The sequence below is a fragment of the Humulus lupulus genome, chromosome X, assembly GCF_963169125.1.
Source record: "Humulus lupulus chromosome X, drHumLupu1.1, whole genome shotgun sequence".
In the NCBI taxonomy this organism is placed as follows: Eukaryota; Viridiplantae; Streptophyta; class Magnoliopsida; order Rosales; family Cannabaceae; genus Humulus; species Humulus lupulus.
The window spans coordinates 156,003,978-156,076,066 of NC_084802.1; the positions used below are offsets into that span (position 1 = coordinate 156,003,978).

At 38.4% G+C, this 72,089-nt stretch overlaps 2 protein-coding genes across 5 annotated transcripts in view; both read right to left on the bottom strand.

Annotated features, from left to right (window-relative positions):
- Positions 1-23,527: 23,527 nt before the first annotated feature.
- Positions 23,528-43,556, bottom strand: LOC133803540 (transcription initiation factor IIA subunit 2). 4 transcript variants are annotated; one of them, XM_062241622.1, is made up of 6 exons: positions 43,399-43,556; positions 43,040-43,191; positions 42,883-42,933; positions 42,550-42,601; positions 37,688-37,758; positions 23,960-24,155 (listed from the first exon to the last, which is right to left on the bottom strand). In XM_062241622.1, exons 2-5 carry the CDS (start codon positions 43,166-43,168, stop codon positions 37,712-37,714), a joined length of 279 nt encoding a protein of 92 aa, XP_062097606.1. In that variant the 5' UTR covers positions 43,169-43,191; positions 43,399-43,556; the 3' UTR covers positions 23,960-24,155; positions 37,688-37,711. The 4 variants fall into 4 exon arrangements, with proteins under 4 accessions (XP_062097605.1, XP_062097606.1, XP_062097608.1 ...); XM_062241624.1 differs by having other exon boundaries at positions 24,085-24,931; XM_062241620.1 differs by lacking the exon at positions 37,688-37,758 and having other exon boundaries at positions 24,085-24,931.
- A 27,191-nt stretch (positions 43,557-70,747) lies between these two features.
- The window catches only part of LOC133806388 (potassium transporter 10-like), a 2,173-nt gene continuing 831 nt past the window's right edge, over positions 70,748-72,089 (bottom strand). Inside the window, exons 2-3 of the mRNA XM_062244497.1 lie at positions 71,639-71,858; positions 70,748-71,023 (exon numbers count right to left, since the gene is read on the bottom strand). Coding sequence (XP_062100481.1) covers positions 70,748-71,023; positions 71,639-71,779 — 417 coding nt within the window. The 5' untranslated portion in view covers positions 71,780-71,858. The remainder of the gene's footprint in view (positions 71,024-71,638; positions 71,859-72,089) is intronic.

The following is a 72,089-nucleotide window of genomic DNA, read 5'->3' on the forward strand; positions in this document are numbered from 1 at the left end:
TAGGTAAAGCTCCATGAAGTGTCGGTTTGGTCTTGTCAGGGGTATTCAGAGTAATGCTACAAGAAGAAGAGAGGACAGGTATGTAGAGGTTTGGTCTGAAGCCACAGAGAAGCTACTAAAGAACGTCTGAGGGATAGAGAGCACAACAAGAATGGAAAACGTGTCATCCACTACACAAGTGTCTTTGCAGAAGCCTACTTCGAAGATTGGGGGGAAACAGCAGAACTTGAAGATAGACTGAATGGATAGTGTTAGATCAGGAGTGCAAAGAACAGAGTAAGAATTGATTAGCGTTTGGTAATGCAGGAATAAGCATGTTATGATTGGGTAAATGGTTGCAACGTAAAGAATCTAACTTTTGATGAAGATAGGAAACTGTGAGGGGTGCATCACAGGTTGGGGCACGGCCAGGATTAGACCAATGAGAGGATCGATTAAGCCTCGTGGGAGGTAAAATGGGAACATGGTAAATTTACTTGATTTAATGGGTAGGCAGAGTACGCATAGTAAAAGGTAATGAACATTTGGTCATTCATAAGAAAGATGATGTTGAGCCCGGATTTAGTGAAAAGCAACAGATGGGTGATTGGTGTTTGAAATCCTCGATTGAGGGGAAATTTAATTGGAGGCGGAACTCCTAACTGGGAGACGTGTGTCAGTCAAAGAATAGCGCCACAAATTGTAATTAAGTGGACAAGGCAACGACTGAGATTGGCAAGGCAACGACTGAGATTGGTGTTGCGTTAGTATGTAATGAAAAACGGGTGAGTATCACTAAGCTATGGAGTCCAAAGTGTTGGCTTTGGTTGAAACAGGGAAGAACCCTGCCAAGGTAGTACAAGTTGGGATGTCAGGGTCGGATGAAAGATAAAATGAGAGTTTGGCGAAGAAATGAGAATTCTGAATGGATATCATTCCACCTCCTAGTGTATGTTGTATCGGGAGGGTTGAGCGGGTGACAGAATTTAGTGTCTTCTTTTGGACACAGGAGGGTAAAGTGATGTGGTGGTGTATCGTAGGAATAGACCACATTAGACTATAAGTAAGATGTTTGGACATGAAAAGTTTTAACTCAGCTGAATGAGTTAAGGTAGTTGGTTCAAGTGAACTGGTAACAGGGTAGAACGTCGATGGTACTGAATTGAGACACTACGATATTCTAAGTTTTGGAAAGGAACTAAAGTACAAAGAGAATAGAGTGGGAACCTAGAATTATTGGTTGAATGCAAATGGAATAACAGTCTGAAAGCTTAACAGATATCTTAAGGAATTTAGCGTTGGGTATGCGAATACTTGAGATGTTAAGGAAAGTGTAATCCTTGATTTGTTAGTCATGGTGACAAATACTGGCATCTAGCTAAGGTAATGCGACATAAGACGTGGTAAGAGGTGAAAGATAGTGAATACTACGGTTTAGTATTGGTTCAGAGAGAAAGCCGAAGAGGTTGTTGGAATTCTTGAGGTAGGAGTGTCTGCCTATCTAGAGGAATAAAAGAGCTTGTAAATTATTAAATTTTGGAAAATAAAGTTCCGGGATAAGAGATTGGTGTCTCTCTAAGTAAGCGCAGACAAAGAGAAGAATGGCGTTTAGAGAAAGAAAGGGGAGTTTTGACCCCTGAAGCAACATAAATTCTGGAATTGTACCAAGGGTTAGGCCAGGGGCCTATAAATTGATCTCACCCTAGTAGGGGTGATGACTTATGGGTATTTCTGGAATCAGGAATAAGACAATGAGGTGATCATTGTGAGCTAAGCGGACCCTGAAGTTTCAGCAGGGTTGTGATGTAAGCAGGGGGCTTACGAAAGTATGGCTATTAGATAAGATCTTGTGGAACAAGATTGTTACTCTTGTAAGAGTGTGGCCCAAGCACTGTCTGGGGTCCTTCTACCTCAACAATCGTGAATCCAACCTTGCTGCGTTCTATCAAATAACAGTACCATCCTTTCACCCAGACCTCTCCCCTTTCTTGGCAATTCCAGAAGCCACAACCCTATCCGGGGTTCTTTTAACTTGATTGTCCCGAATCTATCTTTACTAATTCCATCAAAGGAAGCACTGCCCTTGCGGCTCTAGTACTCATGTTCTAATCATCAACCATCAGTTCCTCGACATCATGGCCCTCTCTGCCATCCACGTACATACGATAATTCCTCATATCAGGGCGGCCCAAATTCCCTAGACTATTCCAGATCTCATATCCTTAAATGGGTCGCCATCAATTCCAGATACACCCATCAGTATAACTTCCTGAAATGAATTACCCGCTTCTCCAAACCCATTGAGCTACGCTGTTGTTACCCCCAACAGTCCAAACCGAACTTATAAGTCCACCCGTCTCCACGGTTCAAATCATGTCTTATAATCCCTTCTAACAATCATCATCTAGGTTCTTTCCAACCCATTGAGCCAGTACCTCACCCCGAGTACCAATTCCAGGCATCCCTCTGCCTCAACATTTAACATAACCCCCTAATCAGGATCTCTCGTCCTCTTAACCAAGGGTGGAATTAACTCCGCTCATCTATTGATAAATTCCTTGTCAACTCGTACCTTCCTCAACACTAGAGGATAACACCCTATACGCCTTTCATATAGTACCCTTATCTGTCCATACTTCACAGTACACCATCACCGGTAACCTTACCGTTAAAACATCTAATTCAACCATCTCCCCAGAGAATCCGCTGTTCTTCTATCCCATCTCAACTAACAAACTCCACAGCTAACTCACACACTAGTGACCCTTTGCTGCTGCTCTCAGGGATAACTGGAGATCTCAACTCCAACTCACATCTAGAAACCCCCTTTTCAACACAATATCAGGTCCCCAAACCCTTCTAGGAACCAACAACACGAGTTCATCCGTCAAAACCGACCAACTCCTGAACTCTGTGGTTCATACTCTGAACCAACCCACCACTAGGTCCAAATATCCACAGGTATAATGCACACACAAGCATATACTAGTTCAAATCCACAATGATATACATTTAGCTACCAGATTTATCACCACTAAGTATATCCATGCTCATCATGCTTCATACAAGCCAATATACCGATATAACATATGAATTTAATCCAGAAAATTAACCACATACACTCAATATGCGAACCATTATGCTAATATTCATCCATATGCATAATAGTATTATTCAGCACGCATCAATCTCAACATGCAATAATCAAGGGCTCAGCCCAACAGCATCTCCTGCATATGTCAACTCATTTCTCATGCTCCATATAGATAAGCAGGCAAACAGGGCATTCAAACATATATTCAGACATGTCAATCAATCATACCAACCAACCCTGAGTCGAGCTTGTCACTGACAGCGAGCGTACATGTTCGGTCGATCTCCAGAACCAATAAACCTTGGCTCGCTCTGATACCAAGTTGTAACGCCCTACTTCCTTAGAGCCGTTACTAAGTGAGTTTTTAAGACAAAATAGTGTGCAATGAACTCGCTAACCGAGGTTTTGAAACAAAAGTGTGACTAATTAAAAGTTAAGGCTGTAATCTTTGAAAAGGCGTCGTTTCATTAAAACTTCTATTATTAAACATTTGGGATCCCAAAATAAGGTTTGAAAACTAATTACATTTTTGAAATAAGGTTACAGTTAAGAAATCATAAAATCATAGATTATTACAGCCACTTTCGAATAAACCCCCAACCAAAGCAGTCGGGCAGGCCGAACATGTACGCGTCGCTTCACGCTCTCCGTACTCATGGTTGGTTGACTTAGCCATTGCCCTTACCTGCAACACAGAGCACCCGTGAGCCGAAGCCCAGCAAGAAAACTCATGCAGAACATAACATATGCAATGTATACAGTTTATCATAATAGATAATCCACAAATAAACAAGTCAACCATTAGACTAAGCAAACACGGCCATGCCGCCCCAGGACCCTTACCAAAGCCCTGGGGTATCGGTTCTCACCGCGAGGATAACTCATGTATCCCTTGGGTCCCACCCTGAATATAGCATCCCATGTGCTAGGTGTTACTTTCGGCCCACGGCCGCCCCGGCCTACGCCGTACTCTGTCCTTGCCGCTCATTTCATCATAATCACACATATAATATAACACAACAACATGGAATCAAATATTAATTCATTTAAGTCTGCACCCTAACATGTGATGCAATATAGGGCCGCGCCCCCGCAATCATACTATGGGCCCACGCCCTATCCTACGGGTGTTATAGTTTTCTTACCTGACAATGCGATAGTTAAGATCACCTGACTCCTTGAGCACGATCCCACTCGAGCCTTAGCGCACACCTAGGCACAAACATAGGTCAAAGTCAACACCGAACCCCAAGTCCGAATACCTAGCCTCGGGACCAATCCCGAGCCCCCCGGGAAATCCTAAATCCCCAAAACAAAGTGGCGGAATCGAACCCCGAACCCTAGGTCAAAATCCCTCATCAAAACCCAAAAATTCACCTCTGTGAACAGTGCAGCGCTACAGCGCTCTAAAGAGGGCGCTGTAGCGCTACAAGCAGAACACCCCTCCAGAAACAGGGACTAGCGCTACAGCGCCCACTGACTAGCGCTGTAGCGCTAGTTGCAGCCCAGAAATCCCAATATCGCATTTCTGCGATTTCTTTCACCCAATCTCAAACCAAACTTCCCCAAATCTTTACCAAACTCAAAATCAAGCTTATGAACACTCTCCATTCATCCCAAGCATCCCAAATCCTCAAATCCCAAGATCATTTATCCCAAATCTCAAAATCTACCATGAACAACCCTAAACCAGAAATTCAAGCAAACCACAAAGTTAAAGTCTTAGAAATCATACCATTGCTGCAAATTTCGACCTTGATTCAACCCTAGGCCTCCTTAGCTTGCTCTCCCTCAAAGCTTGCCCAGAAATCCCCTGAGATTCCCATCAATCCAGCTCAAAACACAGCTCAAACCATCAAAACCCTTAAAACCGAAAATCTCTAAAACTTACCTCAAACATTGATGTGTTCTTGCCAAATCTTCAAGTCTAACCCAAGATCCTTGATGCTCAGCCTATCCTTGCTCTCCACTAAGCTTTTCCCCAAGAAAAACGGAGAGGAACGGTGCAAGAACGCACAAACCGTTCCTTGAGAAAACCCCCCCTGTTTTCTCTCTTTTCTTTCTTTCCTTCTTCTTTCTTTTCTTTTTCTTTCAGCATTCCCTCTCTCTATAAAGCCTTATAAAAACCTATCTCCAAAAGCCAAATGACCAAAACGCCCTCCCTATAAATTCTAAATCCTTTTGTTCAAGTAGGGCCATTTTAGTCATTCCCCCAATTCCCGCTAATCCTCAAGTGTCTCTAATATTTTCCCGTTGCTTCCCAATACCTGATAAATCACCAAATAATTATCCCCCATCATCAAAATAAGTCTCAATCTATTTCTCTGAATTCCTGTTCGTACCCCCAGGCTCGCCCCGAGCCGGGTATAAATTCCTGTCATCACTTTCCGCTAGCCTGCCCACTGGGATCGCCTCGAGTCACAAAGCACAGATACATCCACATACCACTGTGGCCTCAACAATCAACACATATCAATGCAGTTATGCCCAACATGGCCAAAATTACAATTATGCCCTTCTAACACGATCCGGGCCTACATGCATACTAACATACATAGTCATGCATCTCAGATAAAAAAATAGTCATATAACATGCTTTAAATCATAACCATGCATTTAAATCATTAAAATCACACATAAATCCCATCATGCCCTCCTGGCACGCTAATCAAGGCCCTTAAGCCTTATTAGCGAATTTGGGTCGTTACAGGCTTGGAGCCTTGATTAGTGTGCCTGGAGGGCAATAATTGTTATACTGCATTAATTTATGTGAACTGAATGAATATGTGGTTAGAATGCATGTTTAGGTGAAATAAATATGCATGTGGGCCCCATTTGTTTGTTAGGGGTAAATTGGTAATCTTAGCCCGTTGAGGGCATAAATGTAATATATGTGAAATTTATGGTATGACGGTGATATAATTGTGATGCACGTTCCGAGACGGTCCTAGGGAGCCGTTTAGCTAGAAAGTCACAACGGGATTAAATACCCGGCTCGGGAGGAGCCTAGGGGTATTTTGGGAATATTATAACTTGAGATTGGGGATTTATAAGTATTGGTTAATGGTATTTTAGTGGTTTGAGTAACCATTGGTAACCAGTGAGGATAACTACCCTAAGTGATAAAATGGTATATTTGTAAGGGATGTGAAATGTCTAGGATGCCCTTGAGGTCTAGTTAGAAAAGGGAATTAGATGGAAGGGTAAGATGGTCTTCTGGCAAGGATTTAGATAACTTCAGCTGAGAAGAGAAGTCATTCACGTTTTAACACTTATGCATATTCTGTTTTGGCTGAAAGTTTGAGGAGAAAACTAGAAAGAAAGGAAAGGAGGAAGGGAGCTGAAAGTTGAAAGACCTAGGAGGAGAACCAAGTGGTTGGAGGCAATTAAACTTGATCATAAACCAAGATTTTTCTGAGGTAAGGATTTATCTCTATTTTGTTAAGTTTCTAAGCTTGATTTCTAGAGTGTTAGCATGAAAATTGAAAGTTGGTGTGTGACTGTTTGGTGGATTCTTGGGGATGAAGCTTGCCTAGGTTAAGTTTGGGATTAAGAGGTATTTGCTTGGAGTTGGACTTGGAGAAGGCTCAGGGGCGAATTTCTACTTGAGGTAAGGGTTTTATGCATCTCTGTTATGTATTAGCTGCTGTGATTCAAGTTTCTGGTTTATTAGTTTAAGTTTCATAAAGTTTCAAGCCAATTTGTGAATTGGGGATTTGATTGTGTGTTTAGGCTTGTTGTTAATGTTTCTGAGTTGTTAGATAGTTTATATGGGGTTTTGGATTGAATTTGAGACTTAGGTATGCTTTGGTATTGATTTGGGAGTGTTTTGGCTCGGGAAAATGTTGGGGAAAACCCCAGATTTCTGGGTTCGCGAAGGAGAGCTGCGGCCCTGTTCTTTGGCGCCGCGGCGCGAGGCTACTTCTGGGCAGGGGAATGCTCTCTGACTTGCTGGGCACCGCGGCGCTAGGCTATTTTCAGAACATGGAAATTTTGCAATTTTGAGCTTTTGCTCCGGGGGTTCGGGGGATGTTTCCGATGTATTGTTTTAGGAATTTGGGGATTCCGAGAGTGTGGGATTGGCCCCGGGAAGTGGTTTTGGATTGGTTAGCATTAAAGGGTGTTTTACATGTGTTGTGATTAGGTCTTTGGAGAGGCTCGGGTTAGAGGACCGTGCTCGCGGCCTTGGTGCATCGGAAAGCTCGGGATACAGGTAAGAAAACCACTGTTCCCATAGAGCTTGTATGCAGGGCTGAGCCCAATATGTTTGAATTGCAGGGCGTAGCCCTTTGGTTGAATTTGTTAGTATTCAATATATATTTGTTATGCTATGAATGCGATTATGTGAATGTTCGGCAAGAACCGGGAACGGCGCAGGCCGAGGTCGGCAGGGGCTGGGAACGGCAAAGGGTCAGGAACGGCGTTTGGCACGTTGAGTGCAAGGCCGAGTACGGCAAGGGGCCAGGAGCAACGTTAAGCACGTGGAGTGCGAGTTGCCAGGGTGAGACCCTAAAGGATACCTGGGATGTCCTCACAATGTGGACCGCGAACCCAGGGCCTGGTAAAGTGCCTGGGACGACATGGCCGTATGTGTTTAGCCTATTGGTGGCCTGATTATATGCTAAGTGATTGTAATGCATATGTTAACTATTTGTGAGGGTTTTCTTGTTGGGATTCGGCTCACGGGTGCTTTGTGGTGCAGGTAAGGGCAAGGGGATAGTCAACCAACCATGAGTATGGAGAGCGTGAAGCGGCGTGTACATGTTTGGCCTGCCTGGCTGCCACGGCCAGTGATTTTGGGAGATGGCTGTACTAAAACTTAGATTTTGTCGTCTAGTCGACTTAAATTTGTAAATTATATGTTGTAAATATTTCTAAACAGTATCTTGGGATCCCAAGTGTCAACTACTCAACAATTTATAGTAAACGGAATTATTTTCAAAGTTTGTTTCGCTGCTTATGATTTAACTACACTTTTGACCTAAAAACCTCGATTAGCAAGTTGAATGCACGTTTAAAACTCACTTAGTAACGGCTCTAAGGAAGTAGGGCGTTACACTTGATAGGAAGGACAAGGTCCTGAGGAACAAGACTATTTTAGTTAAGGTATTATGGAGGAACATCAAGGTCGATGAAGCGACCTGGGAGCTGGAGGCAGATATGCGAGCTCAGTTTCCTGAGCTATTCAAGTAAAATTTCGAGGATGAAATTTCTGTAAGGAGGGGATAGTTGTAACGTTCCATAATTTCCTAATAACGCTTAGGGCCTTGATTAGGAGGCTAGGATGGCAATATATATAATTATGTGTTTAATGGTTATATTAATTGTTATTATGTGATATATGTGAGAGACCACATTATTATGTGGGTTTATTTGGGTTACTCAGCACGAGGCGATCCTGGTGAGCAATTAGTGAAAAAGGTCACAACGGGAATAAATACCCGGCTCGGGGTAAGCGTAGGGGTATTTTGGTAAATTAGTACATTACCAGGGATTATTGGGTAGTGGATATTTATTTGGTGTTTATTTAAGATAGCTGAGATTTATTTAAGGAAATGTTGAGAAATGGTGGCAAATGACTATTCTGCCCCTATGGGCATTAGAGGGCAAGCTTTGGACTCAAGGGCATTTAAGTCTTTTGTGGAATTTGTCTATACTTAGCCAAAATAGGAAAGTGAAAAAACAAAGGAAAACAGAGCAAACACTTCCCCTTTCCCTCTCTTACCCGTATCTCTCTCTACTACCTTTGGATTTGCCATTTTGAAAGAGGAAAGCTTGGAGTTTGGAAGCTTGGGACTAGGAATTGGTGTAGCAACAACCTAAGGTCGTTCATAACAACAGAAGTAACAATTTAAACCTTAGAATCTTTGAGTTTTCTGTGTTCTTGGTGTGTTCTTAAGTGTGAGGGTTTGATTAAGGATTTTGGGGATTTGTTGGAGTTTTTGGGATAAACTTGGGTAGTTTTTGTTGCCTTTGATGAGTAGAGTGGATTTCTATGGTTAATTCTGGGTTTGGAGGTCTTGAGGGACGAATTTTTGGAGCTTTGGCTCGAGGAAATTCGATGAGAGAAACCCAGAAAATCGCATTTCTGGTATCAGCGTTGTAGCGCTAGGTTGGGAGCGCTACAATGCTAGGCTGCGAATTTGGGGGCTAGAGTCTCTGATTCTAGCGTTGTAGCGCCCTACAGGTAGCGCTATAGCGCTACTCAGCTTTTAAAACTTGATTTTTGGGTACTTTTTAGGGTTTTTGCTAAGGGGATCAGGAGACGATTTCACCACCCCGTTTAGTGGAATTAGAGGTCCCGAGGGCACGAGTTTGGTCCCGGGATTGGGCTTTGGATTTTAAAACTCATCGCAATACCATTTATGGATTGTGACTAGGTGTTCGCTAGGGCTCAGAACGGGATCGTGCTCGAGGGTCGTTCTTGTGTACGCTTACTTGGACCTGAGGTAAGAAAACTGCACCCAATACGTGTTATATGTGATTAGGACTTGGCTCGACTGTTATATGTTATTATGAATAGGGCTTGGGCCCCAGGATGTTTATGCTAGGCTATTGTTTCACATGTTTGCTGATAAATGCTTAAGTGTTTTATGATCATTGCATGAACTCTATGGTTAGGGCATGTGGCCCCGTTAAATGGATATGTTTAGTGTTGTCGAAAATGGTTATTCAGTGGTATTAGACGATTAACGTGCATGTGTGCTTAGTTGTTGGGATGTGTCTATCCACATCTGTTTTCTGTATTGAGGTATGTAATCCTGGATCAGGGCTTGACTTATGAGTCAAGGACGGCAATAGTGCGTTGTGCGCTGGTTGAATGGCTTAGGCCTAAACAAGTAACGTAATATTATGTTGGTCACCTTTAAGGTCGATATTGAACCAATGGGGATGGGCTAGCTCTATGGCTAGTGAGACAAAGCTAAGGGCGAGGGCCTCAGGTGACTCTATGGTCACGTAGCTAGGGCATAGGCCCCAAGATTGGCTCTAAGGCCATCTATTTAGGACAGTGGACCTGTAATTGGTCCAACGACCACTTGTTTGTATTGAATAATAGTATTTATGGATTAATGTTGCTAAATTTGTAAAAGGGATGTCTGGATGTTTATATTCTTTGTTTATGCATATGTTGAGTTTTCTTGCTGAGCCTTGGCTCACGGGTGCTTTGTGGTGCAGGTAAGGGCAAGGGAAAGCTTGACCAGCCATGAGTTGGAGAGCTTCGGTGGCGACATGTACATATGCGGTTGCTCGACCACCACATCCGGGGTTATCTATGAGGAACTAGGGTTATAGCCTTGTTTTGCCGCTTAGGCTGGCTGATGTAACTTTTGATGTGTATAATTACCTTTCTAAAAGTTTAGTTGTAATATTTTGGGATCCCATGTTTATATAAAACTTTTGAAATAAAAGTCAACAGTTCTTTGACCAAAATGCTTAACCCTAACCTTTGTCACTAGCCTTAGTTACACATTTTAAACCAAATGACCTGATTAGCAGGTCTGACACAATTTTAAGTACACAGTGTAACGGTCCTGGTTTAGAAGGACGTTACAGTATTTGTCTGCAAAACATTTAATTGGATTATAATTTGATAGTTATCCATTGTTGCTTGTGACTAGGATTACCGTTAAGGCTCGGGACTGAGGATCGTACTCGGGACCGCTCTTTATCCTACACTCAGGACTTGAGGTAAGAAAATTGCACCTAAGTGGTTGTGAATGGGACTAAGATTCCTTGTAATTGAACATATGTGTTATGTGAATTATATATTTGTTATGTTTAATGTGAAAGTACGACCTAAGGGAGTCGGGGCTAATGATAAGCGTACTGAACGCAACTCTACCTAAGCGAGTCGGGATCATCTAAATAACCAGAGGGCTCGGTCTAAAGGCGTTGACACCTAAATTTTTGTATTAAAGATTGAGTTATACGTTTGAAAGTATATGTTTATCGTTGCCTAGCTTAATACTTTTATTTTTATGATTATTGAACTGATTGGACTAAAGTTTGTTATATACACTTCTTGTTGTCTATGCTTGTTGATTATGGTTTTCTTGTTGAGCCTTGGCTCATGGGTGCTACGTGGTGTAGGTAAAATCAAGGGAAGGCTTGACCAACCATGAGTTGGAGAGCTTTGGGGGTGGAGTGTACATCACCAGCTGCTCGACCGCCACGGCTGAGGGAATTACATGAACTAGGGCTCAAAACTGTATTTCGCCATTTAGACTGGCTTTTGTTGTACTAACTTTTGAGGGTTGTTCCTACCATGTAAACCTTATTTTTGGGATCCCATGTATCAAACTTTTATCTTAATGAAAATCAATCATTTTACGATCAAAACCCTTTAACCCTAACTTGTTAGTCGACTTTAGAAACACAATTATGTTCAAATAACTTGATTAGCGAGTCTTGCACTACTTTAAATACACAGTGCAACCGTCTTGGTTACCTAGGGCATTATAGCTCGGGACTTCAATTTTAGAGGGCCCCAACACCCTTTGGCGTTTAGCTCGAATAAACTCAAACAACCCATGTTATCTGCAAGAGGAAAGGAGTCAGTTAGTACTCGGAGGGAAGAAAAGATAGATAAGTAATAAAGTATAAAATGACAAATGCATGAAAATGCGCAGAATCTCCTCGAAATCCCCACTGCTATAAAGCTCCCCCAGGTGAAGAACCGAGCGTGCAAACTCTCAGATTAGTCAGCCCATTTCCCGCATGGTGTTGGTCTCATATTGGCAAAACCACCCGGCATGCATGGACGTCACCTCGTCCAAAGGCACGAATCCTTGGGGGGGGGGGGGGAATTTTCTCTTCGAATGGAAAAGGAAAACATTGATCAAGTCTTGGTAATCCTAGAACTCCTCCTCCATCCATTGACCCTTCGAGACCTGCCCGCACTCGAGTAGTGATGGGGAAACCCATGTGTGTTCGGGACTAACCCCCTCCCTTACATGCTTTGCATGATAAAAGGGTTATATAGGATTTACCTTGAGGCATGGACTTTGACTCTATCTCTGCCTCGAGCTCTGCCTTAATCTCCTTGTCCTCTTGGGCCTCGGAAGCGGCTTGGACAGTGAGCACTGTCTCCACGTGCTCCTCGCACATCCTCTAGTCATACTGTAGCAGCGCTTGCCCCGCCACATACTCTGTGTGAAGTCTGGCATCCTCCAGTGATTTCTTCGAGTTGCAGAAGCTGGACAGGCTCACAAAGTTTATGCGTTGACCCTCTTGCAGAAGCTCGTATTGGCATAGTTAAGCCTCTGTGAAGAGGAAGGCGATGCTCATTTCCTCATCTAGGAGGGTTTGCAACTTTTGAAACCTCTCGTGGTAGGCATCCATGTGAGGAGTGCAACGAAAATGACATGCAAATAACTCAACTCCTAAGGAGCAGCCACAAGGGGAGGACAACTTATCGAAGATAGTTCGAGGAGAAACTTACTAACCATGGCGAAGTCAATGAGTGGGGTAGGATTGGTTCAAGTGGGGAGACCACTTTTCCAGAACAAGTGGTCCTTGTAGTCCCACGCATGGCTTTCCTTTTCACTCGGAGCCTTGTAGGAATAACCCAGGTACATATACTTCATCAAAGTATAATATCCGTTGCGATTATCCCTCTTTGGGCAGGCTCAAAAGCTATAGACGTAGAGGATCTCTACCAGAGAAGGGGTGAGCCAGTTCTGCCTCCTAAATAGAACGAACAGCCCTGATAGCACCCGATATCCATTCAGGGATTGCTGGATGGGAACTATGCTGACAAACTTCAAGAAGTCAGCATAGTACTGATGGAGCGGTAGTGTGGCTCCCGTCTGAAAATGAGAGGCTCTCCACACTCCGAGGTCGTGGACGCTCTTGCATGTCTCGTGTATCCACTTCGTAGTGGGAAAGGATCTTGTTAAGAGCTCCCTGGTGCCTCAGCTTACTCGGGAACTTCTCTGCCTCTAAGTCGTCGGCAGTGTAGATTCCGTCCCTTGGCAAGGGACCCATGTTGGCCTCTTCCTCCGAGATGCCAACTCGGATAGGCCTATGCGCCGCGCAGAGTGTTTTCTTCCCTCACTACGAGGGCCCTGCTCTGCTCCGTGGCCTTCTGCTTTCTCTTCTTGGGGAGTCGTCCTACATCCCGAGCCATTTCCAAGATCTCATGGTCAAAATAGTAGAATCCTTGTTGGTGGAGGTGATGTAGCTTTCCGGACATTTGAAACAAAACCAAGCAGTTAGCACCTTGACCAATAGAAAAACAGGCCAAAATGAAAGACCCTAAGACTACTGCTCAGGGATGGAGGAGAAAGAATGCTAAAGGACTAGGGTGTCCTCAGAACCAATAGATTGGTGTCGAAGAACACCACCGGAGTTCATGAACCTCGTCGGAATCTAGAAACTTTCCAGATTTCGGTCGAATGCCCAAAAGCACGAAAAAATGCATAAGGCACGGATTTTGATCATTTTAAGTGGCAAAATGGGCCTAAAACGACTAAAAAGAGGTCAAAAAGACCTCTATATGCAAAAGACATCAAAGCCCTAAGCATGCAATAACACATTCGACAAACCAGAACCTAAAGACAAGAATAGGCTGAAATTACTTGCCCGATATGAATCGCCTACAGGTTTTGTGCAGTGTGCGAACCCGAAAGTGCTTCTTATTGTTCAACCAGAAGAATGAGGACTCTCTCCAACCGTCCAGGTCGTCAGAGACACAGATGCCAGTGAGGGTTTCAGAATCTGGGAATTGTGAAGCTTTGGGACGAGTTTGAGAGCTTTGATATTTTTCGAATTTCAAATGACCAAAGTGAGTATGGGAAGGGCAGTTCTCGAGTTTTATACTTGTAGAACTTGGGGTGGAAGCAACTCCACCCTGATCGTTGATAACCTACAGGGTAGGCACTCAAACATGATCCAATAGTCACGATTATCAAAGCACATATCATGATTATTAGCATGGGAAAAGGTAGCCTCGGATACAAGGCCAAAGGATCCTTTAGGTACAGATTGGACGTCCAGGGAGTGGAACGAACTCCTAATTAATTATACCAATTGATGGGCCCAACAATGGGAATTCAACACATGGTTTCACATTTTTTGAGTATGATGTCATGAAGAGATCAAGAGTCACCTCTCGAGGATCCTTGAAATTACTCCTCTCATACAAAGTCTCCATTGTCCGAGGACAAGTGAAGACTTGGGGCCAAATGTTGTCCGTGACTTCATCATTGGATACGTGTCAGTCATTAGAGAAGTAATTAGGCTCCTCAGGAGGATGGTGAAGCTCTATAAAGTTCACCCAAAGCTCCTCGGATCCTCCCAAAAGGTCGAGTTCCTTGTTTAAAGCGTGGATGTCTCCAAGTGAGGCCATGATCCGAGGACCACCCTAGAGGTCCTCCCGTCTTCTTGATCTAATAGTTCTCTAGGTCTAGGAGCTTTTTCCTCGAGCCTGGAGAGAGCGCCAAGTGTCCATCACTGTAACCTTGGGCCACCACAAGATTGTCTGATAGCTTTTTGGATGCCTCGAGTAGTGGCACTGAGTTCGTACACTTGACAATTGGTATTTCTCACAACGCCTCCTGACATGGGAAACATGCAGCCACACCCTCACAATGTTAAAGGCGTGTCTCCTGTAAAGTTGGTGGGCTGCAACCTGTGGATTGGACCCCCTGCGATACGCATATACCCACAGTCTTTATTAGAACGTTCATTGAGGTTAAATAGAAATTAACTCCCCAAATAATTGGGGAATATTTTTAATTAATGATATTAATGACCTTCAGCCCCTATAAATAGGGCTCAAATACCATTGTAAAAAGGTTCACAACTTTTGTACTCAGAACAATATATATGCCGCCTAAGAAAATCCCCATTGAAGCTTGTCATCTCAAGCTTCAAGAACTCCAATACTAAAGACTCGTGGACTAAGGTTGTTTTATAACCTGAACCATGTAAAACATTGTGTTCATCTTCATTATTTTCTTTAAAGTTCTATTACAAGGTTGATAACGAAAAAGGCAATCAACAATAGACATGTCATATTGGTTATTAAATAAAATAATGAAACAAGCATACACATATATTGTGAAAATAAATATAAAAATTAACTATAATACTATGACAATATTATCAACAATAATAATAGCTATAAAATAATGTATATAATAGAAATAACACTTTTGTAACTAAACTGAGTCTAGTGTAACACACTTTCTCCTTTAAACAATTATGCCTCCTCACCGGGTGCTAGAGGATTTCTATGGCATTTGTCTCCCAAGATAAAATGGTCTATGAGCATAAACTAAGCACCTTTGCTTCTTCTCCCAAAGATTTGACCAAAATTTAGGAGAACTGCCAAGATCTAACTAAGGACTAAGAGAGCTTCAACACGAGATGGTATGAACACAAAAAGAGCTTCAACCAAAAACCCAAGCAAGAGATTTTCGAACAAGAGAAGGAAGAGAGAATTTTTTAACATTGAGGGAATGATTTTTTTAATGATGTGTGAAACAATGAGATGAAACCATTTATTTATAGCCTTCAAGGGGGGACAATGCATTTAATTTCGGCATTAATAGCAAAATCTGCTTAATAATCAAGCACATAATCATGTTGAGATTCATTCTTGTGAATCAAGCAAATCTGCTTGGTTGCCATACATTCAACAAAATATGGAAGATTTCCTACTTGGTTGTCCCACAATCAAGAAATGAGAGAATATTCTCCTTCTCATTTTGCCAACTTTAGGTGAGAATTTCTCATTCACCCCATAACCATTTTGAGCATATTAATACTTGATTTTTATGTACTCATGTAGGCAAACACAAATATCCAAAGATAACTCACTAATTACAAGTGAGTCTCAATCAAAATCATGCCTCAAAATGTCACTTTAGAACAGTGTGTAATGCTATTTTTTAAACAAAAAATTCTGGTGCCGATAATTCGCAATTGACTAGATGCATCCGCAACTGACTAGACCCTTTTTAGCTGAAGATATTAAAAAAGAGTTGCTCCAAATGGATCCATCTAAAAGCCAACGTGTTGATGGAATGAGTGAGGTTCTATCAAAAGTTTTGGGACACTATTGGGAATGACATCTGTAATGCTTGCCTGGATTTTCTAAATGGTACCAGTTGTTGGGATTTGTGTCCTTAAAGCGTATTTCTGTATCAATGATTATTGTTAATTAAATAATGCTAATAGTTTGCACTCATATTTGTATTTGATTATACATGTCATTTATCATGAAGATCCTATATTATTGATGTGGTCTTGAATTAAGTATATGTGTAATGATAAATATATATATATATATATACAAAATGATTTAATTTAAGATAATAATATAAAAATTATTCATAATCGCTAAATAAAGTGGGAGCTTTATTTAATAAAGATTATGAGTATGGTCTATCTTTTGTTTAAGACAGAGCAGATTATCCAGACTGTTAAGTGTAGCAACACAAAAAGATAGAGGTACCGTATACAATATAGATTGTATTGGACTGGGACACGATGACAGAAAAAGCTTATGATATTCTCCGTTAAAATATAAAAGTTCAACATTCATCAATCGATGGTCGTTTGAGACTTGACCTCAATCCTGAAGTGAGTAATGAACTCCTATTTGTACTTTTATGACTTTTGACTTATCGGTAAGGTTCCTACGACCAAATTCCTGATATCTTGGAGGTATAAAACTACAAGTACCTAGGAACATACTTCATAGATATGGAATCTGCTCCTTACTTAAATGAAAGCAGATTAGTTGTTCATTTTAGTGTTGATTTGGGGATTGAACATAGAGCGCTCAATTTCTGTTAGAGAACAGAAATTTCATTCTATAATTAAATTTATAGAATAATGTTCATTAGAGGATCAATGGAACTTATTGATAAAGACATAATTAGAGAGGTTAACAGACATTAAGACCTAGCTTTAATTATGAACAACTAGCAGAAGGTCATAACTCATGCAATGACTAAATCAATGAACGACTTTATAGTTGTAACTTCTAATAATATAAGACTGTAGTTTTGAGAGTTCAACTATGAATATCTAGTGGAATAATTTATAGTTAATAAATTAATTAATGGAACTAAGAGTTAATGAAATTAATTAAATTATTAGAGCTTAGAACTACGGGTCCATACTGTCCCCGTACTAGCTCGATAAAATAGAGGTAGGATTTTGGTATTAAAAGGAAATATTTAAAAATAATAAAGTATTATTTTTAATCTAAAAATTAATATTATTTTTGAAATAATATTTAATGGCAAATAAAACTTTATTAATAATTTTGTGAAATTAATTTTTTATAATAATATTTAATTTTGTGGTATAATTTTATATTGCATAAAATAATATGATAAAGGTCCAACAAATAGCATTTTATAGAGATAAAATACCACAGGGCCACAACCCTGCAGAAGACACTTATATCACACTCACAACTTCAATTTTATTGGTCAATATATTCCCCATTTGCACTTAGCACATGTACACTACATGCTCCCATACACGCCGCAAGGTACCATTTGATCAACAATTGATCTATGTAATACACGACTTCCATGACCTTTTCAAATCAATCCAAAAAAAAATTTATGATTTGCCAATATTCAATCTCATTATTTTTTAGAAGCATAAATCATACTCTTATTTCTCCAATTCCTAAAGTAAGTGATCCCTCTCATGCTTCTGAATTTCATTTGATTAGTTTGTGTAATTTTTTATACAAAATTATTACCAAAGCTATGACTAATAGAATGAGGGAGGTTCTTGGTGATGTTATTTCCGAGGAACAAAGTTATTTCCTCCCCGCATGGCTCATTACTAATAACGCTTTAATTGGGTTTGAGTGTATTAATTCTCTCAAGCATAATAAAAGTTGTAAGGAGGAGACTTGGCTCTTAAGTTAGATCTGTCTAATACTTATGACAAGGTCGAATGGGCTTTCCTTTGCAAAATGATGGATAAATTGGGGTTTCATCCCGACTGGGTGCGAAAAATCCACAACTATATTTCTATTGTGCAATATTTGGTGTTGATTAATAGGGAGGTGCATGACACGATTGTGCCTAAACGGGGACTAAGGCAAGCTGACCCCTTCTCACCCTTCCTTTTTCTCATATGTGTTGAGGGGTTATTGTAACGTTTTAAATTTTCTAATAAAGCTTAGTACCTTGATTATGGTGTCAGGAGGGCATAATTGGATGTTTATGTGTTAGTATGATTTAATTGTGATTATATATGTGAATTCTATGAGTTATATTATGATATGACTACTTATGCATGTTTAAGTGTATTAAATATGTTTTTAGGCCCGTTTCTGTTAAAAACGGCATTTTCGTAACTTTGACCCACTGAGGGTATATATGTAATTATATGTGCATTGTGAGTGGGACCACATTATTATGTGGATATATTTGAGATGTGTGGCACGAGGCGATCCTAGTGAGAAATTTGGCGGAAAATTCACATCGGGAATTAATACCCGGCTCGGGGTAAACCTAGGGGTATTTTAGTAATTTTGTGAATTACCAGGGATATTGAAGTATAAGTTATAATTGGGGGAAAATATTAGTGTTTGGAAGATTAGTAGGATTAATTAGGGAAAATATGGTGATATTTGAGGATTAGAAAGTATCGGGGCAAAAAACGGTTATGCCCTTGTGGGCCTTGAGAAGTAAATGAATAGGCAGGGGGCCTTTTGGTCATTTTATGTCCCTAGAAGGCTTAGTCCCTTGGAACCCATCAGAAACTAAGGAAAACACAACACTCGTCTCACCTCCTTTCTCTTCATCGTTTCTCTCTTTCTCTTTTTAAGTGCTGGGGGGTTTTTTGAATTTTTGAAGTAAAAGCTTGGGAAATTGAAGGAGTTTGGTGCTAGGAATCGAGTTAAGGGCAGCTTAGGGTTGCAGTTTAGCAGATTGAGGTGAGAATTCTCTTTGTTCTTGGTAATTTCTGGTTGGGTTTTGGTGTTCTTGAGTTACCCAAACAAAAGGTTTAAATTTTGAGCTATGGTTAAGTTTTGGTTTAGTTTTCGTTGTATTTGTGTTGCCTGTGCATTAATGAGGTTTTGAGACTCAATTCTGAGTTTGGTTGTTATTTGGAGATGAATTTTGAGGGTTTTGATTTGGAGGAAATAGCTGGAAAATGTTGGAAAATCTGGGTTCGCAGGGTTGCGCTGTGACACTGTTCTTAGTGCAGTGCAACCCACATGAACTCAAAGGGTAGGGCGGTTCTCTGAATCGCCTTGGCGACTGGTGGGTTGCGTCGCGATGCGTGTCCAAGGAGATAGCTTGGGGGGCTCTCTGACTAGATACGCGTCGCGACTCTTCAGGGGCGGGTCGTGGGTCTAATTGGGAAAAAGAGTTCAAATAAAGTTTTGAGTTGCGGAGACTCAAACCTAAGGGATCGAGAAAGATTCTACTACCCGGTTTAGTATAATTGGAGGTGCCGGAGGCTAGGACTCAATCTTGAAGCTTGTAATTGGTTTAGTTCTTGATGGATATCCGTTAATATGTTGGGAGTAGGGATACCGCAAGGCTCGAGTGGAAAGGATCGTGCTAGTTGTCGCTTTACCCTATTGTTGAGGACTTCAGGTAAGAAAACCATCACTTGCACTGAGTGTAGGGTGTGCGCCCCAATTATAGGGCACAGGAATGAATGTGTCATGAATCGTTTGTAGTTGATTGTCTACTTTGTATGAATCTATAATGTTATATCTGTTTGTAATGATCGTTCGGTCGGGAGGTCATTATCAGCATTACATGCATAATGTAAACCGTAGTTGCGGGGCCATAACGCGGATACGATATCCGCCATAGTGGCAGGGCCATTGTAAATAGGTGACATCCATCTACTCGACATGAGTCGTATATTGTTTGGAAAATCTATGTGAACCAGTTGTGGTTATAGAGTATGCAATACATGTTCTTGTTTATCTGATTATATGTATGATTGTTTAGGTTTTCTTTCTGAGCCTTGGCTTATGGGTGCTTCGTGATGCAGATAAGGGCAAAGGAAAGCTGGACCAACCATGAGTTTGAGAGCTTTAGAGATGGCGTGTACATACTCAGCTAGCTTGGTCGCCATGGTCAAGATATTTTGAGGAACAAGAGTCTTTAGTTGAAAATTTGTTGCTTAGGTCGGCTAAGTATTTAATTTTTCAAAACTTGTATTTATTAGAAACTTTTGGAATCCTTTATAACTATTTAACCCTTTTTAATGAAAAGTTCAACTTTTGACCAAAACTTTTAATACCTAAATTGTAATTTAACCCTAATTACACTTTTAATTTTAAATGACTCGCTTAACGAGTTAAGCACAATTTTTAACACACAAACAGTCTTTACTATTCAGGGTATTACAGTTATCTTCATTAGTCAAAAGAGATTGTTCAAGTGGTCATCTCCATGGTTTATCTTGCTGGCATTTAGTGCCCTCTATATTCCATCTACTCTTTGCATATGAAAGTTTGTTCTTTCTCAAGGCTTCGAAAGAACAATATGCTTGCTTCAAGATGTTATTGCAGTGGTATGGTAATGCTTCCAGGCAACTTGTAAACCTTGACAAATCAGTGGTTTGCTTTAGTCCTAATGTTGGTGAAGTTGATAAGAATAACATGGCTTCAGTTTTGGGAGTAGCAAAGGTAGCTTGTCATGGAAAATACTTTCTTTTACGGGGCAAAATCAGAAAGATCTATTCAACTCGATTCGTGATAGAATTTGGAATAAATTATTGAGTAAGAAGTCTAAATTTTTCTCTTTGGGGGGAAGAGAAATTCTAATTAAGGCTATCATTAAGTCAATCCTGACATACATTATGACTATATTTAAACTTCCAATGTCCCTTGTTCAAAAGATTCATAGAATGATTGCCTGGTTTTGGTGGAGAGGGAATGAAGTTAAGCAGAAGATGCATTGATGCTCTTGGGATCGTCTTTCCTGACATAAAAATGGAGGCATTAAGTTTCATAACCTTTCTCTTTTCAATCGGGTTCTCCTAGCCAAGATGGCGTGGCACCTCTATAACTATCCCTAGTCTCTTGTAGCTCAGGATGTTCGGGGTTTCTATCATGCTTTTAAACATTTTCTTGAGGCTACTCCCAAGGCAAAAGCTTCTTTTATGTGGAGAAGTATTCTTTGGGAAAAGAACTATTTGGCAAAGTGGCAAGATAGAGTGTGGTTGATGGTGTTTCTATTTTGGTATATTCAGATAGATGGATTCCTAGAGATGAGGCTCAATTGTCACTTCCCCCTCACATTCTTGATGTGATCTGAAAGTGGCTTCGCTTCGCCTTGTGAATGGTTATTGGAACTCCCCTTTGATTAAAGATGCTTTCATAAAGGAAGAGGCAGATGCTATTCTTTCTATACCGTGGTCTAGTGTGGAAAGGGTAGACAAATTGGAGTGGCATTTTGAAGATTATGGGTTGTACTCACGGCGCAGTGGCTACTGGTTCGCGGTTCGCTCTTTAGGAATGGGTCAGGCATCATCCTCGACTGGACCCTCTCCTTGGTGGAAGAAACTTTGGGCTTTCAACATCCCTCCCAAAATTAAGATCTTTGTGTGGAAGGCCTCTTTGTGTTGGATCCCTGCGATGTTGAATCTACAAAAGCAAGGTATTAATAACAACAATATATGTCCAATATGTTCCTCACCTGCAGAGATGACATTCCATGCTTTATGGGATTGTTCCGCCCTATTCCATATTCGAAAGGCATGTCCTCTTACGCTTAGTATCTTAAATTCTGAGTTTCCTGAATTTTATGTATTTCTTTTAGAGATTATGCATTGTCTCTCAGTAAAGAAAATGGAGCAAATCTTGGTGCTTTTTTGGTGTATATGGCAAAGGAATAAAAAACGTCATGACAATATTCCTCTCAATGTAGAGCTTACTATCAATTGGGCTATGGACTTCCTGGAGTCTTATCAAAGTGCTAATGGAAATAACTTGGCTCAATTTTGGCAGAGGGGAAACGTGCAGCGAGAGACTATTGGGAAATGGATTCGCCCACTTGCTGGGGTTGTGAAAACCAACGTGGATGCAGCAATCAACAATGCTGATAGGAAAGTGGCTTTGGTGGGATCATTCGGAATGACATGGAAGAAGTTCTAGCTTCGGCAATATGGCATACTACTGCCACGTTCTCACCAGAAGTTCCTGAAGCTACGGAAATTCTCAAGGCTCTTCGATTGTATTTGCAAGTGGGCAACTCAACCATCATCTTGGAAACAGTGTTATAAACAAAATTAATAGTCAAGTGAAATTCTTCTCTCGGATTGGTTTTAAATGATATCATTGTTGTGTGTAATGAATTTTTTTGATAAATTTCAATATTGCTCTAGAAAGATAAATGAGGTAGCAAATGCTTTAGCTAAGCATAATTTGAATGTAAAGGATTTTGTGATATTATCAATGATCTTTCTTGATACTCTTTTTTCACGGCCAAGTTTCTTTCCCAAAAAAAAAAAAGAATTAACAATTATATGCAACTGAAATATAACGAGATCGATCCCAAACTACATCGAACTCCAAATTGCACATCCTTGTTACTTATATTAGATTTTTCGACAGCGTATGGTATTCATGATCATAAAATGATTTATGCAATGAGTGTTTCAATTTTTTAAGAGAAATTATAGGAAATGACCCAAAATATAGCCATCAAAAAGTTAATGTCCTCATTTTTAAAATTGTAGATAAATAACCATTTTATATTGTTGATTACCTAAATTGCCATTTTTTATAATTTATTTATTTATTTAGGACCGTATGACTTTAATATAGTGGTATATGTATATTAGTTTTGTTTAATTAATTTTTATTTTAAAGTTATATTAATTTTTTAAGTTTTTTATAGGTTATTGGTATATTATTTTCCAATTAGTGTATATGTTTTTTGTGGTATGGTATATAATTTTTTTTTGTGATATTTAATTTCTATTTTATTATACATAGTGGTAGTATATAATTTTGTATCATTGTATATAAATTTTAATGGTAGTATATAACTTTGTTAGCATAGTATATACATTTTTTAGTAATAATTTTGTAAGTTTTGATGGTATATTATTTTTCAACTCAGTATATATATTTTGTGGTATGGTATATCATTCAACAACCCATAAAAAACTAAAAAAATTCAAAATAACTTTAAAATAAAAACTAATTAAACAAAACTAATATACATATACCATAATATTAAAATATTTAGAATAAAATAGTAATTTGTTAAAGGGTATATTTGGTAATATGTGATATTAAATAGATGATTAGACTATTTTACTACAAAATTAAAAACATGAACATTTACTTACTTTTACACAACATTAAGGGTCATTTTGCACCATACCCCATTTTTTAACTCATATATATTAAGGAAATTGGTTTTTTTTTATATATATTAATAAGGAAATTGGTGTTTAATAGTCGACCAAAACGTCACATGTTACTCTTCAGAATAATTGAAAAAGGTTATTTCCACATGAAGCATTACAGAAACTAGTTCAAATGTTTTTGTTTCCACATCCAAATTCCAAAGAACATTGAAATACTTTCTAGTGATTAATCGGATTGGGAGTTGTTAATTCAAACAACTTTCAGCCCCCTAAAAATAGAAGAAAAAAAGAAGGGTCCTTCCATAGCCTTTCACATAACATGCAGAAAGATTCTCACATACCTCATTACTGTTTGATCTGTAAATTGTTTGGTCTTCTGAAACGCAAACTGAAACCTAGAAATATTCATCAACAATCACACAACAACATCAATATCACAGACATAATTGTCAAGGTAAGAAGAAACTTTGGAATTTCAAGCTCCTAAAAGTTGCCAAATCCTCCAAATCAGGACTTGTGCGCAGGTTCTTCCTCGCTATCAAAACCCTCTCACTACTACCAACAGAGATTTATGAACTTATTTAGCATGTTCATCAACGGTTAAAACATTTCATTGTGTGAGAAGCTTTGAATCGCATGCTACAATTTTCACCTGTCCAACATTTTCCTGGCATTCCTCATTCTTAAACAATGCATCCTGTAAGATGAAGGTCCAAACGTTGTCACAGAATCTGTAGGTGTGCAGATGTCCCTGTGGAGGACCAAAACATAAGCATGTCAAAATTCCCACATATTTTACACTCCAATACTCTGACATCTTGAAAAAACTCAAGATAAAAGAGTCAACTTGGGGACGAATTATGACCTCGTTGCTTAACACAAGGGTAGATCACAAAATTCAAAGGAAAAAAACAGGTGAGAATCATTGGGCCTCACCTCTCAACTCTTTTTTAACCACAGATGAATATTAACATAGAAATTCAAAGAACTAGTATAAAGGCAATAGATGACTTCAGCTAATAAAAAAGAAAGTAAAAGCTAGAGAAAAATAGTCAAGGTGCCTCCTAAAATGAACCAAGATCTAGTTTCTTTGGTTTACCAGTATAATTAAATTGTACAGAAATTAAGTATGCACATGACAATGCTACACTGGGTGGTAATCAATAAGAAACGTTGTCCCCATGCAGACAACAACAACCAATACCATCTTGAAAAGTTATGTCCAGGCTACATTACATTCCTACCTTTCCCCTCACCCAATTCCAAAGAAATTAGTTCCTAAAGACAGCAAGAGTTTGCCTTGTTCCATTGCTCTCTTTTTGTGAATATGGAGACTTCCCAGAAGAAATTTAATAAATAAGGCTGAGATAGTAAGTCTATATCATGCATTTGTTAGTTTGCTTAATGGGGAAAAGCACAAAACATTACTACGAGAAGTAAAATTAAACTTATCAACATATTTTGTTAAGAATGTAGTGGCATAGCCTGTTAAGAATACCTCATTACTCTGCTGCTCTACACAACCACCTGCACTAGCACCACACTGAATTAGCATCTAGAATATTCACACTCACCACGTCATTTCTTTTCTGTTATTATCAGAATTCCTTTTATCTTTTTGTTCTGTTTTGTTATTGGACCACTTGTATATTTTCTTAAGAATGTAGTGGCATAGCCTGTTAAGAATACCTCATTACTCTACTGCTCTACACAAACAGCTGCACTAGCACCACACTGAATTAGCATCTAGAATATTCACTCACCACGTCATTTCTTTTATGTTATTATCAGAATTCCTTTTATCTTTTTCTTCTGTTTTGTTATTGGACCACTTGTAATCATCTTAATGGCTTATCAAAGCCTTGTAATCAATACCCAACATATAAATATATCATTTACTCTCAGCTCTAATTGAGCTGCAATTGTGCAATTACTGTTACATTGTTTTTCTTCACTTGGTATCAGAGCTTAGCTCACGGCCCACGCCGACCATGTCATCCAGGAATAGCCAAGGTAGTCAGACCCCAGCAGCAAGACAGGATGGAGCTCAGCCGACCCAACCGACCACGGTTGCTACAAATGCAACGACCCAACAAGCACTCGTGACCCAACAACCACTAGTCACCCTCCCTTCTACAGCACCTTGAATCAACCATTCTCTATGAAATTGGATTGTAACAACTTCAGCCTGTGGAAGACGATGGTCTCTAACATCATTTGAGGACACCGTTTGGATGGGTACCTGAACGGCACCAAACCTCGTCACCAAGAATTCATACCAGCCAGAGTTGCAACAGGTGATGGCACCCCTGGATTTGGACTCTGAAGTAACCCAGAATTTGAGCAATGGATCGTAAACGATCAACTCCTCATGGCTTGGCTATATGGCTCAATGATAGAAGGAATTGCTACAGAGGTCCTGGGTTGTAATTCTACAGCTGGCTTATGGAGATCTCTTGAACTTCTTTATGGAGCTCACTCAAAAGCAAAAATGGATGAGACTAGAACCAAGCTACAGACGACAAGGAAAGGGAACCTCAGTATGGCAGATTACCTGCGCCAAATGAGGAATTGGGCTGACGTTCTGGCTCTCGCAGGTAGCCCTTATCCCAAACCACACTTGATTAATAATGTGTTAAACAGTTTGGATGCAAATTATGTCTATTTTGGTCCAAATTGAGGCAAAGGAGAATATCACTTGGCAAGATCTTCAAGATATCGTGCTGAGTTATGACAGTAGATTGGAGAGATTGAGTGCTTTAAACCCATCAGGCAAGCTGCTAAAAGATGTTGGCTCTCCCTCGACAAATTTTGCTAATAAGCCAAATCACACAAATCCAACCAAACGGCCATTTCAGTCATTTCAGAATGTCGATACTCAAATCCCAACTCCCCAAGAGGAGGCAATAAGACCCCGTCAAAGGTAGAAAAGGAAGTGGCTCAAGACCCACTTGCCAAGTTAGTGGCAAATATGGGCATTCAGCAGCGGTGTGCTACAATTGGTTCGATGAAGCATATATGGGAACACCTCCAGCAGTAGGAACCAACCCAGATAAAGGGAATTCAGCAGCATTTTTAGCCACTCCTGAGATTGTTGACAATGAGGGGTGGTATACTAATAGTGGTGCGAGCAATCACATCACATATGATGTTGATAATCTGAGCAGCACGTCTGATTACAATGTAAGGAAATATTGACAATAAAAAATAGAAGTTGCCTATTGCTCATACTGGTTCTGGCTTGTTGAAATGTGTTGACAGATAAGAGAAAATCAAAGAGAATCAAATCTCACGATTTGGTTCAAGCTGTAAATTAGCAATTTTTATTCCTTATTTAGATTATTTGTGGCTATCTTGGTGATTTGAAGATTATTCTGTAATTAAGAGATTTATGTGTAAAAATTGTATAAATTGGGATGTACTTACCGTTTGTAAATACACAAAGAAGAAATAAAAATTTCTCTTTCAAATTTCTATATGGTATCAGAGTCGTACGGCTCTCTCTCCTCTCCAATCGATTCCGATCATCTATGTCTAGTCCGGCAACCTCTGCAACTTCCGACGACTCCTCGGCAGCCCCTCGCCCTCGGCATCCTCATCCTTTTCTGCACTCGTGCCCACCAGTGGTGTTCTAGGTCCAGTCTGGCGTTTTCCCGACCAGTCTGCTTGTCGTAACCCTCCCACCAGTCACCCTACTAGCAGCCGGACCAGCGTTAACCTTGGTTGCCTCTATAAGCTTCGATTTTTTTATTTTATTCTCTCATACCCTGCCGAAACTATATTCTTTTTTTCTCCAAATAGTGTCCAGCCCTAAGCCACGTGTCTCTCTCAATACCTGCCAACTCTCTAATTAAAACAAAAAAAAGGAAAACAAAAAAACAAGAGAACAAACCTGCTGCCCTAGCCACGTGTCACCATGTCCCAAAGTGAAGAGCTTTCCTCTCAAACCAGGGAGCCCACTCCTCTTCTAGCCCAAACTCAAGCCCAACATCAGTCCATTAGTTCAATGGGCTCCATCTACAGTCTTGATACCAGCTCTCTCCACATCACAGCCCACTAACTTGATGGTAGAAATTATTTACAATGGGCGCAATTAGTAAAGTTGGTCATCTGTGGGCGTAGAAAACTTCGGTACCTCACTGGTGACCTTCCTACCCCTTCTCTGACTGACTCCACTTACAAGGTATGGTAGGCTGAGAATTCTACTGTCCTTGCATGGCTTATTAATTCGATGGATTCAAAAATCAATCGCCGAAATTTATTTTTTAAAACTGCTAAGGAAGTTTGGGATGCTGCTAAGATGTATTCTGACTTTGGGAATGCCTCTCAGATTTTTTAGATTCGTACCAAACTCAAAGAAATCAAGCAAGGTACTCACACTGTAACTCCATAGTTCTCCGACTTACAAGATCTGTGGCAGGAACACGACTTATATCTGGATACCACTCCTCTATGTGCTGCCTGCACCACACTCCAGCGCCAACAATTAAAACAGGAGTGGGTCTTTGAATTCCTTACTGGGTTGAACAGTAATCTTGACAAAGTTCGGGATTGTTCTCCATTTCCTGACACTGAAGAAGCTTTCTCTGAGGTTCGGCATGAAGAAGCACGTCGTCGTGTCATGCTCATCACTCCAGAATTGCCTGTCGTTGAAAGCTCTGCCCTTGTCTCAAAATCTGGTCCCCCGCCATTTGGCAGATCCAATCCTGACCCTCGACCTAATTGTAAGGGGGAACGACCTGGTGTGATCACTGTTAACGTCATGGCCACACTCGCACCACTTGTTGGGAAATTGATGGAAAACCACCAATCTAGACTCCTCGTCGCCAAAAATGACAAAAAGGCCTATCAGACTCAAACTACGGATGGTACCAATCCCCTGCGTTCAGTCCAGAACAAGTCGAACAATTATACACGCTCTTTAGTCAATCCTCCATAACCAAGTCTGGTCCCGAATCTCAAAGTGCATCTGTTGCACATTCTGGTAATTTTCTTCCGCTTTCCAAACACCATGGATCATCGATTCTGGCACAACTGATCACATGACAAGTTGACCTCATTTGTTTGATTCCTATTGTCCATGCTCTACTACCTCTAGTGTTAAAATTGCAGATGGAACTCACTCACCTATTGCAGGAATTGGCACCATAAAATTGTCTTCTGATTTACTTCTTAGATCAGTAATTCATATTCCTTCATTAAAATGCAATTTAATCTCTGTTGAGAAATTGACATCTAATAATCATTGTCTTGCTAAGTTTGTCTCTAATTCTTGCCAATTTCAGGATCTATCATCGGGGAGGATGTGAGTTTTTGAATATTTGTCTTATTTTATTATCTCTAATGGGAGAACATATATACAGCCTAGAAGGAAAAAATAAATCTAAACAAATAAATATACAATCAACTAATTCTAGGAAAAACAAAATTATAATCCCCTATTTCTAGAAAGAACAGATATACATGATATTTGATATTAACACCAATCCTTATATACAACTGTGAATAATTTCCTGATTTAGGAAATAAATCCACACTCCCCTCAAGCTGGGTTGTGTATATCAAACATCCCAAGCTCACATTAATTCTTCAAAACTGGTTCTTGGGAGAGCTTTGGTGAGGATGCCTGCTGTTTGAAATCTTGATGGAGTATAAATGGTTTGAACAATGGCGTGCTCAATTTTCTCAGTGATGAAGTGTCTATCTCAATATGCTTAATCCTATCGTGATGAACAAGATTTTTCATAATACTAATGGCAGCTTGACTGTCACAAAACATTTGTATAGACTCTTCTGAAAATACTCCCAATTCACCAAGTAAATTTTTCAGCCAAATCCCTTCACAAATGCCAAGAGCTAGAGCTCTAAATTCGGCTTCAGCTGAGCTTCTAGAAACAACTGACTGTTTCTTACTCCTCCATGTTACTAGATTACCCCAAACATAAGAACAATATCCTGAAGTACTGCTTCTATCTATTACATCTCCTGCCCAGTCTGCGTTTGTGTAGACTCTGATTTCTTTATTATCATTCTTCCTGAAAAGAAGACCTTTTCCTGGAGTCATCTTGAGGTATCTAATTATTCATGTATTGAGTCACCACACTAACAGGAAAACCAATATCAGGTCTAGTGTGAGATAAATAAATAAGGCATCCAACTAGCCTTTGATATCTCCCCCTGTCCACAAGTGTCTTATCTATCCTTGAGCCAATTTGAGTTGAGGCCGATTTACACTCAAGCATCTTGTTTCCTTGAGTAAGTCTAGAACATACTTACGTTGAGAAACAAAAATGCCATGTCTTGATCGTGTAATTTCCATGCCAAGAAAATATCCGAGATACCCAAGATCTTTAATCTCAAATTCCTTTAATAAGAAACTTTTCAACCATTCCAGTTCCTCCTTATAATCGCCTGTTGGTATTATATCATCAACATAAACTATTAGGATAGCAATCATTTTATCTGATGAGAGTTTGACAAACAAAATGTGATCTGCTTGACATTGAGTATAGCCATTCTGAATGATGGATTTAGTGAATTTTCCAAATCATGCCCGTGGAAATTGCTTAAGGTCATATAGAGATTTTTTGAGTCTACATACTGTCTTGATTGGATGAATTCTCAAAGCCAGGTGGAATATCCATTCAAGAAAGCATTCTTAACATCTAGTTGGTGCAATGTCCAGTCCCAATTTGCAGCAAGAGAGAATAGAACACGGATGGTCTATCCCATAAGACTAAGTGAAACCCTTAGTAACCATGCGAGCTTTAAACCTCTCAATGCTACCATCTGATTTTATGTTTAATGGTGAATACCCATTTGCATCCCACAGGCCTCTTTTCATTTGGTAATTTTGTAATTTCCCAAGTACCATTCTTTACCAAAGCGTTGATCTCATCTTGTACAACCTTTTTCCAACTAGGATCAGTCAGTGCCTCTTGGATTGTATGAGGAATCTGTACACTATCAAGAACAGAGACAAATGCCTAATAGGATGAAGATAAGATACTATAGGACACAAAATTGCCAATGGGATGTTTAGTACAAGCACAAACTCTCTTTCTCAAAGCAATAGGCAGATCATCATTTATATGAGTAACATTATCATGACTAGGCAAACCTGAATGTATTTCTGGAGGATGTGGTTCCAGTTCCGATTCATGGTGGTCCTCGAGATATGTTCGTTCTTCTAATTCTTTCTCAGAATTTTTTCTTCTTTGGTAGACACGCAGCTCTTTAGGTTCTGGTTGAGAATCAACAATCATTGGTGACCCAGATGAATTTCCAGATTGATTTTCTATGACTCGGGAAGGACTTGATGGATCTTGATTTTCTGAGTTGGGAAGGAGATGGTTCCATTGGTTGTGGTTTGGAAGATTGAACAGGAGGTGGAGTATAAGTCTGAGTACCTAGAATAAGGTCAGTATGGGTACCTGGAATAATATCCCAAAGATGAGATTCACTTACATTCTCCCCCTGAATCTCAGACTTGTAATAAGCATGGTTTTCGAAAAAGGTGACATCTATAGAGTTATAGGTTTTTTTAGTAGTAAGAGAATACACTTGTAACCCTTCTGATGAGATGAATAACCAATAAGGATGCATTTGATAGATTTAGGATCTAACTTACTGCGATGTTGCGAATAGAGATGGACAAAAACAGTGCAACCAAAAATCTTAGAATCAACAAAGCTAATGAACCTTGTATGAGGGAATAGTTGCAAGAGAGTTTGACACAGAGTTTTAAATTTGAGAACTTTGAATGGCATTCGATTGATGAGATAGGCAGTAGTAAGAACTGCGTCACCCCAGAAAAATTTGGGAACGTGAGTCCCAAACATGAGAGATCGAGCAACTTCAAGAAGATGTCGATTTTTGCGTTAAGCAATTCCAATTTGCTGAGGAGTGTCAACACAAGAACTAAAGCGAATGATGCCATGTTGTATCATATAGGGACCCCGAACAGAATTAAAAAATTCTTTGGCATTGTCAGTTTTGAGTAGAGTTTCAATCATAGAATGAAAGCATGACAGATACAAAAAATTTGGATGAGCAAGACGATAGTGCCATAACATAATATCACTATCTTTATTAGAATAAGAAATAGACTGATTATTCAAAGAAAACAAATTGAACTTTTGGACTGTGCTAGGGGATAGAATTTCATTATTTAGAACATAAAGACCAGAACACATCTCAGCACTGCCAATCCTCTTCCCCTAATCCAAGTTCTGAAATACACAAAGATTTGCGAAAAATTGAGTCACAATGGTGGTCAAAAGTAAATTTACTAATAGAAAGCAAATTACAGTCCAATTTAGGCACATAAAGTGCAGATGTGAGTTAGGTCCTTATTTATTGTGACTGAACCCGAACCCTCAACTTGAGAGTGTGCCATCAGCAATTTTCACTGTATGATTTCCTGCACTCGTGTGAAACTCAGAAAAAATTGATGCATCTCCCGTCATGTGATCTGATGCGCCAGAGTCAAAAAACCAGGATTTAGTAATTCTTTTATTGACAAAGTAAGCTACTGACTTATTACCTCTCATGGCCAACATTCCAGTACCCTGAGTAGCATTTGGCTGATTGGAGGACTGACTTAGAAGCTTTTGAAGGGCCTCAAGCTGAGCTTTAGTAAATGTTGCGGATTCAGATGCATCTTTATTCCCTTCAGCAGTAGAACTAGTAGCGGCAGCAACATTCCCTTGACTCTCATGATCACCCCATGACTTAGGCTTCCAATTTGGAGGCTTTCCATGGATTTTCCAGCATGTTTCTCTGTAGCGTCCAGGTTTTCGGCAATGGTCACACCAAGGACGTCCCTTATTCTGACGATTATCAAGATTTGCACCACGAGACTGTCCTCAAGCAGCAAAGCTGAGCTTTAGTAAATGTTGCGGATTCAGATGCATCTTTATTCCCTTCAGCAGTAGAACTAGTAGCGGCAGCAACATTCCCTTGACTCTCATGATCACCCCATGACTTGGGCTTCCAATTTGGAGGCTTTCCATGGATTTTCCAGCATGTTTCTCTGTAGCGTCCAGGTTTTCGGCAATGGTCACACCAAGGACGTCCCTTATTCTGACGATTATCAGGATTTGCACCACGAGACTGTCCTCGAGCAACAAGGGCAGATGATTCCTGATCTGAAAGTAGAGTTGGAGAGCCCATCATAACTTTTTTCCTACTTTCTTCAAGACGAACTTCAAAGAATGCCTCTTTGACCTTAGGAAGGGGCTTGGTGCTCATGATTCGACTCCGGACTGCATCAAGATTTTTGTTAAGGCCATGAAGAAATTTGAAAGATGGTACGGTAGAGGGTAGTATCATCAGTACACTTCCATGCATATTCTTCAAATAGATCCAGTTGCAGCCAATAGCGTGTTAGAGTGTTAAAGTATTGAGTGACAGAGGTATCATCTTGGTAGAGATCATACAAGGCAGCTTCGATAGCAAAGAGTTCTGAGGTATTTTCAAAACTTGAATAAGACTCTTTAACAGCATCCCATAACTCTTTTGCTGTGGCATATAAGAGAAAATTTTCTCCTATATCATTATTCATAGAGCTTATCAACGTTGATTTAATCATATGATTATCAGATTTCCCCAGTGAGATATTCCCCATATGATTATCTTGCTTTGGAGCAGAAAATTTCCCCAGTGAGATATTCCTCTTTGCCTTTTCCACCAATATACATTAGCACAGATTGGGACCATTGGAGATAGTTGTGTCCATTGAATTTGTGGCTGGTAACCAGAGAGACAGATTCATTGTTGTGAAAGAGAGCTGGAGTAGAGAGGGACTGATCTAATGAGGATGTCTTGGTGGTTACCTTTGAGATGAAGTTGTCTTTTTCAGCAGCCATTGCAAACAGGAATGGACACACGAAGAAGAGAAGAAAGAAAAAAAAATATTGAAACCTTAAGAAAGTTACGGCTCTGATACCATGTCAGTTTTTTAATATTTGTCTTATTTTATTATCTCCAATGAGGGAATATACATACAGCCTAGAAGGAAAAAATAAATCTAAACAAATAAATATACAATCAGCTAATTCTAGGAAAAACAAAATTATAATCCCTTATTTCTAGAAAAATAAGATATACATGATATTTGGTATTAACACCAAATTGATCCCTACATACAATTGTGATCAATTTCCTAATTTAAGAAATAAATCCTCACAGGATGATTGACAATGCTAGAATTCGTGACTGGCTTTATTTCTTTCAACATCCGCCTAAAGAGCAGCCTTCTTTACATTGTTTGGCTTCACGTTCTATTCTATGTCTAATTCTATTTTTTATTCAAATTCTCGAACAATTATGTTATGGCATTGTCGACTTGGACACCCGAGTTTTTTATATTTAAAACACTTGTTTCCGTCTTTGTTTATCAATAAAAAGATTGGTGATTTTCAATGTGATATTTGTCAAATTGCTAAACATACTCGTGTTTTGTTTCCTCGCAAACTATATACACCTTCCAACCCTTTTTCTCTTGTTCACAGTGACTTGTGGGGTCCGTCAAAGGTCACTACCTCCTCTGGTAAGCGTTGGTTTATCACATTCATTGATGATCATACATGCATCACTTAGGTTTATCTACTTAGGCACAAATTTGAAACTTGTCAAGTTTTCCAAAATTTCAACAAAATGATCCACACATAATACCAATCATCTATCCGGACACTTCGTACCGATAATGGTACTATATATTTCAATTCCACTCTCGGTTCCTATCTTCTACATAATGGGATTATTCATCAAAGTTCATGTGTAAATACTCCACAACAAAATGGAGTCGCTAAAAGAAAAAATCGCCATCTCTTAAAAGTGGATCGTGCCATTATATTCAATATGCATGTTCCAAAATATTTTTGGGGCAACGCAGTCCTTATTGTCATCTATCTCATTAATCGCCTTTCAGTGGGCCCCTTCAGTTCAAAACATCATACTCAATTTTTCGGTCTCTCTACCCTCACACTTCCACCAATACCCTCCCAGTCAAAGTTTTTGGCTGCATTGCCTTTGTCCACGTACACTCCCAACAACGAAGTAAACTAGATCCTCGAGCCATCAAAACAGCTTTCCTAGGATATTCCACTGCACAGAAAGACTACCGTTGTTACTGTCCTCTCACCAAAAAATCTTACACCTCCAAGGATGTCACTTTTTCTGAAAATTATTCTTATTTCATTCCCACCTCGCTTCAGGGGGAGCACATCCATCACGAGCAAGAAGCTCAGTGGTCCTGGGGTTTAGAATTACCCTTGGACACTTCATTCCCTTCAGAGCTAGACATCACTCCTGCTTCTCAGGATCATCCATCTTGCCCTGCTTCGAAGAATCATTCATTTGCTTCTAAGGATCAACCTTCTTGCCCTACCTCGCAAGATCATCCATCTTCTCCTGCTTCTCAAGATAAAAACATACAGAAAGAAAAAGAAATACGAGTGTATACCAGAAGAGAAAGAAATAAACAAGTAACAAATCTTTATCACAGTCAAAGGTCTGATCCAGTGGTAGAATCACTCCCCTCAGACGATTCAAGTAAACTTCCCTCAAACACTCAGTCAGATCTAGATATTCCTATTACATTAAGGAAAGAAACTAGATCTTGTACCCAACATCCGATTTCAAAATTTATCTCCTATGCCAAATTATCATTTCTATTTAGAGCTTTTACCTCTAGTCTACCAGAAGTTGTGATTCCCAAGAATATCAATAAAGCACTTGGTACCCCTCAATGGAAGGCGGCAGTTCTTGAAGAGATAAAAACACTCGAGCAGAATGGAACTTGAAAATTAGTAGAGTTACCACCTTACAAGAATGTAATATGGTGCAAATGGGTATTCACAGTCAAATACAATGCAAATATGGATTTATTGAAAGGTACAAAGCACGATTAATTGCCAAGGATTTTACTCAAACCTACGAAATTGACTACATTGAAACCTTCACTCCAGTCGCCAAACTCAATACTATCAAAGTATTGCTCTCGCTAGCTGTCAACTTGGATTGGGAATTGCATCAACTTGATGTAAAAAATGCATTCTTGAATGGAGAACTGGAAGAAGTGTACATGAGTCAACCTCCAGATTTTGAAGAATCTCCCACTACAACCAGAGTTTGCAAGCTAAACAAATCACTCTACGGTCTAAAACAATCTCCTCGAGCATGGTTCAATCGGTTCCTGAAAGTAGTCCAAGGACTCGGATACATGCAAGGCCAAACAGACCATACCCTCTTCATCAAACACTCGGAAACAGGAAAAATGTCAATACTAATCGTGTATGTCGATGATATTGTTGTCACTGACAATCATACTGAAGAGATGATTCTGATCAAAGAAATGTTGGCAACAGAGTTCGAAGTCAAGGATCCTGGTGCACTCAGGTATTTTCTAAGAATGAAATTTGCTAGGAGCAAACGAGGGATTTCTGTATTTCAAAGAAAATACTCTTGATCTCTTGAATGAAACAGAACTACTTGGCAGTAAACGCAGCAAAACTCCAATCTAGCTCGGGGACAAAAAAAAAATGTTTGAAGGAAGCTCAGTTAACAAAGGAAGATACCAACAACTAGTAGGGAAGCTTATCTACCTCTCACATACCAGACCTAATATTGTTTTTGCAGCAAGTCTGGTCAGTCGATATATACATGATCCATGTCAAGGACAGCTCAATGCAGTATACAGAATTCTTAGGTATCTCAAGCAAACACCAGGAAAAGGTCTTTTCTTCAAAAAAGGCAACCGAAAGGAAGGGTTTTAGTATTTTCAGATGTAGATTGGGCTAGGTCAGTTGATGATAGAAAATTTACATGTGGGTATTGCACAATTGTATGGGGAAATGTAGTGACATGGCGAAGTAAAAAATAAATAGCTGTTGCAAGAAGTAGTGCAAAAGCTGAGTATAGAGTCATGGCTCATGGAGTATGCGAAGCAATATAGATCAAACGCCTGTTAGAAGAATTGAAGGTTGAATATGAAGCTCCCATTAAGCTCTACTGTGATAATCAATCTACCATCAGTATTGCACATAACCCTATACAACATGACAAAACTAAACACGTCAAAGTAGATCGTCACTTTATTAGAGAAAATATTGATGGAGGCACTATCAGCATCAAGTATATACAAACGAATCAACAGTTGGCTGATATCCTCACAAAAGGGTTATCCGAATTAAAGTTTGATTTTCTAGTAAACAAGCTTGGACTCATCAATATTTACAGTCCAGCTTGAGAGAGTGTTGACAAATAAGAGAAAATCAAAGAGAATCAAATCTCACGATTTAGTTCAAGCTGTAAATTAGTAGTTTTTTTCCTTATTTAGATTATTTGTAGCTCTCCCGGTGATTTGGTGATTATTCTGTAATTAAGAGATTTATGTGTAAAAATTGTATAAATAGGATGTACTCACCGTTTGTAAATACACAAAAAAGAAATATAAATTTTGTTAGACCACCATTGACTTGTGTCTATGCTAGGAGGGGTAAGGGTAGAAAGAATGACAGGTCAGCAGAGAGTAAGAGTGAGGAGAGTTAGTTTGAAGGGGTTTTGTATTGTGTAAGGGGAACACGGTAGAATTGATAAGCCTTAGTATAAATAGAGGAGAGAAGTAGAGCAGAGTGTGCATTCTTTTACTGAGAAATCAGATTGTATTTGGAGAGAACCCAGCTCTTGAATTCTGAGTATTTTCAATGAAAAGGCTGTTGAGGAGCATTTTTTAGCTCGGTTACTAATTCTTTACTATTAATTACTAGCAATATCTTACCAAATTTCTATAAAATGTGACAATCAAAATGGCTTTATTCTAAATCAAATGTGGCATGTTCCCAAGATTTGCAAAACCCTCATTAGCATTTCAAAGCAAACTGCTGATAATGATATATATGTTGAATTCTTTTCTAATTGTTGTTTTGTGAAGGACAAAGAAACAAGGAAAGGTGGTGTTACAAGGAACACTTAAGGATGGCTTATATCAATTGCAAACATTGAAATCAAAGTCAGCTCTCAATGCTATTACTCGGTCAAAGTTAGGTAGTTTTGAGTCTTTTTCTTTCTCTGCTGAAGCATCTCTGCAAAATGATAGTGTCAGTCAGTGAAATTTCATTGAGTCTTTCATTTCCCAAATGGATGTATGGCATAGACGTCTAGGGCATCCATCAAGTAGAGTTTTGAGTCAAGTGTTAAGGGACAACAATGTAAAAAATTTGATGAATGAAGAGGAAAATTTCTGTGATGCTTGTCAGTTTGGTAAATCTCACTCTTTACCTTTTGCATTATCTGAAAATAGAGTCAAAGCACCTCTTGAATTAATCCATACAACATTTGGGGACCCTCACCTGTCATGTCCAACACTAACATAAGATTTTATATCCATTTTATAGATGACTATAAAAAAATACATGGATTTACTTCTTAAAATCAAAAGTCAATGCCTTAAATGCCTTTATCCAATTTAAAACTCTGGCTGAAAAACATTTTGAAAGAAAAAAAAAAAAACTACTAACTAATTGGGGAGGAGAATATCAGGTTTTCAATGACTTAGTCAAGCAAAATGGCATTATTTTTTAACACTCATGTCCTTACACTTCAGCCCAAAATGTCCAAAATGGAAGAACTGAAAGAAAACACAAGCACATAGTAGAAATGGGTCTAACTCTCCTTGCTCAAGCCAAAATGCCCTTAAAATTCTGGTGTGAAGCATTTTCTACTGTTGTCTTCTTAATAAACTGTCTCCCTACACCTATACTAGCTGGAAAAACACCTTTTGAAATGCTTCATTCTAAGAAACCAGACTACAATTTTCTCAAAGTTTTTGGTTGTGCCTGTTTTCCTTGTCTTAGACCATACCAAACACACAAGTTCCAACTCCATTCAGTCAAGTGTGTCAATTTGGGGTATAGTGAGTCTTGCAAAGGTTATAAATGTCTAAGTCCTAGTTGTCGAGTATACATCTCTAGAAATGTAGTCTTCAATGAAAAAGAAATTCCTTTCAAAATTGGATTTCTAAATAATTACCGAAAGGAAAACATTGTTTCAGTCCAAACTCCATCTTCCTGGTTTGTCTTACTAAATGCACAAGCTTCCGACTTAGAAAATGCACCTTCAGATCCCACAATTGCAGCTGATATAAGTCATCCTGAAGCTGTCCAAGAACACTCACCAGACCTGCACACTGAGTCATCAGATGACAACAATCAAGTTAGACTTCACGAGTCCAATGCCTCTATTATGGATGAACTAAACTCTGAAAACTCAGCTGCTGCTCAAACCACTAATGACCTGCTTCAAACCAGCCACACTCAAAAAGAAGTTAAGCCAACTCATCCTATGATCACGAGAACCAAAGATGGAATTTACAAGCCTAAAGTCTATGTTGGACAAGCAAAGTGGGAAGATAAGGATCAGGAACCAGATTCGGTTGAGGCTACACTTAAACACAAAGGCTGGAAACAAGCTATGACAGAGGAGTTTGATGCACTACAAGCCAATCGAAGTTGGACTTTAGTTCCTAGACTGCCTGAATACAATATCGTGGGAAACAAAAGGGTCCTCAAGCGCAAATACAACAGTAATGGTACTTTTCAAAGATTCAAGGCAAGATTAATAGCGAAGGGATTTCACCAAAGGCCAGGATTTGATTTTAGTGAGACATTTAGCCCCGTTGTCAAAGCTTCTACAGTCCGTGTGGTATTAACAGTAGCAGTGGCAAAGAATTGGGACTTAAGGCAGTTGGATATCAATAATGTCTTCCTAAATAGGCATCTCGAAGAGGCAGTATACATGAACCAGCCACAAGGCTTTGAAGACAATATTAAAGCTGATTTTGTGTGCAAATTGAACAAGTCCTTGTACGGGCTAAAACAAGCCCCAAGGGCCTGGTTTGATCGGCTCAAAACCACTTTACTTGAATGGAAGTTTGAAAACTCTCAAGCTAATTCCTCATGGTTCTTACTCAAGACCAAAGAATACATCATTATGGGGCTCATCTATGTAGATGACATCATTGTGACTGGCAATGAGCCCAAACAGCTGCACAAATTCATTTCTCATCTGAACAAAAGCTTTGCTCTCAAAGATCTAGGTAATTACTTTCTTGGCATAGAAGTTGTCTGAGACTCCACTAGACTCTACTTGTCTCAAGGAAAATATGTTGCTGAAATGTTGAGGAAATTTAACATGACAAATCTGAAACTGTCCCTCACCTATGACCATAGAAAGACCATTGTCTCTTACAAATGGTGAACTTTTGACAGATCCATCTTCCTACAAGTCTCATTGGTGGAATGCAGTACCTTGCTCACACTCAGCTAGACATCTCCTTTGCAGTAAACAAATTAAGTCAGTTTTTGAAAGCTCCAACAACAGTGCATTGGTCAGCTGCAAAAAGAATTTTGAGGTATCTTAAAGGAACCATTCATTATGGTCTTCACATCAAATACAGCGAGAGTCACATTAACAGGTTTTTCAGATGTAGACTGGGCTTGTTGTCCAGACGATAGAAAATCGGTAGCAGGTTATTGTGTATTTCTGGGAGATACTCTTGTTTCATGATCATCTAAAAAGCAAACTGTTGTTGCCAGGTCTAGTACTGAGTCAGAATATCAAGCCTTGGCTCAAGTTGCTGCAAAAATAGCCTGCCTGCAAGCTCTTCTTCAAGAGAAGAAATTTCCTCTTCCTTCAACACCAGTTATTTGGTGTAACAACACGAGTGCAAGTGCACTTGCATCCAATCCAATATACCATGCCAGAACAAAGCACATTGAACTCGATGTTCATTTCATTTGCAACAAAGTATTAGAAAAGAAGCTTGACATTTGGACGTTCCCTCACATGATCAGATGGTTGATTGTCTGACTAAAGGCTTATCACATCAGATTCCTGATTGACAAACTCAGAGTGACTGATTCACCCCTTCGTTTGAGGGGTGGTCTTAAGAATACCTCATTACTCTGCTGCTCTGCACAACCAGCTGCACTAGCACCACACAAAATTGGCATCTAGAATATTCACACTCACCACGTCATTTCTTTTCTGTTATTATCAGAATTCCTTTTATCTTTTTGTTATGTTTTGTTATTGGACCACTTGTAATCATCTTAATGGCTTATCAAAGCCTTATACTCAATACCCTACATATAAATACATCATTTACTCTCAACTCTAATTGAGCTGCAATTGTACAATAACTGTTCCATTGTTTTTCTTCACTTAGCCTAGTGGTCACCTCTCCTTTGTGAGGAGGTCCCAAATTCAAATTCCCCCAATGTCAAAAAAAAAAGCATATTTTGTTAAGATCCACAAGAATCAATCTAGGTTGTGCTACATCATTTTAGTTATGTCAGCAGCAATTATGTACAACTATAACCTTAAGATAAATAACAAGAAGCTAATCTGCTGTTGTATATTAGAGCACTCCCGATGGGAGTTCTAAATTACAATTTTTTTTCTTTCCAAAATATAAAGAATCAATGAGCCCTCCATCAGATTTTGTAAAATACGAAAGTTTTGCATTTTGCTACAGTTCATCCTTTACATTTATAAAACACAATTCACCCCTTCAAACATTTTTAATCAGTTTCTTTTTTTCCTACTTTCCTCACTTTCTTCATTTTGATAGTTTCCTCACTTACTTCATTTTGATAGTTAGAGAAAATATTGAAATGAATAAAAAATATTAAAAACAATAATATTTACATCATATGAAAAAAAAAATAAAGAAATTGATATATGGTATATTGTAAAGAGTAATGATATGTTCACTCAAAATATGCACTTAAACGTGACAGTTTTTTAAATAAAATAGATTTTGATGATGTATTTTAAAAGATAAGATAAAGAATCCATTAAGAGTGCTCGCTTTCATAATTCCACGTGTTATCTTCTACATAACAGTACACACGTGACTCACACACACAAAAAAACAGATAGAAGCCTGAGCACTGACATAAAGAATGTATTAAAACCCTTATTATATAGTAGTTACCTTAAAGCCATATAAATAATTTTTTTTAAATTCCCTTAAAAGTAAATAAAAAAATAAGCATTTGCAAGAGACAACGGAATTATTCTACAAGTAATTTAATAATCCTAACCCGTGTCTAATCTGTAAAGTTCTTATATTCCAAATAAATATTGACTACCAAGTAGAAAACTAGGCTCCCATAAACGGCAACTACAAAACATTGAACGAAAATAAGATTGTGGGACACATAAATATAATACAAAGGGATATCATAAATTGGATAATAAATGGACATTTTGAGACAACGTTAATATAGATAATACGTCTGAAAAGATATATATATAGTATTTGAAAAACAAGTATAATAACAGTCAAAACAATTATGTTCTATATACAAAAATAACATCAGATTTCATATGTGATTTGGTCCTTAACAATTAAGATAAATTAATACCCTTCTTCTAAAAGGAAGATTAAAAGAAGATGGTAAATTGCATATGCATCCACCTATATTGTGTGCTCAAACACACCATATGCATCTACAAATATTGAATTCACACACAAAGTACTTTACAAGTAGGTTCACGTATTTCAGTTGCAGCTAATCCTCCCAAAACATCCTAGCTTATGTTGCGTAGTTCTCTTTCCTGATTGTAAAGGTAGAAACCAGTGACCAAAATACCAGATGATTATATCTTACTAATCCCCTTTGCAATTCCATAATTATTTTACAAATTTAAAAGCACCATATTAGAAACCGACAGCCAATAGTCACAGAGAAGTAAAAGAGAAGATGACTGCAAAATTGAATTTATATACAGCATTTAGGGACCAACTACCCTTTTGTACACAGACGAAACTGAATAAATATGGTAAGTCAACAGAATTCATTTTTTAGTGACAAACATAATTAAGTCAAATTGATTAACTCAATTAAAATTTCATTTAAGTTTTACACCCTTCCTAATCCAAAGAACTTCTCTCGACAGTTGTGAAGAGAAACTGACACTTATGTCACCCCATTCTACAGCTGTTTTATATTGACACTGACACATAAGCTAGACGCAAATTGGGTTACAACAAGTCCTATTTAGCAATTAATATTAGAAATGTTAGTGAAGGCGCCAGTTTATAATTAGAAGCTTGACTTCAGAAACAGGGTTACCTGATGAAACAACATTAAACTGCTCTATATTCTGGAAAAACAAAAGCATACCCTGGAAGGACCAAGAAAAATCTGTTCACCAACTAAGTCATTACCCAAAAAAAAAATCATATTATTACTTAATAACCTGACTGTTTTGCCAATTGAGAATACATGCACTCTATCCACTGATGACTATGATCTATATTGAACCATAAACAGCCTAAAATAGTCGTTCATCTAGAATGAAATTCCGACGCAGTATTAGAAGATCACAGATGCTCGAATTGCGTTATACCCATAATCAAAATAATATATTAAAAGGACAACAATAGAGCAGAAAGATAGGCTTACCTTAATGGTGACCTTACTCTTGACTTGTGATTCCAGAGCTTCTGTCATAGACTAGAAAATGAAAAAAAAAAGACACATTTAGCAAAACTAGAAAGACGAACTGGAATATATACAAAATAAATAAACCAAGACCTCGAAAACTTGAGCTAGGTCTAACCTTGTCGAACTGGACTAGAACCTGAATAGCAAGCTCGGGACTGAGTGTACCATTTTGAACCATCTCATCCAAAGTCTCAGTCAGACACATTCCGATCGTGGACCTTCTATAAAGCTCAAACGTCGCCATTATTCTTCTTCAAAGCACACGATCTGCCATAAAACACATAAAAAAAACTTGATGAACTCAATAACGTTTCAATCTTTATCAGAATTTTCCAAGAAAGCGGCGGAAAATCAACTTTCAGACGCGAATTTGTCGTAATTAGAACGAAAACTATAATTTAAAGAAGAATAGAACAAGTAAAGAAAGAGAGGAATTGGACGAAAAACCAAATCGAGGGAAAAAATTGTAGTTACAAATTGGGTGGCTATGTTTTGGCTCAGAGGTTCTTCTTTTCTGTTCTGTCTGTCTCGCTAACGTTGCGTCGATTTATGTGTTTTGGAGCGGAGAAATTTTGGGGCTTTTTATACCCTAACTTTTGTAGCTCTGGGTATATATATAGCAGCGAAGGATCGGGAGTCACTCAAATGACTTTTATACCCCTCACGGACCAAGGCCGTTGAATTAGAAGTTATGGAAATGACATCACATATGTTATTTAATTTTTTAACCGAAATTTTATTTATATGCATCAAAATATAGTTCTCCTATTAATGTACCCCTCCCTTTTTTGGACAAAAATACCCTTATCATTAAAATTTAACGTTCACACATTTTTATCTCTATCTCCCTCTCTCTCTCTCATCCATTTTCACAGCAATCCATTGTCGATTTTCACAACCAAATCGGTGAAGAAATTAGACTGCTCGAATCTGGAAATTTCATTTCAAGTAAAGAATTCATTTCAAGTGAAAAAATTATCATTTTTGGCATTTTTTAAGAGAAAAAATCATGAGTAAGTATTATTTCATTCTATCTGCTTGTGAATATAAAATGTCATAATTAGATATTAGATTCAAACTGTTCCGTGGTTGAGTGTGGTATTTTTTCTGTATTTTTTTATATGTGCTTCAGATCTAGAATTATGTGGGTGCCATTCCAAAATCAATAGTAAATCGATGGCATTTCGATGGTACATCGATGGAATGTTGATGATGGGGCGAACATCTAATTTAGATGTTATTTTCGATATAATATTGATGGTATATCGATGTTGAATCGATGCCATATATGTTGATTTGGTTCAGCGTCAATATGGCATCGATATACCATCGAAATGGAATCGCGTACAGATGGCAACCATCAGCATCGATTATACATCGATGATATTTAGATGGTATATCGATGTCATATCGATGTTACATCGATGAAATTTCGATGTTGGGGCAAACATATAATTTAGATGTTATGATCAATATAATATCGATGGTATATCGATGCTGAATCGATGTACCATCTAAATATCATTGATGTATAATCGATGCTGATGGTTGCCATCTGTACGCGATTCCATTTCGATGGTATATCGATGAAATTTCGATATTGGGGCGAACATATAATTTAGATGTTATGATCAATATAATATCGATGGTATATCTGTGCTGAATCGATGCCATATATTGATTTGGTTCAGCATCGATATACCATCGAAATGGAATCGCGTACATATGGCAACCATCATCATTGATTATGCATCAAAATGTCATCGATGTGGCATCGATCTTGAACTTCAATACAGATTTTCATAGGTATCAATTCATCATCGATTTCACTTTACTTTTATAATTTTCTTTTTTTTTTTTTTTTTTTGTAAATTTGCAGGTTCCAGAGTTAATATAATTGTTTCTTACAACGGTGTTTAGGAACAGAAAGGAAATAAATGGAATTTCAAAGCTGGTTTGAACACTATAATACACGTACCAATTGATGTTGGTTACATAGAATTATTGGAGAAGTTGTATTCAAAGCTGAAAGTGGATAGGTCATTTTTTGACTTAAAGTTGGAAGTGTAGTTTACATGCAATGATTTTAGCATAGATCCCATTGAAATCACAGATGATGAAGGAGTTAGTGCTCTTATTCTTGACAATTCGAAGTCCTTAAGACATCGGGTTCCTTTATGCGTTAGTTCGATTGCAAAGAACATTGCTCTTATTGATCCATCTCCTAGAGCGAGTGTTAATATGGAAAATCATAATCAATCATGCACGGTTGTTCCACAAACAGCTCCTGGGCCAAGTGTATGCATGGGAGGTTCTAGTCATAATGAAACTTTTTTCCCCCAACAAATCTCCCACATGATGATGGGTATGAGTATAAGCCTTATGTCAATGACAATCCAGTTGCCCATTTTGGTGATGATGATGAAAGAGTTGAGGGGTGCAGTAGTTCTAATGATAACTCAGAGGATCGGTTGTCGATGCTACCTGGAGTTCAAGTAGATAATTTGAATGTACGACCCTTGCCAAGACGTCAAGAAAGCCAGGGACGGAGGACTGCTAGCTTAGAGAGCAGTCGTTCAACTACACAAGACGATAGAAATAGATGGAGTTCTCCGGCGTATACTACTGAAGACATCCCATGCCCTTCTTATGTTATCCCCATGTTATTTGGAGTGAGTTGTGGAGTAATAGAAGTTGGGAAGGTTTTTGAGAACAAGTTAGAGTTGAAGACGAAGGCACACTTGTATGCAATGAAGCAGAACTTTGAGTTTGTGGTGAAGAAGTCAGGTACTGAAGTTTGGTATATCACTTGCAAGGATCCTGATTGTGGGTGGAGATTGAGGGGGAAGAGAATGCCTAAATCTGATATGTTTGGGATAACTCGTTTCACCAATAAACACACTTGCTCACTTGACCTCCGACATAAAGGCCATTGCCAAGCTGCACCTTGGGTTATTGGTCATTGCATAAAGAAAAAATATCAGACTGGATCGAATGCGTACATGGCAAACAACATAAGAGAAGACATTAAGAATGATTATGGCATTGAGTTATCATATGGAAAAGCTTGGAGATGCCGAGATAAGGCTCTTTCTTATGTCAGAGGGACACTGGAAGCATCCTACCAGAAGTTACCATCGTACCTGTTCATGCTTCAACAGAAAAATCCTGGGACGTTGACAGATTTTGTCACTGAGGAAGATCAATTCAAATATTGCTTTTTCTCACTCGGAGTTAGTAGAAGAGGATTTTGTACATGTCGTCCATAGTTATGTGTGGACGGCACTTTTTTAAAGACAAAATACGGTGGGGAGATGTTATGTGCAGTCGCACTGGATGCAAATAATCGTCTATATCCAGTTGCATTTGGTATTGTGGATAGTGAGAATCATGATTCTTGGAAGTATTTCATGTCAGAGCTAAAGGAAACGATTAGGGAAGTTGAGGACCTGACATTTGTATCTGACAAGCATGCAAGTATTACACATGCCTTGGAAACTATTTTCCCCGATGCCTATCACGGTGCTTGCTACCACCACATTAGTATGAATGTGGTTGCTAAATTCAAGATTTATCATTGTCATGTGTTGATGTATAATGTGGCATATGCTTTTAGGAAATCTGAGTTCCACGCTAACTTCAAAAAAATCAAATCAAAAGACCCAGCTATTGCTTAATACCTAGAAGGCATCGGTTTTGATGAAGTGTGATAACTCTACAAAATAGAGTTATTTTACCACATTTTATAAGCCAATTGTTGCTTAGTTCTTGAGTTTTAAATTAATTTATCAATTTTTTAAGTAATTTTGAATTTATTAGTTTTATTTTGATTTTATGTATTTTTTGTATTTATTTTGTTTAATTATGTTGTTACTAATTTATGTGTGTTTAATTTCTTTATGTAGGTGTATTTGTTGGGGCAAATGAAATGTTGATAAAATGTTGGTATAAAGAAATGAAGAAAGCAAGCCCAAAATGAAAGGCCCAATCCAATTCTTGACAATGCCATGTCATCAATCCATGTGCTTCTTTCTCCACCATTGGATTTGTAACTATAGGAAAAGATGACAATTTTGAGCATGAATCCATGTGCTTTTTTTTTAGACCAATAGGAGTGTTATCATTTACCAAAGAATTTATCTATAAATAAGAGTCTCATTTCACTATTTCAAGCACACCTTCTCTTACACCACTTCTTCCATCTCTCTATTCTCTCCATCTTTTTCTTTTCTTAGATTAGTTTTTATGTATTTTTAGAGGAATAATTTGGAGGTTCCTCCTCCAAATTTTCCTATTTATGTTGTAATTTTTATTTTGTTTTTGATAGTTATGGGTTTCTAATCCACTTAAAATTATTAAGGTGGAGGATGAACCAAGATATAACTATATAGTGTTTATTTTATGTTGACCTCCCAAAATGAGCAATAAAGTTTATGATTTTTCTTCTTCTAAATATTTCTTTCATCTATAATATCATGTATTTTAGATTGTTAGAACATATTTTACTTGGTTCTTAATTGTGCAAAAACATAGTATTCTTTGATTAAGATGTGTCATTAAATTGTTCACATCCAATGCTTAGAACAAAAATACTATATTTTGCTTTAGAAATAACATTATTTGATTTTTTTGTAGTTTCATTAAATTGATTCACAACTAATGCTTTGAAGTTATACTATTGAAGTGAAGGAAAATGTAAAAATAATGTTTTGGAAAAGGTAATTAGATTAATTTCAATTATCACTAAAAATTGGGAAGTCAACATATTAATAAATATTATTATTTATATTTTGTGGATTCTAAAATCTTAATAATTTTATAAATAACTATTAAAAACAAATCTTTTTAGTTTATTTATTTTTAGTATTTTCTTTCTTTATTTTAAAACAAAACACATTAATCTTTGGAACTAGGTTAGAAATTTATTTCACTTTGGTAAAAATAGTTTTCTCTTTTGATTTAAGTCAACTCCTTTGGGTTCGACCTCGTGCTTACACGAAAACTATTCTATAAATACGATTCGTGCGCTTGCGAGTTTAAATTTTAAAACATACCCGTTTTGGGTCCATCAAGTTTTTGGCGCCGTTGCGGGGGAGTTGCAAAGAAGAGAAACAATTTGTGTCAAGGTGAGTAAAATTCTTCTACTAGTTATTTTATTTTTTATTGTCAAAAAAAAAAAATCTAAGTATGCTCTGTGGTTGCGGTTTCGACTGATCTTCCACATCAGAAAATGTTTCTTGTCTTTGTCATTTAATTTTATTTTTCATTTATGTTTGCTAATTTTGTTTTGTTATTTAATTGTGTTTATTTCTTGTAATTTTAATTTGCAAAAAAAAAAAAAAATTAAATCTCTTGAAATTCTAATTATGCTCTATGGTTGCAATTTCAATTGACCTTCCATATCAGAAAAGGTTTCTTGAGATTTTCACAAAAAAATTGTCATTGAGTTATTGCCATGTTTCCTATTGGTAGCATAGGTTACATGAGCCAAAATGGATGCCCTTGGAATAGTACTAGGAATTTTAACAATGCATATCATCCTAGGGAAAGAGAAGACATCAACGCTCAAATAGAAAATTTGTCTAGAACACTAGATGTCTTACAAGCTAGGCAAACTCAAGATGACCATAGGGAGATAAATAATGCATTTCACTCTCATCACCATGAGAATTGTAGTCATCCCTTGGAAAATCCCATTGATTTTAGTTGGAAGCCTGAGTACAACTATTATGCATCATCGCACTTTGATTATAATGAAACCAATGATGTGCATGCTTATGGGAATTCCTCAGAAATCTCATTTGATCCCACCTATAATCCAAATTTTACATGGAGTCAAAACTTGTCTCCAATGAACCATGTGCATCAATTCAACATGCCTAATCTAGGTTATTCCCAACCCGATCTGTCATATCCTCCTCAACAAGAAATCAATCCATCTCTAGAGGATACCCTACAACAGTTCATGCAGTCAACCCAACAAATTTTACAAAATCAGTCTCGATCCATTTCCAACATCGAGAAACAAATAGGTCATCTTGCAACTGTTTTGATAGAGACGGAAATACAAGTTCTTCCTAGTCAACCCATTCCCGATCCATTAGTGCAAACCGAGAGTGAAAAAATGAACGAAGTTTTCAAAGAACCTGTAATAAGCATCCAATTGCTAATTGAAACAAATGAGTTTGATGAATTGATTGATGGGGCTCACGAGGAAAATGAAAAAAATACAATTGTACCTCAAGAGCCAATAATTGAGCAAATTTTCATACATACTCAATTTGAAAAGGAGGATAAAAAAGATGTGCAATTTTCTTACTTCATTGAAATGCCACCAAAATTGCATGTCTCTAATTACTTTGTAGGTGTGATGCTTTCAATTCTCATTTATGGCATTTGCATCAACATTATAGTTCACCCTACAAATGAAATTCTACACCATCGATTGGGTGTAGGATAAAAAAAAAAAAAAATAGTCGGGCTAAAGACTATAAACTAAAGCGCTTTGTGGGAGGCAACCCATAAGTTTCAAGTTCCATTTTGTATTTCCTTTTGTATTTCACGTTTGTTGTGTGTTTGTTTCATGTTTTTCAAGTTCAAATAAGTTTGAAGGAAACTTCTAGCCCAAAAACGAAGGAGCCAAATCATGGAAGCATACATTCAAGGGAGTTTTCTTAACTTTTTCAAATTTATTGCTCATTGAGGACAATGTTTTGTTTAAGTTTGGGGGTAGTGTTGTGTGTTTTTTTTATTTTTTTATAAAATGTTCAAAAAAAAAAATTTGGTGATTTTTCATTTTTAGATGATAAATTGAATTTGAATTTAGTTCTTAGAAAAATGTGAATATTTCTTAAGCTCTATTTTTAATCTTTGGGTTAGTCTTGCTTAAATATAGATTTTTCATAAAAGAACACTTTCTATCTTTCTAATAATTTTTGTGTAATTTAGATTAATTTATATAAGCATAAAATTTTGTAAATCTCACAAGTCCTAGAATTCGATTAATTATCTCTTGAGGCGAAATCCTAGAAAAGCACATCATTAGGGAAATGATTTAGGCTATCTTTGGAACGTTTGAGCCTTTTGACTTAATCACCGTTACACACATTATTCCCTAGTTTACCCCATTTGAGCCAAACACGAGTCTTGTTATATTGTTTTACCTATATGTGAAATCTAAAACTTCTTCATGAATTTCATTCTTTACACATGAGAAAATATCATAAAGCTATGCATCTTGATTTGTTACCAAAGTGAAAATAGGAAAGAAATTCGGAAAGCCACATCTTAAAAAAACAAAAAACAAAAAAAAAACAAAAATATTGTGGCAAGCTAAAAAAAAAAAAAAAAAAATTGAAGATTCCAAATGGGTGGAAAGAATTACTATGGAAATGTTATGGCGTATACTTGAAATATTGTGATGTCTAGTAAAAAGTTCGGAAATACTCATGTGTTAGGAAAAAGTGATCTAAGCTAAAATTCAATATCATTTTTCTCACATTCTTCTTTACCCGCACATTACAAGCCTATAAAGTCCTATTGATCCTTGATTTTGTGTTGTTTTACATTAGTGGAGAGAGATAAGAAAAACGAACCTATGGGACTTTGGTACGAAAAAAAAAAATTAATTCATCATTCCTTGAGATTTAATTATTTTATCTTTGCATAAATTTTTCCAAAATTCCACATGATTACTTGGTAAATAGTTTTGTGTTTCCATATTGAAAATTAGTTGTTGAAAGCAAGATTGACTATTGGATTAATTACATGAGCTTAATGTCTCTTCATAATTTTCATTGAGCTACTTTCATTATGCAATTTTTGAGGAAAACATTTGATGTCTCCAATTAAAAAAAAAAAAAAGGTGTTTTTAATTTTTCTTTTGCTTGAGGACTAGCAAAACATTAAGTTTGGGGGTGTGATAACTCTACAAAATAGAGTTATTTTACCACATTTTATAAGCCAATTGTTGCTTAGTTCTTGAGTTTTAAATTAATTTATCAATTTTTTAAGTAATTTTGAATTTATTAGTTTTATTTTGATTTTATGTATTTTTTGTATTTATTTTGTTTAATTATGTTGTTACTAATTTATGTGTGTTTAATTTCTTTATGTAGGTGTATTTGTTGGGGCAAATGAAATGTTGATAAAATGTTGGTATAAAGAAATGAAGAAAGCAAGCCCAAAATGAAAGGCCCAATCCAATTCTTGACAATGCCATGTCATCAATCCATGTGCTTCTTTCTCCACCATTGGATTTGTAACTATAGGAAAAGATGACAATTTTGAGCATGAATCCATGTGCTTTTTTTTTAGACCAATAGGAGTGTTATCATTTACCAAAGAATTTATCTATAAATAGGAGTCTCATTTCACTATTTCAAGCACACCTTCTCTTACACCACTTCTTCCATCTCTCTATTCTCTCCATCTTTTTCTTTTCTTAGATTAGTTTTTATGTATTTTTAGAGGAATAATTTGGAGGTTCCTCCTCCAAATTTTCCTATTTATGTTGTAATTTTTATTTTGTTTTTGATAGTTATGGGTTTCTAATCCACTTAAAATTATTAAGGTGGAGGATGAACCAAGATATAACTATATAGTGTTTATTTTATGTTGACCTCCCAAAATGAGCAATAAAGTTTATGATTTTTCTTCTTCTAAATATTTCTTTCATCTATAATATCATGTATTTTAGATTGTTAGAACATATTTTACTTGGTTCTTAATTGTGCAAAAACATAGTATTCTTTGATTAAGATGTGTCATTAAATTGTTCACATCCAATGCTTAGAACAAAAATACTATATTTTGCTTTAGAAATAACATTATTTGATTTTTTTGTAGTTTCATTAAATTGATTCACAACTAATGCTTTGAAGTTATACTATTGAAGTGAAGGAAAATGTAAAAATAATGTTTTGGAAAAGGTAATTAGATTAATTTCAATTATCACTAAAAACTGGGAAGTCAACATATTAATAAATATTATTATTTATATTTTGTGGATTCTAAAATCTTAATAATTTTATAAATAACTATTAAAAACAAATCTTTTTAGTTTATTTATTTTTAGTATTTTCTTTCTTTATTTTAAAACAAAACACATTAATCTTTGGAACTAGGTTAGAAATTTATTTCACTTTGGTAAAAATAGTTTTCTCTTTTGATTTAAGTCAACTCCTTTGGGTTCGACCTCGTGCTTACACGAAAACTATTCTATAAATACGATTCGTGCGCTTGCGAGTTTAAATTTTAAAACATACCCGTTTTGGGTCCATCAAAGTGGTCCCGTGCTTACTTTCCTGGAAATAGGTATGTCATTGTGAATTGTATTTTAATTTATGAAATCTTCTAAATGTACATTACTATTAAATGTTAGTTTTCCTGGATACTAGGTATAATATAATGACAAGCAATTACGCTGAAAGTTTCAACAATAAGACCCGGGACTGTAACACCTCAAATTTGCTAATAAGGTTTAGGACCTTGATTAGCGTGTCTGGAGGGCAATAAGTGAATTAACATGTTAATATATGAATTTAAATGAATATGTGATTAGGATGCATGTTAGGTGGAATAAATATGCATGTGGGCCCCGTTTGTATGTTAGGGGTAAAATGGTAATTTTAGCCCGCTGAGGGCATAAATGTGTTAATTGTATTATATGATTAGTACCACGTGTGTGTGGTGATATTAATGTGATGCACATGCCGAGACGGTCCTAGGGAGCTAATTAGTTTAAAAGTCACAACGGGATTAAATACCCAGCTCGGGAGGAACCTAGGGGTATTTTGGGGGTCTTATAATGTGAGTCTGTGAGCTAATGGTTAATGGAGATTGAGTAACTCGGGTGACCATTAGTAACCATTAAGGGTAACAAGTCTAGATGAGGAAATGGTAGATTTGTAAGGAATGTGAAATGTCTAGGATGTCCTTAAGGTTTAGTTGGAAGGGGAAATAGATGGAAGGGCAAAATGGTCTTTTGGCAGGGATTTAGATCACTTCAGCTAAGGGAAAGATCATTCACGTTTTTCTCACCTAGGCAACTCAGTTTTTGCTGAAAGTAAAGGAGAACTAAGGGCAAAAAGGAAGAAAGGAAGGGAGTTGGGAATTTTGAGATTTAGGAGAGGAATCAAGGTGGTTTGAGGCAATTAAAGCCAAGCAGAAGTCAAGATTGGTCAGAGGTAAGTTTCATCTCTGAAATTTCTGTGTTTTTTGCAAGTTCTTATGGAATTTAGGTTGGAAATTGAAAGATGGTTTGTGGCTGGTTGTTTGGGAATTCAGTTTGTGAAACCAGAGGGCTTAGCTTGAAGCTGGAATCAAGGAAGCTTAAGGTTGAATTCTCCACTTGAGGTAAGGATTCTATGCAATTTTGAGGTTTAATTCTGTTGTGGTTTAAGGAATTTGAAGCATGGTTTAGGTTTTGTAGGCTTTGGTTTAAGTTTCTGGTTTACTGGTTTAAACTTCAGAGATTTGAAACCAAAGTGTGGTTTATGGGAGTGATTAAGTGCTTATACTTGTGGATGGTGTTTATAGGTTGTTAGATGGTTTATTTGTGGTTTTAAATTGGTTTTGGGGTTTAGGTATGTGTTTGGGTTGAATTGGGAGTGTTTTGGCTCGAGGAAAATGCAGGGGAAATCCCAGAATTCTGGGTTCGTGAAGGGGCGCCGCGGCCCTATTCTTTGGCACCGCGGCACGAGGCTGCGTCAGGGTGGGGAACTCTCTGACTTTCTGGGTGCCGCGGCCCTCAAGGGTAGCACCGCAGCGCTAGGCTATTTTCAGGACAGGGTAATTTTGCATTTTTGGGCAATTGATCCGGGGGCTCGAGGGATGTTTCTGTTGCGTTGTTTTGGGAAATTGGAGGTCCCAAGAGTATGGGATTGGTCCTGAGAAGTGGTTTTGGATTGGTTAGTATTAAAGGATGTTTTATATGTGTTGTGACTAGGTTTTCGAAGAGGCTCGGGATAGAGGACCGTGCTCGTGATTCTGGTGCATTGTGAAGCTCGGGATACAGGTAAGAAAACTGTAGCACCCGTAGAGCAGGGCAAGGGCCCATAGTGTTGTTGCAGGGCACGACCCCAGATTGTATTATTGTTAGGATGTAGCCTTGATTGAATTATTATATGCTTGAATGCTGTTTAGGTATGCTATATGTGGTTATAGTAGAATGAACAGCAAAGGGGCCGGGAACGGCAAGGAGCCGAGAACGGCGAGGGGCCGAGAACGGCAGTGGGGCCGAGAATAACACTTAGCACATGGAGTGCTTATAGTTAGGGTGAGACCCCAAAGGATACATGGGATATCCTTACGGTGAGAACCTAGATCCCAAGCGTTGGTAACGCTTCTAGGACGACATGGCCGTATTTGTTTAGTCTAATGGGCTATCTGTGTTATCTGTGGATTGTCTAATATGCTGATTATATAATATGCGTATGTTATGTGCTGTGTGAGTTTTCTTGCTGGGCTTCGGCTCACGGGTGCTTTGTGTTGCAGGTAAGGGCAAGGAAAAATTCAACCAGCCATGAGTACGAAGAGCGTGGGGCGGCGCGTACATGTTTGGGCTGCCCGACTGCTTTGGTTGGGGGCATTTTGAGAGATGGCTGTAATAAACTATGTTTTTTATAACTAGCCATCTGTAAACCTTTTTGAGTTGTAAATATTTTATAAACTTTATTTTGGGATCCCAAATGTTAGACTCTTGGAATTTTCAATGAAATACAGTACTTTTAAAGATTACAGCCTTGACTTTTTGTCTAATCACACTTTTGTTCTAAAAACCTCGTTTAGCAAGTTAATTGCACATTTTATACTCACTTAGTAACGGCTCTAAGGTAGTAGGGCGTTACAACTTGGTATCAGAGCGAGCCAAGGTTTATTGGTTCTGGAGATTGATCGAACATGTACACTCGCTGCCATTAAAAAGCTCGACTCAGGGTTGATTATTATGATTGAATATGTGCTTGAATGCCCTGTTTGCCTGTTTAGTTTGAAAGAGCATGATGAATGAAACAACATATGCATGATGTTGGGGCATGGCCCGTTGTGTGTTATATGCTATTTGTATGTTGTCTGGTTCGTTTATCTTGGTTGGTTGTTGAGAATGGGAAGTGGAATTGGATTTTGTTATCATGCCTGATAAGCGGTGTCACTGATTGCAGGCATATAGTTGTAATGCCTCAGCAATTGCAATGCCCCAAATTTCCTAATAAGGTTTAGGACCTTGATTAGGAGGTCGGGAGGGCCATAAATGATTTATTATGATATTTAATTATTATATGCATGTTTATGTGAATTATATTATTATATGATGGTGAATGCATGCATATGGGCTCATATTTATAATGCAAGGGCATTTTGGTAATTTGGCCACAGTGGGCGTAAATGTATATTTTGGGTGCATGGTTGAGATTATTTAATATAGCCACATTATAGGGTGGATTGGTTCGAGCTTTTCGACATGAGACGATCATGAGGTGTAAGTGTTCGGTCTAGTCATAACGGGTTTAAGTTCGGGGCTCGGGGTGAGTCTCGGGGTGAATTTATTGATTAGAGCATTACCGGGAATTAAAGGGCAATGGGATGTGATTTATTGGTAATTGAAAATATGGAGATTAGTGGGAATTGGGAAGCGTTAATTATGATTAACGGGATAAGCGGAAAGTACCAGTTTTACCCTTGAAATGGTTTTAGAGGCTTTTGATGGCTTAAGGGTATTTTGGTCATTTAGGGTTTTGGATATATATGACATGAAGGCTGTAGAAAATACAGAGATAAAACAGAGGTTATCCTCTTCCCTTCCCGTACACTACCTTCCCTTCATCCTTCTTTGGTGTTCTTGAGGCCATCATGAGGTTTTGAGCTAGGAAGTCAAAGGTGGCAGCTAGGGGACTTGTTTCACTCATTAAAGGGGATTCAAAACCGTGTTTGAGGTGAGTTCCAGTTGTGAATTTACTGGTGTACTATGTTTTTCTTATAGTTTTCAGCTCTAGAATTTGATGTGGGAAGTTGGAATCAAGGGGAGTTTTTGGTGTGTGTGTGATTGGGTTTTGGTGAGGAGGTGATGTAGGTGAGGTTTATGGGTTGAATTGGATGTTTTGGTAAGGTTTGGGATGTGTTTGGAAGGTTGGTTTCAAGAGGAATCGCAAGAATGGAGTTTCAGTGCAGCTGCTGGTCTGAAGCTGGCGCCCCAGCGCCAGCCCTAGCGCCCCAGCGCTACTCAAGGCAGAGAGCAGCCCTCTCTGTTTCTGGGACAGCGCCCCAGCGCTGGTGGGTGGCGCCTAGGCGCTAGGCCAGTTTTAGGAGGTGTTGATTTTAGGGTTCAGGATGGCTTTTAAGGCTCGGGGGTTGGTTCCTTTGCTCCTTTTGAGTAGTTTGAGAGTCCCGAGAGTGGGGGATTGGTCTCGGGAGTGTGGTATAGTTTGTAAACCATTCATTGATTTGTTTTATTAATGGTTTCTAATTGGTTATGACTAGGTGACCACTAAAGGACTAAAAGCTGATCGTTCTCAAAGGTCGTTTCTTTTATTAATTCTCGCTCGAACCCAAGGTAAGAAAACTGCACCCTGTGTATATGTGACATGCATGGCTATTACGGATGCATGTTGGTTGATTATTGAGCATGACATGCATGGCTATTATGATGCGTGTTGGTTGGCTATTGAGTATGACATGCATGGCTATGATTGATGCATGCTGGATGTTTAAATGTAAACATTGTTAGCATAATGAATGCTTGGCAAGCTTTCCCATTTGCATATGGTTATTATTGAGGCATGCTGGATGATTAAGTGTGATGCATGAGATGCACGAGAAACATATGATTAGGGCATGCCATGAGTGATGAATATGAGGTTGGCCAGAGCTTGAGTCTCTGAGTTTGTGCATGATCATGATTATGCTAGCAACTGTTTAGTAAGCGTGCTGAATGCCCTATTCTTGGATAATTGGCATATGATACATATTGATAGCATTGCTTACTTGTGCATGGTACTGACTAATTAGTCAGATTTGGCAAAGGTGCTAGTATCAACTGTGAAGCTGTGACTTATTAGTCAGGTTCGGCAGTGGTATTGGGCACTGGTCACGTTGCACTGACTCGTAAGTCAGAATTGGAAAATGTGTTAGTATCAGCTGTGAAGCTGTGACTTATTAGTCAAGTTCGGCAGTGATACTGGGCACTGGTCACATAGCGCTGACTGATTAGTCAGAACGGTCTTAGCGTGGTTCACGCAAGCCAACAGAGATTAGATCTAATCGACTATTAGCATTGAATGACTCAAAGAGCATTAATGCAAGACCGACCCCGAGGGTCGATGACTGAGATAAGCACTTGGAGGCTAGTGGCTTACCTAGCAGCCACTCTCCCTCTTGAATCATATGATGTTCACTCATTGGTTTGGAAGCTTTATGCTCCGTGTGATTATAATGATAATCATTTGATAATGCTTATGTATAGTGTTATGTTTTCTTGTTGGGCTTCGGCTCACGGGTGCTATGTGGTGCAGGTAAAGGCAAGAGGAAGCTAGACCATCCTTGAGTTGGAGGGCTTAGGTGGTGATGTGTACATATGCAGCTGCTCGACTGCCACGGCCGAGGTTTAAAGTGGAACTAGGGTTGAACCCTGTTTTGCCGCTTAGAACGGCCTGTTGTAAATATTTTCTGTAATAAACTCTGAAATTATATTTTCGGGATCCCAATGCATATATTAAACGTTCTAGTGAAACGTTACATCTTAACCAAAATGTTTAATCCCTAAACTGCTAATCATACTTAGTTCACGATTTTGGCCAAATGACTCGATTAGCGAGTTTAGCACTGTTTACAAGGCACACCGTAACGGTCCCTGGAGTTTGGGGCGTTACAGCAATCATCTAGACTCCGCGGCAGTCGGGCCGAGGATGACAATCAGGGTCAGGACCCTCCACCTGCCCCACAGAACTGGCAGCAGATATTAGCTGAAATGGAGGCTAGATTGCAGAGAACAGAGGAAGAACTTCGTCAAATGAGGCAGCAGGCCCCTTCACAGGTCACAGGGTTACCAATTTATCAGAATGTAGCACCAGTGCCGGTTCAGCCTGTGGTTGAGAACAGGTGGGAACCCTTGTACGAAAGATTCAGGAAGCAACAACCTCCTACCTTTGAGGGTGGATCAGACCCACTGCGGGGCGAGCAGTGGATGAATATGATTTCCTTAATCTTAGATTTCATGAGGGTTGAAGGAAATGAAAGGGTAGCTTGTGCTAGCTACATGCTTAGGGAGGATGCCCGCATCTGGTGGGATGTAGTGAGTCAGCGGAGGAATATTACAGCTATGACTTGGGAAGAATTTAAGAGTATCTTCAATGAGAAATACTACAATGTAGCGGTTCGAGCTGCGAAGGTTGAGGAGTTTATCAACCTGACTCAGAACAGGTTATCAGTCATTGAGTACGCCCTGAGATTTGATAGATTGGCGAAGTTTGCGCCAGACATAGTGCCGACAGATGCGGCCAGGAGAGATAGGTTTATACAGGGGTTGAATGTGATGACCGCCCATGATGTGAATATTACCTTGAGTTCAGAGACTACTACTTATGCTCAAGCGGTGGATAAGGCCCTTACTGCAGAGAGGGCTGAGGATCAGATATGGAAAGACAACGCCGTTAGGCGCGATGCCAGGAGGACAGTGCCTCCTTTTATTGGGTCTAGTCGGGGCAGTGGCCCCAGTGAGCAGAAAAGAAGGGTTCTAGATTCATTTGTTCCTCCTAGTTCTGATAGGAGGGTACGAGGTTCTGTTGGTGGCCGTCAGGGCAGAGGTGACAACTGGAGGAGTTTTCCAGTGTGTCCTCAATGCAAACGACGACATCAGGGTGAGTGTCGGATTAGGGCATGTTTTATCTGTGGGAGTGCCAACCATTTGAAGAAAGACTGCCCACAAGCTAAGAAAGAGGAGCCAAAGCAGGGAGACAGTCTCGCTCCTGCCAGAGTATTCGCTTTGACTCAGACTGAGGCGGAGGCTAGTCCCTTAATTGTGACAGGTCAGATCTCTAGTGCTGGTTCTTTGTATACTGCATTGATTGATTCAGGGGCTACCCACTCATTTGTATCTGCTAGGGTGATTGTAACGCCCCAACTCCAGGGACCGCTATAGTGCACATTGCAAACAGTGCTAAACTCGCTAATCGAGTCATTTGGTCATAAATGTGTAACTAAGTATGATTAGCGGTTTAGGGATTAAATTTTTTTGTTAAGATATAACGTTTCACTAGAACGTTTACTGTATACGCTGGGATCCCAAAAATATAATTTCAGAGTCTATTACAAGAGAATATTTACAACAGGCCGTTCTAAGCGGCAAAACAGGGTTTAACCCTAGTTCCTCTTTCAAACCTCGCCCAAGTATTGGTCGAGCAGCTGCATATGTACACGTCATCACCTAAGCTCTCCAACTCAAGGATGGTCCAGCTTCCTTTTGCCTTTACCTGCACCACAAAGCACCCGTGAGCCGAAGCCCAGCAAGAAAACTCATATGCTCATGAACAGTCATATCATGATATCAAATCATATCTGGCATGCCTAGCAAACATAGCTTTATTCAAGCATGCAAATGATTTCAAACCAATGCTGGGGTATCCAGGATAAGAAATCCTGCCCTTCTGATTGGAGGACTATCAAGTCAATCCTAATCAGATGAGTGTCTCAACACTTGAGGTTCTGGTAAACCATGCTGAGTGACTGCCAAACAAGTCACTAGGGGCTCAGTGCCCAAAGCCATGCATATGATGATTGAAATGATCATACAGAGCTCATAGCTCTGATCAGATGAGTGAATATCACTTGAGGTTCTGGTAAACCTTACTGAGTGACTGACAAACAAGTCACTAGGGCCTCAGTGCCCATAGTCGTGTAACAACACCGTTACCTGGGCTTTCCTGCAATGGCTCTTATCAGATGAGTGACTACCAAGCACGTCACTGTGGGGCCGGTGCCCATAGCCATGTGACATAACAGTCACGGAGCTCGCTGGCCCTAGCTCTAAATGGCTAGCCCTTGGCTAGACAAGCGCTTTTTAGTATTCATCGACCTTGAGGTCGGTCCGGCATTAATGCTCTTTGAGTCATCCAATGCAGAAAGTCGATTAGATCTAATCTTTGTTGGCTTGCGTGGATCACGCTAAGGCCGTCCTGACTAGTGAGTCAGCACAATGTGACCAGTGCCCAGTACCACTGCCAAACCTGACTAGTGAGTCACAGCTTCACAGTTGATACTGACACCTTTGCCAATTCTGACTAGTTAGTCAGAGCCATGCACAAGTAAGCAATGCTATCAATATGTATCACAAGTCATTTATCCAAGTGTAGAACATTCAGCATGCTTACCTAACAGTTGCGAGCATAATAATGATCGTGCACAAACACAGAGGCTCAAGCTCTTACCAATCCCATATTCAACATTCATGGCATGCCTCAGTAATAATCATATGCAAATGAGCAAGATTGCTAAGCATTCATTATGCTTTCAATGTTTACATTTAAACATCCAACATGAATCAATGGTAGCCATGCCTGTCACACATGGGGTGCAGTTTTCTTACCTTGGGTTCGAGCAAGAATTAGTAAAAGAATGACCCTTAAGAACGATCAATCCTTTGGTCCTTTAGCGGTCACCTAGTCATAACCAAATATGGAATCCCATCAATAAAATAAATCATAGCAAGGTTTATAATCTAAAACCACACTCCCAGGATCCATCCCGCACTCTCGGGACTCTTAATCTACCCAAACGGGGTAAAAGAACCAACCCCCGAGCCTTAAAAGTCATCCCGAGCCCTAAAAATAGGTTTCTGGAAAATCCACTAGCGCTGGGGCGCTGCCCCAAAGTGAGAGAGCTCCAGAATCAGCCCTGCCTAGCGCTGGGGCGCCAGGAATGGCGCTGGGGCGCCATCAGCAAACCAGAGAAAATTCTGGTCTTCTCCCTTGCGATTTCCCTCTGAAACCAAATCTCCAAACCAATCCCAAACATCATCAAAACATCAAATTCAACCCCCTAACCTCATCTACATCACACCCTCATCAAAACCCAAGCAATCTTACACAAGAACTTCCATGAATTCTCACAACTAACACCTCAAATTTCCAACTGAAAACTAACTTGTAAAACAGAGTAAAGCTTAAGTTCTTGGATGAAACCTTACCTTAAGTTGGATTTGAGTCCTCTTCAATGATTGAACTAAGTTCCTAAGCTCCCACCTTCGATCTCCTAGCTTGGTTCTTCAAGTTGGCTTCAAAAATTGAAAGGAAGAAGGAAGGAAGAACATGTACGGGAGGGAGAGAAAGAGATGAGGATGATGCTCTGTTTTTTTTACACTTCCACAGCCTTCTAAACTTAAAGGGCTGGTATATATCTTAGGGGTGAAAAGACCATTTTGCCCCTAGGTCAAATAAAGGCTTCTAAAGACTCCCAAGGGTAAAACCGTCCTTTCCCGCCTATCTCATTAATTATAATTAACACCCTCCATTTTCCGTTATTCTCAATATTCTCAAATACCAATAATTCTTATCCCGTTACCCTTTAAATCCCGACAACGTTCTAATCATTTAAACATCCCGAGACTCACCCCGAGCCCCGAACTTAATCCCGTTATGACTAGACCAAAAACTTGCATTTCCATGATCGTCTCATGCCGAATGGCTCGAGCCAATCCACATATCATGTGGTATTATTTATAATTCACCCCCATGCATAAAAATACACAATCACGCCCTCAATGGGCCAAATTACCAAAATGCCCTTAAAATTAAACGTGGACCCATATGCATGCATTTACCATCATATAATAATATAATTCACATAAACATGCATATAACCATTAAATATCATAATAAATCAATTATGGCCCTCCCGGCCTCCTAATCAAGGTCCTAAACCTTATTAGGAAATTTGAGGCATTACAGTGATAGACCAGCTTTGTAGACCTAGTATTGTGTATGCTAGGGGTTTTCAGACTTTGTTACCAACAGGAGAACTGGTAGTCTCTAGGAGATGGGTTAGAGCATTACCAGTAGAGATAGATGGTAGGGAATTGTTTGTTGATCTGGTTGAGTTAGACATGGATGATTTTGATATGATATTAGGGATGGATTGGTTAACGAGGTATGGAGCAACGATTGATTGCAAGCGGCGTATGGTGACTTTTGAACCAGAAGGCGAGGTACCTTTTGTGTTTGTGGGGACGGTGGGTGGACCGCGGGTGCCTATGATTTCGGCACTGAAGGCTAGAGACCTGATGCAGGAAGGTTGCATAGGATTCCTAGCAAGTGTTGTGGATACCTCTAAAGTAGTAACAGTGGGACCAAATGAAACCAGAATGGTCTGTGAGTTCCCAGACCTATTTCCAGCAGATTTGCCAAGATTGCTGCTGTAGTGGGAGATTGAGTTCATCATAGAGTTGGCACCGGGAGCAGAGCCAGTGTCCAGGGCACCCTATAGAATGGCTTCGGCGGAGTTAAAAGAGTTGAAGATTCAGTTGCAGGAGTTACTGGATTTGGGGTTCATTAGACCGAGTTTCTCACCATGGGGTGCTCCAGTGCTATTTGTTAAGAAGAAGGATGGGTTGCTTAGGATGTGCATTGACTACAGGGAGTTGAATAAGTTGACTATTAAGAATAAGTACCCACTGCCTAGGATTGATGATTTATTTGATCAGCTACAGGGGAGTACGGTGTTTTCAAAGATCGATCTCCGGTCAGGTTATCATCACTTGAGGATTAAAGAGGAGGACGTACCAAAGACTACTTTTCGGACAAGGTATGGGCACTATGAATTTCTCGTTATGTCTTTTGGATTAACCAATGCCCCACCAGCTTTTATGGATATGATGAACAGAATTTTCAAAGATTATCTGGATAAGTTTGTGATTGTATTTATCGATGATATACTGGTGTACTCCCAGTCAGAGACAGAGCATGAGCATCATCTGCGCCTGGTGTTGCAGCGATTGAGAGAGCATAAGCTATATGCCAAGTTCAGTAAGTGCGAGTTCTGGTTATCGCAGGTTACATTTCTGGGCCATATTGTCAGTAAGGAGGGGATAATGGTTGACCCAAGTAAAATAGAGGCAGTGAGAGACTGGCCTAGACCGAGCAGTGTTTCTAAGGTCAGAAGTTTTCTTGGGTTGGCAGGGTACTACCGGCGGTTTGTAGAGGGGTTCTCCAGGATTGCTACTCCATTGACAGAGTTGACAAGAAAGAAGACCAAGTATGTGTGGACAGATCGGTGTGAGAATAGCTTCAAGGAATTGAAGCGGCGATTGATTACTGCACCAGTGTTGAGCTTGCCGACAGACAATGAGAAGTTTGTGGTTTACTGTGACGCTTCCAGATAGGGTTTGGGTTGTGTGTTGATGCAAGCTGGGAAAGTAATAGCTTATGCATCAAGGCAATTAAAGGAGTATGAGCAGAGGTATCCCACGCATGACCTAGAGTTGGCTGCAGTGGTATTCGCACTTAAGGTTTGGAGACATTACCTAGATATACACTGATCACAAGAGCTTAAAGTATTTCTTTACTCAGAAAGATTTGAACATGCATCAAAGACGATGGTTGAATTGGTAAAAGATTATGATTGTGACATCTTATACAATCTTGGGAAGGCTAATGTAGTGGCTGATGCATTGAGCCGGAAGGGCCCAGGACAGTTGTTTAGTTCGAGGCAGGTATCGGACAGATTAGCTGAGGAGATGGCCAGAGAAGGTATAGAGTTAGTGGTTGGTAGGTTAGCCAACATAACTCTTCAGTCTATGCTCCTTGAGAGGATTAAGGAAGCACAGGGAAGGGATCCCCAGTTAGTTGAACGTAGAGAGAACGTCCTAGCTGGAACGATTAAGGACTTCTCTATCTCAGAGATGGGCCTATTGAAGTACAGGGGACAGATTTGTGTACCGATTGATTCAGACATTCGGCGAGAGATTATGGATGAGTCTCATACCACTTCCTATTCTTTACACCCAGGTACTACAAAGATGTACCAAGATTTAAGGGTTTTGTATTGGTGGGTAGGCATGAAGAGGGATGTGGTGGACTATGTGGCTAGGTGCTTAACTTGTCAGCAGATCAAGGCTGAACATCAGAGGCCAGCAGGGTTATTGCAGCCTCTAGGGATTCCCGAGTGGAAATGGGAGGATATTTCCATGGATTTTGTGGTAGGGTTACCAAGGACCGTGGGTCTGCATGACTCGGCGTGGGTGATTGTGGACAGGTATACTAAGTCCGCCCACTTTTTTCCTGTGAGGACAACTTATACTGTGGAGCAGTATGCTGAGCTTTATGTGAAGGAAACTATTCGACTTCATGAGGCTCCGAGGTCGATAGTATCTGACAGGGACCCCACCTTCACCTCCAAGTTTTGGGAGAGCCTGCAGAAGGCAATGGGCACACAGTTGCAGTTTAGTACCTCTTATCATCCTCAGACAGATGGGCAGTCTGAGAGGATAATTTAGATATTGGAGGATATGTTACGAGCCTGTGTGTTGGATTTTGGGGGATCTTGGAGTAAGTATCTCCCATTGATTGAGTTCTCATACAACAATAGTTATTAGGCGACTACCGGAGTGGCTCCATATGAGATATTGTATAGGAGAAAGTGCAGATCACCGATACATTGGGATGAGACCGGTGAGAGAAGATATTTAGGTCATGAGATGGTTCAGAGGACCAATGAGGCAATTGAAAAGATTAGAGCTCGTATGCTTGCCTCCCAGAGATGCCAGAAGAGTTATTCAGACCTAAGACGCAGGAGCGTGGAATTTCAGGTCGGTGATCATGCATTTCTTAGGGTTTCGCCCCTGAGAGGGGTGAAACGATTCGATTCTCGGGGCAAGTTGAGCCCCAGGTTTGTTGGCCCCTTTGAGGTTCTAGAACGAGTTGGTGAGGTAGCTTACAGATTAGCGATACCTCCAGCTCTATCAGGGGTTCATGACGTGTTCCATGTATCTATGCTCCAGAAATATGTATCAGATACCACTCATGTGTTGAGCTATGAGAATTTGGAGCTGGATCAAGATTTATCATACGAGGAGAAACCTGTTCAGATCCTTGACAGAAAGGACAAAGTCTTGTGGAGCAAGACCATCGCCTTGGTTAAAGTGCTGTGGAGGAATAGCAAGATTGAAGAGGTGACGTGGGAACTTGAGTCTGATATGCGGGAGCGACATCCCGAGTTATTCAGGTAATTTCGATGACGAAATTCTTGTAAGGAGGGGATAGTTGTAACACCCCAAATTTGCTAATAAGGTTTAGGACCTTGATTAGCGTACCTGGAGGGCAATAAGTGAATTAACATGTTAATATATGAATTTAAATGAATATGTGATTAGGATGCATGTTTAGGTGGAATAAATATGCATGTGGGCCCTGTTTGTATGTTAGGGGTAAAATGGTAATTTTAGCCCGTTGAGGGCATAAATGTGATAATTGTATTATATGATTAGTACCACGTGTATGTGGTGATATTAAAGTGATGCACGTGCCGAGACGGTCCTAGGGAGCTAATTAGTTTAAAAGTCACAACGGGATTAAATACCCGACTCGGGAGGAGCCTAGGGGTATTTTGGGGGTCTTATAATGTGAGTCTGTGAGCTAATGGTTAATGGAGATTGAGTAACTCGAGTGACCATTAGTAACCATTAAGGGTAACAAGTCTAGATGAGGAAATGGTAGATTTGTAAGGAATGTGAAATGTCTAGGATGTCTGTACACCCTGATTTTCCACGGGCTGTTAGCGAGCTGAGATATGGCCTAATTATATCAGCCACGTGGATACCGCATGACCGGAGCTGCTGTCGTCAGGTCCTACCTCTTTAGCTCAAGGTAGCCAAAAGGTTCGTCAAGATTATTTAAGGGCCAAGACAGGAAGATAAAGACCGCAGGTCAGGAAGGCGTCCAGCTCGGGGCACGGGCTGGAGGTGGAAGCCGTGACCCCTTATAAAGTAAACCACGCAATGTAAACGTGCATATATCAGACACCACGTGTCTGATATATCCCTTAATTCTCGGACACGCAGCATGTACGTGCGTATTCAGGCACCCACAACTGGGTTGGCCCATGCGGCCCATTATCCCCCTTACCTGTTGATTAGACCACAATTCATTTGTCAGGTTTTAGGAATTAATCATGAATGTCACAGAAGTGACATGATGGGTAAGAGGGTCACGAGATGACCCCGGCACTACAAGAAAAAATAGTATTCATAACACTTAAAAACTGCTAACCGGAACTATTGATAACACTTCTGAAAATGCTAACATAGCCCCTGTTATTAAAAGTCCAGTGTTTTCTATAACAGTATTTGAATGTTATGTTCGATGTTATCTTAAACTATTCAATAACACATTTTTAGGTGCTATAATATTCAAATAATAACATCTAGATAGAGTTTTTGGTTATAAATTTGAAGTTTAATCTTATACTTTTTTCATAACACTTTTCAACTGTTACATTTGATTATTTTGATAACATTTTTAGTTTGTTATATTATATAAACCATAACGATTTTTTACGCTTATAATATGTTTTTAAATCATAACATATAGTAATAAAATTTTAAATTTTATTTTGATAAGTGTACTTATATGATTTTTTTTTAATTAAAAGATTTTCATTATTGTATTTTGATAAAAAAAATTCAAAATTAATCATAAAATGTAATTCTCAATAGATTGATAAACCATAAGTATTACATTAAACAATAACTAATTCAAACCATGAATGTGTCTACTTCATGAGATTTTAGTTCTAACTTAAGTTTGAAAGCATAACATAATAAAGTTTTATAATCTTGAACAATTTTTACTTCAAAAATGAAAAATAGAAACATTACAAGATACACAAAAGTAAACCAAACTTGCTCCATCCTTCAATTCATCATCATTTGTGCACTTGTCTTTGTTGTGAGTCCATTTGCTTAGCTACAACAAAATTTAAATAATTAATGCTTCAACTTAAAGTTATAGTAAACTAAAAGAGTACATAAAAAAAGTTAATTACCTAATTATAACTTTATCAGCTGACCATGCAATTATATATTATAACTTTATTTTGCATCTATCTTGTGTTTAATATAAGAAAATAAAACCTAATAAGTACCAAGAACTTGAATAAATGTTTATGACAAACAAAAGTCAGTTGTCATCGAGACAGTACCTGAGGCCTGAAGCATCAGACTGTAAAGAGGCCTCAATAGCAGCATCATTGTATTCAGTAACAGGAGAAATTATTGGCTGGGTCTGGGTGGAGTAAAGAATGGAACACTGCTCTCTTCTCGAGGTGGGAATTCAACTCCAGCAGCCTGTGATATATATTTATAAATAGATTACTTAGAATACTTTATTATAAAAGTGAGTTAAGAAATCAAAATAGGTTCCTTTCCAAATACTGTAGTAGCACATTAGCTATAAAAACTCTAAACAGAAAAAGGAACACATAGAATTAATACAACCCATCCAAACACAGACGCAAAACATTCATCATAACTTAAGCATCAAGGACAACACTAAGGGATTCAACTTCAGCATATATATACCTTGTAGGCTAGTATAACCATGTATAACTAACATTCACATTCATCTGCAACCCATGTTATTGGATATCTCACATAAAGCAGAAAGCAAAAAAAAAAGGTTGATCATATGATATTTACACTTTAATCAACTTAAATAAGCTTTTGCCCAAATGCCTTGGCTGACGAAGTAATTAACAAGAGAAAATTGTGTATCAAGCTTAACATGCTAAAATAACATTTAATAAACTAACAACCTTCAGTTCATTATATGCTGCATAGTATTGAGGATATCTCCCCTGAGGTCCCTCGAAGGCTTCTTGCCATGTGTCAATTAGGATTAGTATCTTTTCCCTCACATTCAAGTCTGGCTGCAGAATTTAAACAATTGCATCGGACAAGTTAGATTTACTAGGAATGCATAGGAGAGATTCACAGTGAAAGGACAAGTTAAAATGGCATAGGAGTTCAATATCTTCCCCAATTTAGTTGAAGCAACTGCTTATGAGCAAATAAAAAGAAAAGGCCAGTTAATGAGAACACAAAACAGTAGCACCACCAAATTGCATTATTTAACTTTTTTATTTCTGTATTAGTAATTTATTTCCCTTTTGTAGAATAAATAAAAGAGATCATGTTGGACTTCACATTAATCAATATCTGAAACCAAAGTTAAAAATAATCATCTCAATTAAAGTAAGTCCAAATGGCTCAATGAAGGCTGGATTTATGAAAACACCCTACCAAAACAGAGATACTCAAATCAGGTTGAAAAACGTACCTCCTAGATAAAAAAAGTGATAGATTTCAGGGACACACGCACACATATCCTACTCCAGGCACACGAACAAGCCCTAAACTAGGACCAAGTCCAAGAATCCATGCCATTGAAATCTTACTATGCATCTCAATCTCGTAGCGTCTCAGGGTACCATAATGCCATATATACATGATGGCGAAGAATACTGCTGATATCACGAGAGGAACCCACCCGCCTTGATTAACCTTGAGGACTACAGCGGAGAAGTAAGTGCACTCCACTGCTAATGATAAGACAGTGAAGATCAAGACAAGAATCCAATGGCGCCACACTAGTATCATCACTAAAATCATGAGAAAGGTTGTCACCAACATGACTATTACAATTGCTGTCCCTGTTGTAAAATGCAGAATTCAAATTACTGAAGTCAGTCCCTACGTTTTTCAGGAAAATCGAAATGTTAGCATGGCTCTCACGTACAAAAACAAAATGTCAAAATTAAGATTACTACGATGTGCATGTATATACTGCTGCCCTGTCTGAATTAGATTTTCCAAAAAGTTATGTTCTAATCACTTCACTGGATACAGCTTGGGGAAGTAGATTCTAATGCAAGTCAATAAGAGATGTTGAAAAAAAAAACAATTTGAGATGTCAGGGACAATAACTTTTATTTGGGCCCACCTAGGAACATACTGCCTTTTGAGAGAAGAGAAAAGGCTGACCCAAAAATCCATGCAAAAGTGAGAACATCAATATTTGTCAAGTGATGAGATAAAAATGGTATGATGAGGAAGAGAATCTTAAAGAAAAAGAAAATTTTAAACAAACAAATAATGACCCTTTGAATGACTCTTTACCCTGTCAATGTGGTGCAACTAATGCACAAGCACAACATTCATGTTATGTGAGCAGTCCGCCACCAAGGGAAAAAAAATAAGGCTAAGGAGAACACTAAATCTTAATGGACTTTTAGAGAATCATTTTGTTTATGCTACCGCTTTTACTAAAAGGTATATACAAATGTCTCCATGATTATATGTACATATAAATCATAAGCTTACGCTACATGTGGATCTACAAATATATGCACAATACCCATTGGTATGAAATCACCATCTAAACGCTAATACTATAAATAGATTAAGACTATCAGGAGGGTATATTTTATGTTGTGATGGGAAAATGACACAAGGAATCAGTTAAACTTATATGCTGCTTTCCTAGTAGAGATGTGTTGTCCCATGGATAATGGATCAACATATTTCACAATTCATCAGATAAAAGACTTACCAGAGGCATTTCCAATTTGGTTTTGATTTTTGAACCCAGCTGTCACAACAATGCAAAGAATCATAAGGATCCAATTTACATCTGGAATACAAAAAATTCAGAAATACAAGAGAAAATCTACAGTAATACAACCTACCACCTTTTTACAGATTAAAAATAATTAAAAAAATTCAAATGGCTTCAAAAGTACAAGAGAAAATATACAGTAATACTATCCAGACCATTGCATATTAAATGACATAAACACTCGATTGTAATGCATTCTAACTGGAAATTTAATCAACCATAATTTAAACGACAAAAACAGGGAATTTAATTTTGTTGCTGAATATTTTGGCAAGTTTTTACAATGGGGAATCCTTTCTAGATAAAAAATTGTTGGACATGTGAAAATTCTGGGCTTTTTATCCTTGTAAATCTTAGTCTGATATTAATATTCTTTGGCAATCTCCTTATTTTTATTAGCATTTTAATACCATCCATTCCAATCAGAGTTGACGCTTTTGTTCGGCTAGTTTATTATAAGACTAGTACTTGTGAACTAGTTTGCATTTAACCCTCTCACCTTTGTGGTGTGTTTTGTATAAACATAACTGAAACATTGGATCATCTGTTCAGCATTGCAGCAAAGCTAGATCATTATGATGTGAATTGTTGAATGAAGTTGATTATGTTGGGTATTACCTAAAATATGTGAGACAGTATAGATGGAGAACCTATATGTTTTTGGTAAAAGCGAGATCGTGGCTGTAATGTGGAACAATGTGATGATGCAGCTTTTGAGGTCATCAAAGATATGATATCATTGTAGAAAAGGATTAGGTTATCAACTTACCATTGAGCTTCAGTAAATGAAATTCAAGGATTTTCTCCTTTCTCTAATTACTCTTACTTGGACTAATATTTTTTTAGTGGTGTTAGCTTTGTTTGGTTTCTTTAAATAGAGTTTAAGTTTTTTCGATTTCTTGTATTTAAAGATACTACATCACATTCTTGTAACTATAAATACATAATTTTTTGAAATTTAATGAAAGTTTTGTTTCTTATAAAATACCGTAAAATACATAAACAACATCTAGATTATCATATTTCTTCTCTGAAACATAAATACTTAAATCCCTGTTTCTTTGTATCTTCATTTTTCAATCATGCTTTTCACAAATAATCCCTATTTCTTTGTATCTTCATTTTTCAATTTATTTTAACAAGAAATATATAAAATTTATATGCAAGCATTAGAAGATTAACTTCGGCAAATCAACTTTCCAGGTTGAGAACACTTTACCTTGACCATTATCATTTGCTCTACAAACAATTAGCACATACTTGAGAAGCGGAATAAGAGTAAGCGAGTATATTATCAAAGATAAAGCTCCAATCAAATCTTTTGGGTCTTTAATTCCATCAGGGAAAGTGTTGTAGAAAACATACAACGGAGATGTGCCTAAATCTCCATATACCACTCCAAGGCTCTGGAATGCAAGTTGCAGAAGCATTACTGCTGAAAGCTTCTGGACAAGACAGAACAAAACCAAATCAACAAAGGAACTAAATACGTAGCATCACATGCTAAATTTCTATAAATTTTTGAATACTCTCATGGCTAGTAGCTGGCCATTTTTAATGCATCGCAAAAGCAAATTAAAGTAGAACATACAAATCAACAATAAAATTTTGAGAGAAGCGTATTTCTACATTCTTTCTATGAAGTAAGATGTGCACAAATAACGTCTAGCTCAGAAGTGAAAAATACAGAAGTATCAGTGCTAATATTTTCTAAACAAAACAAAAACAATTCAGTAAAGGAACCATGCAACTATCATAATATGCTCAATTTCATCAAATTCATTAATCTCATTGCCCGCCATTTTCAGAATACATCCCACAGGAAATTAAAATAGGGCCTAGAGAATTGTAATCTACCCTGAGCACAAGCATACAACTATATTGCAGCAATCCCTTCTATATCGGTAATATCCATTTTGACGATTTCCCATATTGTGAGAAAAATCCAAAGCTTTTGAAGTAAACATTTTGCCAGGTATCATGAGTTTGACTTTGATAGGTATTTCAAAAGGATGAAAGACTAAGAGAAAGAGATCTCCAAGAACAAGAAACAAGTATACCTTTTCTGTGTACATGTTTTTAAGCTTTCTAGCCTCTTCGTCCATGGGTTGATCAAGCTTCTGATCTATAGTCCACACAGTACCATTTCTATCAGGACCTTGATCAGTCGTCATATTTGTAGCCATTTTCAACTTGATCATTCAAACTATTCCTCAGAGTTCAACCAATTCACCTCTAAGTTTTTTTCTTCATCAATACTTCGGTTGTGCCATCAGCTTTCTACATATATTGAAAGCCATAAAACTCAACAAGTTCAAATCAAAAGGGTTAAAGGAACAACTTTGAGCTAAATGTTAACCTATAAAAAAATTATATGGAGATATTCCTTGTTCAACATACAGACCAAGGTAAATTACAGCATAAAAGGATTGATAATGTAAATATTGGACAAAAATAATCAACCATACCTTTAGAAATTGTAAATACTCATGATGGTCAATAAATGATAAA

Excerpts from the sequence above, each read along its gene's own strand:
- LOC133803540 (XM_062241620.1), bottom strand. The coding sequence starts at position 43,168 with ATGGCGACGTTTGAGCTTTATAGAAGGTCCACGATCGGAATGTGTCTG. Across the intron at positions 42,602-42,882 it reads AGAGTAAGGTCACCATTAAG|GGTATGCTTTTGTTTTTCCA; the intron begins GTAAGCCTATCT and ends TGGTCCTTCCAG. Across the intron at positions 24,932-42,549 it reads GTTTAATGTTGTTTCATCAG|GTGGTTGTGTAGAGCAGCAG; the intron begins GTAACCCTGTTT and ends GTGCTAGTGCAG.